The sequence below is a fragment of the Salarias fasciatus genome, chromosome 1 (genome assembly GCF_902148845.1).
Source record: "Salarias fasciatus chromosome 1, fSalaFa1.1, whole genome shotgun sequence".
Lineage (NCBI taxonomy): Eukaryota > Metazoa > Chordata > Actinopteri > Blenniiformes > Blenniidae > Salarias > Salarias fasciatus.
Genome location: NC_043745.1, coordinates 19377182 through 19433817, shown reverse-complemented (window position 1 = coordinate 19433817; position 56636 = coordinate 19377182). Strand labels below are relative to the sequence as shown.

The window sequence follows — 56636 nt, the reverse complement described above, 5'->3', positions numbered from 1 at the left end:
TTACATCCGCGCAGCTGGAGCATCGATTAAAACACATTTGTAATCATGTCGGACTCTTCATCAGTAAGTAATAGCCCTTTGGGAATTACGTATGAGCGTAAGAGCGCGCACAGAGGCGGCGACTCGACATGATATGTCATCACGCAAACGCATTCCCAGATTGATTGGCATTGTGACTGCCCAATTACGAGTTGGGAACCATACAGCTCTGATTGATTCACAGGCTCCTCCAGTATATCTTTAAAAATCTGATTCTCTTTTAACTTAGCGCTGCCGCTACTGCACTCCGCCATGTTGTTGTAACTTGTAGCACAGTGTGTGTGTGTGCGCATGTGCATACGGCTTCCGTCTGTCTTCGGGAATGATGGTGCATTCAAGACGCCTCGGAAACACAAGATAGAATGCAGTACAACGTGTAAAAACCGATGCAACTTTGAAGATTACCGATTAGGCACACAGCGAACGATGCATCATGATTATAAGCCGTCATCGCATCGATACACACTGAATGAATCGATACACTCGTATCTCACACGTATGTATCTCGATCACGATCGATATCGATTAATCTCCACATCCCTAATTTGTATGATTTGTTTGTTGGTTTTGGTTGGCATAACGCTTAATATAATGAAATTGCATTGTCACTCAATGAAACAGGAATTTGATATACAGTATGTGACCTTATAATCTAACACACAGTTGTTTCTCTTGTGCCCTTTTTGCACCTTTCAGTCTTCTCATACAAGCATGGTTTAACTTTGGACTGGTTGTTCTGCCATAAGCTATAATGCTGCCACCCCGGAACGTATGCATTAAGTTCTAATGTGGTATCGTGAATCTGCTTGTCTTACTCCCATGACCTCCTTGATTACATTAGCATAAAAAAACAGTTTTATGACTGTGGCAACTGGATTTCAATCAAGAAAGAAATGACTGAATAATAATGATACCGTAATGAATATGTAGGTTTTCTTTGCAAACAACATAAAATGTATTTCCGCTTTACAATAGTTGAGAGTAATAATATGAATCAACAGTATAGCTGCCCATTCAGGTGTGAACTCTTGGTGACTATATCCAGCTTCGGGGATTAATGCCGCCCCGACTGGGCTGAGTAAGTGATCATTTACCCAGAGAGGCACGAGAGCGAGCACTAACCTAAATACTGCTTGTTTTGCTATTCTGTGTGAACACAAAACCCCTCCAAGGTGGACACGGGGGTACAGGAAGACACAGAACAGCAGCAGAATGTCTTGTTTCTCTCTCTGCCCACGGAGTCCGAACTCGGAGGATCGGTGTCTGGTTCTACATACTGTGATTTACGGAGCAGTGGCAGAGATCCATTAGCAATGAAACAACATACCCTCTATCCAGGAAGTGATTTATGTATTCAATAAGCCTCTTTGGCTTCCATTCCCTCCTTTGCCTCATTTCACTTCCCCACACCTGACAGCAGCAGTAAGACAAGTCACAGTATGGAAAGTGCAATTTACTAAGAACGGTGTCCACGGTAGGTAAGAACAGCACTGTGCCACAAAACTGCTTTAATGGATTTTGGTTCCTCTGCAGGAATATCACACTGATTCTTGGGTGAAGACTTGTATTTTCAGAGAGGTGCTCAGCTATGGCAACATTTTACCATTTTTACCGGGCAGAAACTGAGGCTCTCTCATCAATACCTCAGGCAACAACTTGGAATTTACTGCCGCTCTCAGATTGATTCTGGCTGAGTCAATTGTTGTTAAAGCTTGCAAATAGTAAACATTGCATTACGAGTCTATACAGACAAAGGGTAACTTAATTATTGCGAACAGTCATGGCGATATCCTTCTTTATTACCAGCGGTGCTACAAGGACACATATGGAGAAATCCAATTTAAAACTCTGAATAAGTTTTGTCTTTCCACATTTACTGAAGCTGATGCTTGAATCTATCAAGTCTGTATAAATGGATAGCTAATCATGAGTGTTATTAGTCAGGACTACCATTCACATTCAAGTGAAGATGCTCAAGACGTAATAGGGTAAAGACAAGGTTTTTTTTTAATTGATAGATGTTTCATGTTTTTCCAAGGAAAACTTCCAAATGAATAGATGCCAAAACACATAAAAAATGTGAGACATCTGTTTTTAAGTAAATATTAATTTGATATTTTTAAGAAATATCAATGTTTTTATGTCAGACAACACAAAGAAGGTAGTCTTGTTTTGACTGTCAAACATTTTCATTTTTATTGCAGTGCATGTGTATTGTATTTATTAGAGCATTTCATCTTGCTAAATAGTTGCAATATGGGCACATGTGCAATTTGCTTGAAACAATTTAGGCATCCTCTTTTCTTATCCAACTGAGGTCCCAAAGGCTGCTGGATTTTTAACATCGTTAACTATTGGGAAAGTCAAAGGACTGTGAAACTAGAATACCATGTGAAACACACACTCACACAAAAAAAGACCCACAAGCAAGTGTTGAACCAGCTTGAACAAAATGAACCAAGGCTAGTCACAAAACCATCATGTGGCCCTTTTTTAAACATTAAACCATCAAAATATCGGTTAAATTATTAAGATAATTTATCAATGAATCAGCTTTTGTTTCAGCTCGTATCAGGAAAGAAATCCCTGCAGTAACATGCAGAATGTTGTTATTACTAAAATCTACAACTGAAGTGCTGAGAAATACAAAAGAAAATCACCAATGTAGCTTTTTACACCTATTTTTAGAGAAATATGTCTGTCAGAACGAGCCGTGGTCGGTTTCATTTGACTTGTCGATATGCGAGACAGCAGTTTTTGGATGATCCGGAACGACCAGACAGACTGACAGCTTCCTCCTCACTTGGAATGTAATGAATAACAAAGGGCAAACGCACCAGAGTGCTTTCCAAAATAAGCCATTGCATTTGTTATGAAACATCAGAATAACAATCTGATTTTATGACAAAAATTACACTCCATCACATACAAAATAATCCGTAATTATGACAGATTTGGAAAAGCACTCAGTAATTGTTGAGACTGGGACAGAAATAGCAGGGATATAACTAAAACTGGCCACACTGAGGGAGTGTCAGTCAGGAAAATTGCACAGAAAGCAGCGGATGAGTGAGACGGACGGAGGACAAGGGAAGGAGACTTGAAGGAGGGCCGGAGAAGGAAGGAGGGAGTGCATGAGAAGTGGCAAGTGAAAAACCAAGCAGCCAAATTCTGCTGACGACTCCAATTTCAAGCAGCTGGGTAGAGAAACTCACAGCAGTCTTTAACATACGGTATCACTGCGCAATTAATCTACAGAGGGGAAAACATGGGAGGGACAACAGAGGAAAGTACAAGGGGCTGGCAGAAGGGGTCAAGAAAGTAAGAAATCAGCAGAAAAAGGTTTGAGGAAGAAAGAAAGCTGCTTAGAGTAACACCCATTAATTTCCCTGAAGACAGGTGCTGAGGATATTAATCCAAATAAGAGACCTAGGCTTTGCCAGCCTCTCTGCGTCTGCTTCAGCCAAAGCTCTGCTTATTCGACCCAGCCAACGCCTTCGAATACTTTCTATTAAAAGTAGGACAAGGCTGTAATTTAATGGCCAAGTTGCAAAGAAGAAATCCAGCATGCTGTTTTCAACTAAATAGAGTCCAACTTATTTCTACGCGTATACTTAAAATACAGCCTCACTGGTTCATAGATCAGTGCCGAGTCCTAACTCTAAGTAGAGGCTGTCCGTTTGTTTTATCTGTTTTTAATTATCGTTATTGTTAGTAATTAAATCACAAAACTCACAACGCCAAATCAGACACTTCAGGCGCCCAAGCAATGGAGAAATCGAATGTTTTTTACACATTTTCCACGAGGAAAACAGATTTTTTTTTTCTTTTTTTGTCGCTCAGTGTCAACATGAAAGACCTTTTGTTCTTTTCGCTGTCTGTTGTATATCCAAGATGGAAAGTTTGTTGTTTATGTGTGAACAGGCATACATTCATAAGGCAGCGATCTGCTATAGTGTCCTTTCTTTGGGCAATGATATGGTACTAACTGGTAATATTATGAAATTAATATGAATGTAATTTGAACTTTCTGAGTCCTGACTACTTTTTGTTGCATACTAAAACTGTTGTAGATTTGCAAAGCTGCTGTCGCTATCCTGCTCATGTGCCAACTGTTAGAATTATTAGTCCAATCCCTCCGGTGGAGAGCAGCTCTCGAGAGCGCCTCGGTAATCTCACTCATTCATCCTGACGGCATGTGAGATGTTCCCCTGCACATATTACTGGCATTAGCTGACATCCACAGCACCAGGAACCAATTAATACTGTCAAAGAAAAGTTAGCATATCTAGCTTATCTTATAATAAAAGCCAAAGTGAAGGAGGTAAGAACAGTTACTGTAAGAATTTCTTCCCTAACTAAATTTGTGTTAAGTTTTTTAGTGGCCAATAATTCCACAATCTCTTCATTAACTTGCAAGTCATGCGGCATCATTCCATACAAATTGTTTGCAAAGTTCTCTCTGTTGAGTGAGATGAAACATCATTTCATTGCTGCATTAGACTTGACCTGTGTCTGAGTCCAACGCCAACTGGAACTCATTTAGGTCGCATTGGGGCATTAAGGAAAGAGATGCATGGTTTTAATTGGTCAGTTTAAATGATTCATTTCCAAGTGAATGCTGGAGGACTGTGTGCATAATAATCTATAAATACTAAGTTTGCCTTAATTTCAGTGAGGTGAAAAGAGATAATAGACCTTTATAAACCAAATAAATTCTGGAGGACCAGAAAGGAATTTTCAGTGTTACATGATAGTACCATAAGCATGATAGTTCACAAACTGCCTTTTTTAGATATGAATAGAAATGACATGCCATGTCTGCCTTTGTTTGCACAGGGCTTGAAGATGTGGTTGCAGTCATTTCTAAAGTCCATTTTTTGATAAAGAAGTAGAATAAGTCTGATAGTGGTAAGGCAGGGCTCTAAATATTGATACTATTTGATTGACTACCTGCTGAAACTAAGAGAAACCTCTTCATTTCCCAGCCCAAAGGTGGACTCTTCAATGGCTAGACTCTTCATTTCCTTGTTTGTCTTGTTGTTTCCTGGTGTTTTCTAGGTGCAAAAATTATTACATACTAAGTAGTTTAAAAAAAATTATTGTTATTTGTAACAATGCTTTGGGGCATCTTTCCACCCTTGAAACTCCCCTGTGATGACAAATGGCAGGGTTGTAACCGGTCGTGAAAAATGTACTAAATCTTAGCTAAGTGGCTTTATTCTGTTGTTGACCCTTGCTAAGAGGATGATGTTACTGAAGACACAAAACGTTACCGTACGGGTCTTCTTACAGGTCTTCTCAGAATGCCAGACACCATCATTGGTGGAGCAGAAGCTCATTTTTTTATTTGAAGCAAATCAAAAACCCTAAATCACAAAGTCCTCGAGATGACAGCAGACAACAATGAGATGCTCGAAAAAACCGACTGAGACACTGGAGAGCCACCAACACAGATGAAGTAACAAGCAGAACACACAAAAGAGCCCTAATATATCTGTACCCCAGTGACCAAGTGAAGCCAATCATTCAATCAGGCTCAGAACATGAGGACAGGAAACAGCAATCAGACCCAAGGAGATGAAGTCAAGGAGCCTGAAACAGCACACACCATCAGATTCTTTAAAAAAAAATCAGAAGCAACTAAATGCTAACAATGAGAATTATTGTATTTTCATGATGTTTTTAGTTAAAGAGGAATGTAGAACAACAACAAACCAACGCAACAAGATACTCAGCTGCGCTGCTCATCCTTGAGATTGAAGAAAACATGATCATGTAAACACAACTGTGGAAAAAAAATCTGGTATGGCAACTACATGAATGCTCCGTTCACTTCCTCCAGTCAGATCACATCAAAGCATTTATTGTGTTTTATTTTTACTTTATTTTTTAAAGAGAATTAATGCTTCTTTTGAGTTCCATTCATTCCATCACACAAAAAATATTACATTTATTATTCATATTTGTGAATCATAAATTTGTCATTTCTTTTCTGTAATCAAACATCTTTTTTTAATAATCACACAAAACACACAATCTAAATTGGCAGATACTTCAAAAGATGGGCATAAAAATGCCATTCAAAAGCATAAGTGCAGGTTACAGAAGCAGATCTTCTACATTCCAGTTGTATCAGTTTATCAATCAGCTCCTGTTTGTTTGTGCTCATTTAACAATGAAGTATTTCATGGTTTTCATGAAGCGCCACAAAAAACATTTTTGATTAGCTGCCACCGCTGAATGCATCAGACTCAGAAACAAATCAGACTTTTAATCATCACATCATGAAAAAAGACAAATTACACAAAAACTTTTTTCCACCTGGAGATAAAAAAAAAACTGTAGATTAGCTCAAAACCAATTAGGCCACACAAGTGTAAATAAGCCTGATGCTCATCTTGAATGTTTTAGTTTTTTCAAAGTGTTTTTTATCTGGTGTGTCTTATCTCATGATTGTTTATTCTCCAGTTTTGTGGTCACTATCAGCTGTGTATCAGTCAGGCCTGTTTTTTTTTTTTTTTGTTTCAGCCTCATGCTAATTTGAATACAAATGAAATACTGTAATGGCGAGGCTCGTGTAGGTTCATCAGATGTTATCAGACCGTCGATAAAATTGAATTGAGTGTGCAGGTTGTTACAATTTATTACTCCCTTTATAGCAGCGCACAGAGCCTGTGACCCAAGCACGCATTAACAGTGTTTCTGTTATCAAACTGAAGTGGGAAACCCAGACCAGTCCATTATTAATAATCAGTCAGCATTATTAGGAAAAAAAACCCCAAAAGCAAACTCGTTTGAGCCTAAAACAGCAAAGCGTCTACTGGAGAAGAAAAACTGTGAACACCAGCGACATGAGAATGTCAGTTTGTTCCTCCCCTCTCCCTCTGATCTCTGGAAGACTACAGTGGAAATTTTTGTTGTCAAAAAAAAGGCTGAAGAAATAATTTCACATAAGCAGGTCAATATGAGACGTCAGAAGATGTCAGTGGGAGGTAGCTGTCCCTGATCTGATGAGGAGTAAAAAGCTAAAAATGAAAACTACAGACTAAAAATGAAAACAGAAGAAGAGTAATGAGAATATCAAATGTTGTGCTCACAGGACCAAGGACCATTTTAAACTACTACTGCATTCATTTTACATTCTCAGTCTTATTAGTGTGGCTGCTACTACTACTGATTTCAGAACTCACACATTTAGTTTCCACTTGATGTGCTTTAATAAAACAATCCCGCTGACTGTATTCAATAAGCTGCTTTTCTGCGTCCACTCAGTGAAGCAGCTTGGACAGCCCCTAGTGTCTCTGAACAGTCAGTGCAGGGGGAGAGTTTTCCTAGATTATGCAGTAATGTAAGACTGAGATGAAACACAAAGTTCGATACTGCCAGTAACCAGGTTAAAGCAGTAGTCTGATGATTTTTATGAGGAGGTGGACAGTTAAAGTGGACGGCAGCGGCGCACCGACCGGAGGAGGCAGAGAAATAATCAATAGAATTACATGAAATGGCAGCCGAACCGCACAGAACTCCACCAAAGGTTTAGCTATTTAGAGCTCATCTTCCCCAACACTGAAAGAAGTTCCAAAGCTTTATTTACTGTAAGCGCGTGATTCATCCCAAACTAAAGCGTCTTTTTCGCGGAGGCATGGCAAGCTGCGATCATTTTCATGTTTTATTCCGTGGTGCGGCTCAGAGTCGCAGCCGTTAATGAGGCTCTGTCAGTCTGGTTTTCAGCCTGGCTTTCAATCCGCCACCCACCGAGTTTGTACATTAAAATTACACCACCAGGGGAGAGTTCAGCCATTGGAAAACAAAGTGTCATTTTCAGGCACATAAAATTATATGGAGACAAGAGGAAAATGGCATCTTTTGGCTTAGAGATTGTCATTAGAGAGTTTAAGAGTGGATTGATATATTGGTCTCATGAAGACCTTGTGACTCTGCAGTCGCGCTTCATTTAACATGTCATTGTGTATCCAGAAAAGCCTCAGACTGACTGTGGCAGAGGAGTTTAAATCGGAGAGCTGTCTCTGTTATTGTCAGACCGAGGAAACATCGCTTCGCAGTGTCACAATAGACAATCTGTTACTTTCACGTCTCTTTTCCTCTCTTGACCTGTCCTTGCAATAACCGCTTTGGTAATCATCCCATCTCGGTGCTGCTGTCTGTGCTGAAGGTTTGTGTTGTAATTACTTTAAGTAGGCTTTATTAGACATAATGGACCCTCAGTGTTCAATTACTTTTAATAACAGCTGCCAAATTAGGTTTGCTATATCGACACCGTACCTGGGAGAGAACACATTAAAAACAAGTGTGTATGTTTACAGGTGTTGTGCATGTCGCTGCATTAAAATGAAGGATGTCTGAAGGAGGCAAGGAGTCTTCAGTGATTCAGTTCACAATGAACTGAAAGAGAAAAGTTTTTTTTTTGTTAAAACCTGTCAAATTATTAGTTCTTTCTCAGTTCTGCTCAGTGTGAATTTAACTCTTATTACAACAACAATTCTATGTTCCAGGTGAATTGATAAGACACTCTTTCTGCTCTGCGTTGACCAAGTTCTCTACGTGTTTGATCTGATGATGGTAAGATCAGAAATCTTCAAACAAAATATGCTTAAAGGTTCTCCCACATGAATAAAATCAATACACTGGAAATAAAAGGCTGCCACCTTCAAAATACAAAGAGATCTAATGTATTGCAATCAGATACAAGTGTCAATTGATTTCAAAAGTCCTGATTGATCCCTCAGAGACCGGTCAGAATCAGTTAAAGTCTGCATATGGCCCGGAGGCTGTACAAGGTCCCAGGTGTGTGTGTGTGTGTGTGTGTGTGTGTGTGTGTGTGCCCAGTCAGTGATGTGCTGAGTGTACAGTATTCAGGATGACTGCGAACTCACAAGCTGTGAAATGTTTCATCACTGTAATCACACTGAGTGTTTGCCGTTTTCCTGTGAAAGGTACACAGAAACTGCTCACTTAGAAACGGTGACATCTGCAATAACAGACTGTAACTTCTTGACTTTCTAAAGTGTTTATCAAGGATTGCTAATGGAGTAAAGCCAGTGCTATTTTTACCACCCACACCCTTAGGAGCCTTTTATGAGCTTCTGTTGAGTAATAATGAATACATTGATTTAATTAAAAGACTGGCTTTGAGTTTGCAAGACATACTGAGTTGCTTTTTGGATGACTTTCAAGCCAATGTAGAGCGTTACAAATGTCAGTCCATGTTGTAGGTGTGCAAACAGAAAATACTTGAAGCAGATAACTCTGAAGTAAGATTGAGTAGAGATGTAGTACCAATCCACACCGGCTTGAATATTGAGTTTCATTAATGTTTTTATCATTTTTTAAATACATTTATTCACTTATTATGTTAGTGTTTACATGTATAGGAAGTGACCCCAAAGATGTTTGTTACATTTTTAAAATACTGTATGTGTGAAAACCAAAACAAGTACAATTTTGTGTACTCCACATGACATTTAACAGCAAATTACACTTCCAGTCCAAGTCTTTATGCCTTAAATAAAACAACATCTTGCTGTGTTCTGGTCGAGCTTGTAACCACTTTTAGATGAGACTGAGCCAGTTCCTGAAATAAGAGTTTCAGTTGCCTGGGTTTATGCTGAGCCCTGGTGGGAAAGTGGTGTACTGCAGATATGCCCATGCACGCGCACACACACAAAGACAGACAAACAGGCAGGCACACATACACACACACTCCTTCTTGTTTTTTTTGACACTTAAGACGAAAATATTTACAAAATTCAGTAACGGGATGTGACAGTCGCAGTTTGGCCTGTGAGATGAACTGATATTGTCTTGACATGGACGCAGTGTGTATTTCTCATTTTCCTGAAGCTTATGAGAACAGAGATCCATTAAAATGCCAAACAAGCTCACGAGGAAGCATTACAGTGTACATTTTCTTTGCAACAGAAATGGATTGAAAAACACACACACATAGAAATGATGGGCAATTTTACCCTGACATTTGAATAAAAATAATTATAATGTATTAATTTGTTTACCTTTCAGATCTCACAAAACATGACCTGAGGAGAACTGCCGCAAACAGTTCAGCAGTTAAAACTTCATGTTGGCAGGTTTGTCCACATCTTTAGAGATACAGTCCTGGAACTTTTGTTACTCATTTTTTGACGGTAAAGCAAGTTGCATTTGATAAGGTGGCCCTAAATGCATGAAGGTTTGTTGTTTTTGTTTTTTTTAACCTCAACCTATGCTCCCTGACATCTCCAATGTATTTTATGAAAACACCCAGGGACTCATCTATTTAAACTTTAATGTCCCATTTCATTTAATCTGCATATTAAGACCATTTTTCTTGAATTTATCTATGTGTTTTCAGTTCTTTGGAATTTCTTCTCAATTTATTGAAAGTGTGTATTACATATCCCAGCCATTTTTTTGTTTTGTCCGTGACTATATTTGTGAGAAATGGTCTATTGCATGCATTGTCTTCTTCTATGTGTATTGTCACATGCGGGTTTCCGGTGGATTCATTAATTTACGAAACACTTTTCAACACTGTAGCTTTCCTTGTTAAAAACACAGCTGCTGCCTCCTGTTTAGAAGATGGAGGTATTGTTCTGATTGATCTTCTTTTTTTAATTACTGCAAACAATGTCCAGCTGTTATGACTGCTGAAGAGAGAACAAATCTCTGATTAATTTCCATATTTCAGTGTCAGACATCAGAGTTCTCTTTGGGACTCAGGTTTTGGGCTTTTTGAAGGTAACTCAAGGGCAAAGTGAGTTTGAAATGCATCGTGCTGCTGTGTTATTTAGCTCAGTCACCTGTCAAAAGAAAACAGACGTCCCGAAGATTAGCAAATTTTGTTTTTTCATGCATGAGATGATAAATGTCCCAACTGCAGCAATTTGTGTTTGAGAACTGTTAATGGTATTTTGACAAGATGACAGACCATTTCTCAAGTTCTCTGAGTATTAGTTTGCAAAATGACCACAGCGATCACAAATGACAGCTGTAACATTCAAGGAAGAGTAGCACCAAGAAAACAGGACTCGAACATAACTTCATTAAGCTGTAAATGTGATTTTCATGTGCCGGGTTCGGCACTATAAATAATGAAATCCTGTGACCCTGCTAAAGTCATGCGGTGAAAACGCCTAAAATTTATGTGCTGACACTCAGCAGTGGGCGTCTGAACCAGCTCGAAACTGAGTCATCAGTCAGTAACCGAGGACTGCAGCGAATCTGCAGCGTGTAACAGACCATCAGTCAGTCAAAGTCAACACTCAGCAACAGCTTACAGTGGAACCAAACACTGTGGGAAGAATTACTGCCACATGCTAAATAATCATTTAAATAAACATCATAACAATTTACATGTAAATGAGTTCTCCTGCAAAAGACACTTAATTTCATAATATTTTTTCAAATAAAAATTGTAGACCACGATCACACGAAGCACAGCAATGTCACCAAAGCATGCTAAGATTATTTTAAAAAACAAAAAAAAAAGAAAGAAAAAATAACAATTTCCAGCAGGGAAAACAATCTGCAAAAGAAATGTAATCTTGGTTCAAGGCTACTCAAAAAGCTTGGCTATGTCTAAAAGAATCTTTATTTAGTAGTGACGGAAAAAATCTTTTAAATAAGATGAATTTTTCCTGTAAGGGGAATAAAAGCACAAGATCACTTGTCTCTACAAGTCTGACTGGGCAAATTAATGTAATGAATACATCTTATTTCCAGAAAGGTTTTCTTTCAGGTCAAAGAGATAAACAGGTAGAGGACATACAAACACAATCATGCAAATGAAAGCAGGTAATATTTACCAGTACTGAAAATGCAAAACTGACGTCTTTTGATAGAGAGGAAACAAAAAACAAGGATCGAGAGGGAACACTGCCGAGCATCAACAGGGACAAAGGAGCAGAGCAGCAGACCGGGGCCTGGAATGGATCATGGTGTATACATGAGGAGAGTTCAGGCAACGAGGCACAGCTGACAGCAACCCGGGCCAATCAATGGCGGTGAGGACACAGGGGCAGAGCGTCCAGACACCATCAACAAGGGTAGTGAACGACACATGGACAACAACAACAACAAAAAGAAATGTATCCAAGAACTATAACTACAAACTAAGAACATCCAGAAGAAATTTTGGTCTTTGCCTGCCAGGTGCTGCCAACGTGTGTTAGTGTGTGTGTGTGTTTATAATACTTCCATATTCACTAGGAGCCCTGAGCTGAGATCAGCCATGACAGCGTCTACAGGTGTGTGTGTTGCCATGGAGACCAGCTGCACTCAGCAGCCTTGACAGTAGGCGTGTTTTGATGTACAACATGTTAAGATTGAGCCAGAAATGTGGCTGTGGACATGAGATTTTTTTTTTTTGTTGTTGTGTTAAAATTGAAAGTCTCTCACACTTTAAATTCCTGTCTCCCACACTGGCCTCTCCCATCCACACCCATTATAAACTCCTGAAACGGCTGATTTTTTACCAAAGTCCACTGTTTAAAATTGGTGCAAGATATTGAAATGAGATTTTCACATCTCAGTAGTGGACAAAAATGGTAATGATTTGATACTTTGATCACATCTCTATGTGAAAGTATAGCGAGGCACGATGGACTTGTTCGAGGGAGGATTTTTTTTTTTCCCAGTCGGCTCTCATCCACTTATATAGGGAAAAAAACGCCTGTTTTTTTGGGAACTTTCTCAGAATTCCGGAACGCTGAGAAAAGTTACAGTGAACTGCTCTGGAATTTTTTGCACATTTTGATGTGCTTTTTGTGGTGCTGCTCCAATTCATGTCGGACGAGTTACATGTGGAAAATTTGGTGGCAGAAGAATTTTTTTTTTTTTTTTTCCAAAATTAAGCCGCTGATGATAGTAATCTTTGCACCTTGCCAGGCACAAAGAACTAAACTTCAGTTTGTGCTTCAAGTCTGGTCATAACCTGTCAGAAAGGTCAACTTGCAGAAAATAAAAGAGGTGTTCGAGACACAGAGTGACACCGTTATTCTAATAAAATCTTTTATTTCATTTCAATCATGGTCAGCTAATATTTCTCTCCATCTTTCTAGGGGTTTCTCTGTTAGATCCATCTCTGAGGAACATCAAATATAACAAGATCAAGCAGATGAAAAGAAAATAAAGAAATCGGTCAGGAAGACAAAAAGACAGATTTTTAATAGATTTAGCTCGCTGTGTATGTCACTTCTTATATAATAAATACTCATCTTTTTTCTGAATCAATAACCCTCTGCCTGACAACCCTTTTTATTTAATATAGCTATTTTTTCTGTTATCCAGCATGATCATGTGAAAAGGTGTTCACTTCTGGTATACACACACACTCACACACGCACACACCAAAAAAAAGAAAAAATGGCTTCACTGTAATTATTACAGCTCTTAAGACACAAGTGCTTCCCTCAATAATGAGTGAAATGATTTCTGGGAAAACAAGCAACAACAATTTTTTTTTCTTTTTTCTTTAAACATACAGTATTTCCATACAGCTACTTTACACACCAACAGGCATGAGTATAAAAGAGCAGTTCTTGGAAGAGAGGAAGGGTTTGCTCAATAGTAATGATGCAAAAAGGCGAAAGTTACTCAGTGCCGCTGAAAAAAAGCAACGCTGCTTTAAGAAAGGAAAGGATCCTTTAAAGGCATCTTCACTCGCGGTTGTCGTTCTGATGTAAGGACTGACAGCTTTTTCTTCTTTACAACATCGATTATGATATAATCAGCAAAGCATTCCGTGTGTTTTGTAATAATATGGTTAAAAGTAGGCGATCTATAGCGTCTCAGTGTTTTTGCAAACATATTGCAGCACCCCTGCTATAGGCCTACATGCACTCCACATCACTCGCTTCCACTTTCTACCAGCCAGCCAGCACGTCTGCATAAAAAGTTCTTTATTCTTACAGGAGGCTTTAATGCCACAGTGACATATGAAAACGACCTCTACCTCTGCAGGGCAGATAAATTCATTTCATGTTTTGGATAATTTAATGACTTGTGTTTTACGGCTGTGTTTCACGGAATAGCTGATAGATTTGTGTTCGGCCTTGGTGTGGTGGCCTCAGGCTGATCATAAAAAAAAAAAAAAAAAAACTAAATAGACTGAAGCAGATTAAAATGGTCAATAACTCAGTTAAAATTAACCCAAGTCATCAAAAAACGAACTGATGAATCCTTGAAAAATCCCACATAAAACATTTATTGGTTCACCTCTCTACTAAAATACGTGGAGTTGGCTGAAGTCTACTTCATTAAAATCAGGAATATTATGAATCAGATCAGTGAAACCATCTCTCAAACTGTGATAAAAGCACCAAAATTGGCATCTCAGCAAACATGATGCTGGTCACTTAAAACTCAAAGGACTATTTTTGCAGAAGGATATTGCAGATTTGTCAACAACATTTCTGTTATCATACTGATTTTAACTGTGTTAATCAAACTGCCACTCTCAATTTCTCTAGATCTTAATAACTACAATAACGTATTGGAAATGTAAAGAATGAAAAGTTATTCCCTCTTTCTCTAAACAAACGTATCTAACCTTGTATCATCGGCACTCTTATTTAAATAGATCCTGTCAAACATCATGGCTACAAACATTTCCAGAACCTTCACCGTGTGTGTGTGTGTGTGTGTGTGTGTGTGTGTGTGCGTGTGTGCGTGTGTGCGCGCGAACATGAACGTTCCCCTATGTACTGCAACCTGTTCTGTATAAGCCCTGCAAAGTGGATGAAGCAGCTATAGAAGAGAGATCGATGGATTCAAGTCTTGACAATTTTAATGGCCACCATCTTCAAAAGTGTTCTTTAGACCAGCCTACTTTATGAAACGGAGAAAATCTGTGCCAACTTTGGAACTTCTATCACCTATTAAAAGATTCTCTGAAAAATAGTTATCTGCTTCACTATTGCTGTTTTTCACTATTCTGATCTCATAGTTTTCCAGGATGGTTTTTTGTTTACATTTTTTTGTCTTTAATTTTCAATCCAATCTGATATACTATTATATAATCCCCTTTTTTTCAAGAATGTATTCAACCACTAAGTAGAAGCTAGGGACATTTCAGACAAATATATCTGAAGATACAAAATCATTTTTGAGACAAGTGTCCTTATAGAGTTCAACTGTTTCTGAGGCAACGACGAGTCGCCGCGTCTGCATGAGGCACTGCAGCTGAACTGCATACTGTATTCATGAAATCTGCCCACTGAGACAGACTATCGCTTTCGGGCCATCAACAAACAATAGAGTCTCTAATTATAGTTTCAGAAGTTGTGTTACAGCTACCAGCAAAACAATTGAAATGTTTTTGGGTTTACAGAGTCCACAGCACATTTTAAAACCAATGCTACTGCGCTGTCCACCCAGATATATGTTTTTGAACAGAACTGACAAAAGAAATATGTCAAAAATACTCATTAAAAGTAAAAACGATGACCTCCTAATTACTGTTCCTACATTGTGCACAGATTAAATAAAGTATTGCTATGATAAATGGTTCCCTTTGTCAAATACACAAACTCAAAGCTTTTTTCTTCATCAGAGCTAAAATTAAAGATCTGATGTTAGATTGGGTTCCTCTAAAAATGTACATATATACCGTTTAGTCACTTTGTTAATTTAATAAACTATAGTTTAAATACCTAGACAATAATAAACCATGTGTTTTTATTATGGTTAACGTATGTTAATATGAAATAAGTAAATAAAAATCATCAGTATGATTGCTGGTATGAGATGGTACTGATGTAGCCCGTCTTGTCGAAGCTACAGGTCTATAAAAGGAGATTAGATACATGATGTCCTTATACTGTACATGCTCATATACACTGTGGTTTGTACTTACCCACCTGACAGGAAGATTTTGGTCCTCTCAGTACACACAATTATTTTTACTGTTTTCTCAACTAATGTTGATTCACAAAAAAAAAAAAAGTTGAACCTGGAAAAAGTTATAATTTCCATATTTAGCATTTCCTATAGACATATCTACAGAGATGCATGTAGTAACTTGAGACATCATCAATAGAGGATGGCAAAGTTTTCTAAAAAGAAAAAACATCTTTTCTGTCCCCTAAGTCGGGAGCTGGAAAAAAAAAAAAAAAAAACACCAATGGTGTGAGAAAAGAAATCAAACAGTTGGTGCTCAGTGTGTAAAGAAGATCAGTCTGTTTTACAGTACAAATATGAAAAATCAGTCTGAACAAGTGCCATCACCATGTGCCAGTGCACAACTAACCATCTCTCTCTCTCTCACGCAGGGCGGCCGAGTCACAACTAGAACTCAAACATGTCGTTCTGCTTCTTGGCCAGCTTGGCCACCTCCTGTCGAATGGCCTGCACCAGGGCAGACGTGGAGAGGCTGCTCAGGGGCATGCTGCCGTCCATGTCCTTCAGCACCTGGGGCAGACTTTGCTGGGATGCTGTGCTCGGGGCAGTGGGGGGCTGCTCCAGTGTCTGGTTGTACTCCAGGGGCAGCCTGGTGGGGCTTCCCTGTGGGTACCGAGGGTGAGGAAAGGCCTCTACATACCCAGGCAGGGGCACCTGAAAGGAAGGATAGAGACGGCATCAGAAACACAGTACAACGCTCATTAAAAAGGAAAATTACTTTAATTAAATGTCTAATATCTGTTATAGAGAACACTACTGCTGCACATGAATTGACAAAGTGTACTGATTAGAAAGTATAAAATCTGTATCTGATGTGCAAAGTAATACATTTTACCATTTCATTACAAATTTCAGCAGGTTTACTTAAGTTTAATATTTCACTTAGACCTCAAAAAACATGGGAGAAAGTCATGTTTATCATTGTGTGGGATCCGGTCTACTTTTAGGAACTGTAAAGATCTGGCAATGAGGAGACTAACTGGTGAAATGTCTGGACTGCTGTGCGCCCAGACTGTGTGAAGCCACACTGTTGTGATGAATACAGCATGTGGTCTAAAACTGTCCGGCTGAAATATGTAATGACTTGACACTGACTGGATATGAGAATATTATGTTATATATTATGTTGTTTTAAGTTTGTAGTTTTGGGCATCGATAATGCCTCCAATTTCATACTTCATCTCATTCTATTTTGGATTTATAGTTGTAAGGCCTAAAGGACTTTCAAATGTTAGATTGGCAAAATGTAAAGTTTGAGTAAATATTATAAATGTGAGTGTTTTGTTGGGTTCACTCAACAGCAGCACTGAATTCAAAACAACAGTTTGTAGTATATACTGTATATGTATGTATGTATATACGAACATTTACTCATAGAGCTCATTTTAATATTCCAGAAATCTGAACATGCTTTACATGATCACTCACACCGGCCTTGTGGTTCATTATCGTGCTAAAGGGCACTGCGTCAAGTAAAATGGGGTATTGCGTCAGCAACCTAATGATTGGAGGCGAATCCAGTCAAAGGCCTGAGTCACGTCCAGCTGCCCTTTAACTGAACCAGTGGAAGGGAAGGTTACACGTGATATTTGTAGTGACTTATTTTAATAAAAAAAAGAAAACAGAGATTAGTGCTGGAGACTCAAACCATGGGAACCATGGGCAGAACAAATAGTTTCAATCACTGTCATCTTAATGATGACACAGTGGGCAAACTTTTTTCTAATGCAGTGAGTCTAACCCAGCAAGGTTATTTATGACACTTCCAATGCTCATTACTTCAGCCGTGACTGTTGCTTTGTATTGATCTTTCTTCTTCTAGTCTCTGTAGGGACTGATGCAAAAAAACTAATTTGGTGTATCAGTGGCTTCTTATTTGCTGAAAGTCAGGAAATGTCATTAAGAGCTCAGAATATTTTGACCATTCATTTTATTAGGCTAAGCAGCCTTTTAAATCTTAAATTACTTTGCACTCATGCATTGAATCTTTTTCATCTGGACTGAGAGGTTTTGAGAAGCTTTGCTTACAGAGTCTGCCCACTGTGGGGGTACATCCTCAGGCTCAGGGGGATAAGACATCCAGGAGGGGCTGTGGTAGGAGGTGGGTGGAGTCGAGACAAAGTACTCTGAGAAACCAGACCTGGTGGCTGGGATGGCGTAGACAGCTGTTATAGGATTTCCTACAGTAAAGAGAAAGGACAGCGGCATTCATCTCAGTCTATTCAAGGTGACTAGATCTAAAGAGACTTATTTCCAATAGGTTAGATATATAAATATACAACTAATTTGAATAAACATTTGGCCAAGAAGCAGAGCAAACAATGAGTCACTAAAACGAGTTCTCTTGTTGTGTGCTTACCTGAGTAGTTGGACACAGGCTGCTCTGCAGTGATGGATGGGAGTGCTGCTCTCGCTGGCCCATATGGGTTGTTGTCACGTTGACTCCGCATTTCAGCGACAGATGTCTCTGAGCTCCTTCCCTTAGGCCCCAAGTCAGAAGTGGAGCTGCGTTGGATGGAGATATTGGAGGGGCATGAACAAAGAGCTCCTGCAGTGCCGCTCCACTAGATGGCAGACACACTCCGTTCAGGGGAGCCGGTGCCTCATTAGCATTCTTGCCATCTCTCAATGCACTAGTTCAATATTAAAATTTATACAAGGCCTAAATTCACCCTTGCCACAGCACATCACCTAGTGACTATCCGGCCCCTGAATATGAATGATGTTAAAATAATCTTATGAGATTCGGGATGCGACAGGCAACTGGTGGATGTTTGTCTGCAGTGTGTGTGTGTGCCTGTGTGTGTGTTAGACCTGAACTTTACCGTCTTAATGGGGTCCCATGAGGAGGCCCAGTGCGAGGCGGTAAAGGAGGAGGCGAACCCATCGTCATTTCAGGAAGCTGGGTGAAGCGAAAGGCCTGGAACAGACCGTGAGAGTCTTTATCTGGTCGCCGTTAGCGACATTTCCATGGCGTAAATCTGAGCGTACTCACTGGTTTAGGCAGACTGCACTGATACACCTCTGTGCCATAGGATGGTACCCACTGCAGGCCTCCCCGTCCGCAGGTCATAGTGCCCGGAGCGCTGGTCACCACGTCTGTGTAGGGGAGTGGGGGCGGTGCGGGGCTGTAGTGGTCCGGAGGGGGCGGCTGGTGGTGGGAGTGTCTTCCGGACGTGGACTGCCCTCCTGAGGCCAGGCTGAATGCCTCCTCCAGCAGCAGGTGCATCTGCTGCCGCACTTCATCAATGGAGGGCTGTGAGCTCAGAGTGGACGTCTCTGAGTGGCCTTTCAGGCCGCGGCCGTACATGTAGCCCCGCGTCCCCATGAGACGATCAACATTCGTCTCCTCGATCAACTCCGGCTCGGTCTGGAACGGATAAATCAGTGAACACACTCTCTTTAAAACTCAATGCATTAAATTTAAACTATTATGGATTAGAGTGTATCCATGAGGAAACAGTTACAACATCAGAGACTGAAAGGAAATCAAACTTGGGCACAAGTTTAAATTTAGCACCATGACACTTTTAGTAAGAGCTTGTGTGAGTTGATATGTGGCAGGGAGCACCAGGGGAGGCCCGAGGAGCCGTGTTTTTTATATCGGGATCAGATCTTAGAAATTGAAACTTCTCCTTGCTTGTGTTGGTGAACTACTAACATGTACATCCTGGGAAAGCCGGGAAAATACGAGCTGTGTGGCGTTTCCTGTCAGGCTCTCAGTAGGCTGCTGACAGAGTGCTGGCTAAGCCAGAAGAGACTGTTTAATGTTTCTGTTCTGAATGTCAGAGACACATCAGCTGGAAGGTTTGATCCAGTCTGTGTCACTGCTTGGTCACAGTAGGTTTACGAACAGAGGAAGAGAGCTCCACTCCTCGGCTGGATTTTCACTGTTATAATGTTTTCTTCTGCTCTCCCTCTACCGGCCCACTACACTATCTATTCCCTACATCTTATTCTAAACATCTTACAGTCACATTATCTAAAATCCATTCAGTCCCTCTATTTTAGCCTTAGTTCCCATTCATTCAGCAGTTATATTCAGGATATATTAATACGAGGTCGGCCTGCCCTACTTCCTATGTGAATCGAAGGGAGCCGCTAGAGACATAATGTGGTGCACCTCATAAATCAGCCCCCCTGCAACAAGCAGCAGTAGAGACTTGCATCTGCAGCAATAGGGCTCAGAGCAACATTAGTTCCTTTGTAATCTACAGGACCAGGAGTTGTGCCGAATGGCTGGGCAGCTTGTCCTATTGTGTCATAATTCTAGCAGAGCTCAAGAGTTAGTGCTTAGTAAATACAACACAACCAAAAGAAGGCTGGGTCAGAAAAATCTTGTTTTCTCGAGCTTGTGAGTAATTTTCTGGACCCAGATTTAGTTGCATTTTGCTCATGAAAACACAATGTCGTCCCAAACAGCGGCTGAATGTGTAAGACACCGTGGCCTTAAGCCGGCAAGCCTGAAGCAGAAAACATGAGCTTTTCCTGCTGAAATAAGTCAGGCAGCAGGTCAGTAGGAGTTCAGTTGGAATATTTCTGAAAGCACTTTTTAGGAATGGTCCACTTGATCACTCTTCGGGGCTGGCAGTCTTGTATTGTGACCACATAAAGAGGGAGCCACACACAGAACCGTAATGGAACAATAAAAGAGTGAAGACATAAACCAGCCATCCTGAGATGCATTATATATCACAAAGACAGGCTCTCATAAATCTTAATCTTAATTATGAATGAACCACTTCTGTCCTTTGAGCTTACTGTGGCACACTTGAAACCAAACCGTAACAGAATCACTCTGAGTTCTGTTTCTGCCCTAAAGGCAAGAGAGCAAGGCAGTAATCCTACCTTTGATTGATAATGATTTTTTTTTTTCACTTTTTTGATGTTAGATGGGAAATAATGGCACAAAGTTAGTTTCACTGTATTGTGACTGCAGTTTAAACCAAACAACCAATCAGTGGAGGTCATGAATGCATACAGTAATTTATATGTTTATACTTGACTCATAATTAAAAAGGTCAGGTAGTCACAGTACGTACTAAATAATGTAGGTGGACTCATTTAAAATGATTAAATGATTTTACCCACATCTTTATTAAATTTAATTTTAAATACTGCCCATATTTATGTATTACACGATAACCTACTAAATGCGATTTTGAAGAAAATTAACCTTACCGAGTTAAAACACACATTCTGTTTAACTGAAGCTGATATGAGGTGAAAGGAGTCTACGTTGTATTTTACAAACCTAATAAAAAAAGGACCCTCTGCAGCACTACAGCACAAGTTAATAATGCATTTGCACACGTCGGCAGGAGCGTGGGTGTGTGTGTGTGTGTGTGTGTGTGTGTGTGTGTGTGTGTGTGTGTGTGTGCAGCCATCAGCGCATCTGTAAATGACAGATGTAATTGGCTTGATTGGTGGGACAGGAGCGGCGGGTGATGACATGTGCCGACATGTGACTCACGTCATAGCCGCTGTTGCGGATTCCTCTCCTCGGTCTCTCTCTCATTACGAGCAAGTCCATCTCTGTTCCTCCGGGGCTCGGACTGCTCAAGCTTTGTCTGCTGCGATAGGCCGTCTGCCCTACCTGGGACTGCCTGCCATTTAGAGAAAAAAGTGTATTCAGTGGAGTTCAGATCTGGGTTAGTTACTCATATAAAACACTTTCAGAAAGACCTTTTAGTCAGAGAGGTAAAAGAGTCAAAGGTTAGGGACAGTTTATTACAACGAAGCGCACAGAGTTTATTGAGCTTAACACAATAATCGGGGTGAAGAAAAGTATTTGAGCTGGAGCGGTGACAGATAGAAGGCGGTATACCTTACACTGTGTCATAAAGGCATTAAGTAACACATCTGGCAGCGATACAGAATAATTATTTTCAATGTCATGTGAAATGAGTGTGTCCTCTGCGTCTTTTTCAGCCATACATCTGGTACGACAAAACATGATCAATGACGGAGGACAAGATACACATCAGTCAACCTTTTCTGATATAATCACTTCAGCTAAAGGGGGGGGTGCGTGTTAGTGGAGTCGCTGATCAGCCACACAATCATTTGGCAGTAAACATCTGTTTATCTTGCTCATCGGGATGGAAAATACAAACTGCTATCCAAGCCTTCACACACAGGCTGAGATTCAAATGTTGCTTCGTTTTTTTTGTTTTTTTTTTTTCCTTCTGTGTGCAGCTGGGACGGAGCTCTGAAGGGTCTGTGTTAATCTAGTGTGGAAAAGATAGTTAACACACTTGACCCAAATTTGTAAATGAAAGACTTTCCATATTTATGTACATCTGTAAAGCAGAACCAGCGCAGTGGACCACAGAGCAACCTGCCAATCCTCTTATCTCCATTATGGAGGCTCAGAACTTGATGGGTCTCCCATTGCCGACTAAGACAGGATAATGACAACATTAGAGTGAATGGTTTCACTTATCTATAAGCTAATTATTCAAGACAGGGGTGAGCAGGGATGGATGACTGGTTGTGGGTAAAAGTCCATTAGCCAATATGAAATGCATGTCACTTGCTTCTCTGTGAGGCTATTTCAAAGTATCTCTGAATATCAAGTGTCAACGAACACTTTCTGTTCAGCAAAACCAAGGTTCCCGCTGTATCTCCACTCTCCCCTCACCTCCTGTGAGACTTGACATAAGTGGAACCTCGCTCATCATCAGGCTCCAGAGGTCTGCCATGCTCACCGGCTGCCCTCTCATCTCCGTGCCGCTGCCGCTGCACCAGGGCTTGATCGCCACTGCTGCCGTTGGTGGACGGGAAGTCATAATAGCCCTTCCTCTTAGCCTTCAGCCTCAGCTTGTTTCTGTAGTGCTCAATGTCTGACTTCTGCTTGAGCGCCAGGTTGACCTGCAGAGAGGACAGCGTGCAGCAGAACATGGAGAGATCAGAGCATGGACTCTCCCGGGGTTCCTCTTTCTTCGTGTGCTGTGGTTCGAGCTTTGTGTTGTGGAGCTTAAAGATCAGACTGTAAAAAGTGAATTCTTATTTAATAAAATTTTTATATAGATAAAAAAAATCATTTCATAACTTTTTTTTCTACAAAAACACCCACTTTTTTAACATTAGGCTGAACAAGGGTTTAAGTGCATCAATGCACACATGCTCATCTGCTGATGTCAGTATCCGTGGATGTGTACATGCATCACCTCTCCATTGATGATGGCCGAGTTGTAGTTGCGCTCCGTGGATGCGGGATGCGAGTAGTTGGTTTGAGCCCCCATGGGCTTTATGGAAATGAGCTGGAGGGAGCCAGAGGAGGTGTCATACGGATCTGAAGAACAGAGAGGGACTTCACTCACAAAGAGACTACAAATACCTCTAATCATTACACTGTCAGTCCTGGGGGAACCTCGCACTCTCCCACTCCGCCTGACTTTTTTTCCCATGTCACCCTTTCCCACCTCTGTCTCACTCGCACTCTCATCACCTTGTCACTTTTGGGATTATGTCAAACGCCATTTGTCTATGTCAGCAAATGAAATGGGAGTTGTGGACAGAAACAATAGATCACAGAGACGGCTGAGGCAATGCTTATGGCAATATATCTCCGTGATAAATGAAAGGAACTGACTTTGCAGTTCTTTATTTTAATTTATCGTACATCAGACAAACTGGATGTGGTTCCAGCTTCTCCCAACTCAACTGATTCATTATTTAAACACAATCATTAAGAAAATCATAATCCAGATAACTTCATTCAATCTACAGCTAAGTGTTTGAATTAGATTAATTCAACTCTCGCCCACCACATGTGGATCATTTAACTTCAGTGAACAAGAATAGAACGGCAAATTATTCAACATGAGAATGGCCTTCACTTGAAATGCCCAGCAGCTTGGAAGAGCACGAGATGTAAGACTTCACATGACCCTTCTGCATATTTCTTTCTTTTTTTTCTGCATTAATGCGTGACTGTGTGTTTATGGCACAGTGTCATATTTCCACTGTTCTGACATACTGTATCATGTCAGCAGCAGAGTGTCTGTCTCATGCATATTCATTAAGCCCGTCACTGCTTATTGCTGAACAATGACTATGAAAAATCTGCAGTGACCAAAGAAGTACCAAATGTATGCGGGGGGAGGATTACGACTAGATGTTTTGACATTCTTGACACACCTGACCTTGCCTGCATGGGAGTAGTAGAATAAATAATTTGTATTTGCATCAACTTGCGACTCTCACCATCCCTCTTGCGCGTCTCCTCCTTTGTCAGTTTCTGCTGTGCTGTGACTTTCGGCACCGCCAAGCCCCTGCAGGAATTCAGCTTCTCTGATTCGTTGCTGATGACGGAGCCATCCTCACTTGGCAACTTGCTGCGAGTAACCATAGCAACAGGAAAGGCGGTGAGCTCTCAGGGAGCTGGGCATCGAGCCAGGTTATGTCATCTCTCCCTTTAACAGCCTCACCTTCCCGTCTCGCTCCGGCCCTCCCTCCAGCCTGTGTCCAGTAACTATGATGTATTATAGTAATCGTTTGCATAGTGCAAAAAATGTGGATTCATATTAAAGTCTTTAATATGGACTGCATTTCCAAAGGAAACCAATCAAATCAGTGCTGTGTATTCAGGTTTTCTGAATTGACATCCACCAGTTCTGCAGGGAAATTACAGTAATTTAAAAGGGACAATTATCATGTAAAACTGCAGCAAAGCCTAAATCCATACAAAACATTTGAAAAAAAAGAAGAAGCATATTTCAATCTGATGACTGCATCACCGAGGATAAGGAAATTTTGAGTGTTTTGATATTTTTCACATGCTTGTTTGCATCCGTTTAAGGAAACTTCATATGCTGTGCTGCACCTCGTGACTTTGTGTCACGCGGTTTCAAAACGATGTGTGTTCACATCCCGACTGGAGCAGGAGCGGTTCTCGCATTAATTGGACAAACAATAGTTTTATCCAATTCATGTTCCGTTCGCTTCAAATGCTGTTACTGTAGTCAGAATTAGAGCTGATCAAGCGCTGGCTCAGAAGACCACAAGGCTGACAGTGACATCAAAGCGCCGCGGTCTATCCCCTAATTGTCTGGTAAAATTGATAAGAGCATCGAGGAGCAGTGGAACAGTGGCCGCCCTCCCCTGCTCTAATTGAGGCAGTGCTGCAGAGAGCTGCTTGATGCAACAGTCGCAAGCTCAACAAAGACGTGCAACGTGTAAAACTGAACAGAGGTGTAGGTTTATGCGGGCTGCTTGAAAGGGTTGTGCGTTTGATCCTGTGCTGGTCTTTAGAGAACATTTTGACCTCGATACAGATGAATGGTTCACTTCAGAGCAGGAGACTCACAATAAGGGTAATATGAATACAAGGTAAGTCTCTTTGTCTATTTGCTCACTTGATTGTAGCCCTACATTCAAATAATACCCTCAATGCATCTTTTTGGAATTAAATAGTAACCTCACAGCAGCGACTTTAAAGTTTTCGTCTGTTGGCAGTACTCCAAAGGGACTACGGGGACAAATGTCACTTCAGTACAAGGGAGCAAAACTTTTCCTTCTAGACATCTAGAGAGAATCTCTAAACTCACAAAAGATTCAGTGAGCTTGTCTGTGAAGCAGAGAGCTAAAATGATGCTGCACTAGTAAATCCACTACTTTCCCACTAAATATATGATGCAAACTGCAATTTAAAGACGTTATACGATGCTTTGTCCATATTTTATAATCTATTATCAGCAAAATATGATGAATACAAAATACATGTGCCAATACACTTGTATTTAATGTGAGAGATAAAAAGATTAGTTTGTTTAAAATAAATCCCCGCATTTACAGTTTCCTAATCTCAATCTCGTAACTGGTGAGATCTCAGCCACAAAAGGTGTATCCTCATTAAAAAAGACAGAAAGCAAGCAGTACAATCCACGCTTATTTTCTGTTGGTCACACAGCAGGAAACAAAGACTCATATGCTTTTGAATAAGTCTTTGTGCTAACAGTTTGATGAATGTCAAATTGAAAACTATAGCAGTTTCAGAGGTCTTCCAAATGATTACATTCAGCTCACCAGTCTATAAATTCTCCATTCTGTGGAATAAATGTCATTTGACATCATTATCCAGCACACCACTGAGAAATGATGCCCTTCTGCATTTCTCAATTAAATAATTTAACATGATTTAACATGGCAATTAATTTCCGAAGCAGCGCTGCGGACTGTCAGATGAGGAAAATGTACAATTTCACCTGCCCTCACAGAGAACTCTATTAATAATCACCTATCCTTCGGCATCGGGGTGAAACGAGGACAGACAATAAGACTGGAGGGATCCGCTCTCCGTGCTGCCTGGCCTCATGCAACCCAGGAGCTGAACAAAGAGCAGCATTTCAATCCCTCAGATAACACCCATAGAACGAAATGCATCAGCCTCATTTGAAGGAGTCTAACACGGCAACATGCTGGTTGTGAGACAAATACATACTAAGATGTTGAGTTAAATCTGAAAATGAAAAATTACAGCTTCACTGAGACTGTTAGGTGAGCTTGCAGCTGCTGTATAGATGATAAATAGCTGGTTTTCATCAGCGTCAGCCTCACAATGCACAAACTGGACCACACAATGTGCCCTCATAGCTGTTAGCTTCGATCAATGAGAAATCATTTTAATTGTACGGGTCAGTTAATAAGTCTTCCAGCTGTTCAGGAAACCTCAGTGCACGTCCATTTTCTGCAGTGATGGAAGCAAGGCAGCACCAAGAGGTCTGAACCTGCTGTTTCCACAGACATCCAGCAACAGAAAGCCAGGAGCAACAGCAGCAGGATTAGTTGGTACGACGGTTTTTTTTTTGTTTTTTTTATTGAATCAGCTGAAAGCCTGATCCTTGTAAGTCTGCACTGAGCTAACTTTGAGGAGCCCATTTCTATTTCCCACTGAGGTGAGGTAGGCAATTTAAACAGACGTGTTAATAGGCACTGACAATGTTTTAATATGCCTTGCTATAAATTGTTGTTATTTTATACCCTCCGTAACGCTGATATGCCCACATACACACACACGGCTGGAAGCAAACGAAAATCAGCTGTCGCCTTGTGTTTTAACACTGTCTGCGTTCCTGATTTCTTTGAGGACATCTAGCAATGTGTTTTATTAAAGGATCTCTGTAAACAACATTTTGGTTGATATATAATTTACAACAGTAGTTGTAAATTGGGGCACTACAACATCTTGGCTGGGGGGGGGGTTCTCAGCATGATATTACTGTTATTTATTATTCCAAATAGACAAAAAAAAAAAAAAAATCACATTTTCTAAAACACTGATTGTCAATACTATATTGTGTCACATACCTGCAGAGGAAATTTGCTTTCCTGCAACATTATTCAACGTTTCAATAGCTCCACTGCCACAGTTGTAGCTTTTTCAACCTAAAAATAACAAACTGGTCTGAAAGCTATTGGAATGGTTTAAAATGTTTGGCTTCTTTTTGATGGCTGTCAAACTGTTGGTGACACAGATGGTGAAAATGCACGGAGTCGATGATACCTTTTATGTTTGTCAGCAGTGAGGCTTTTCTTGCTCGCGGTTCCATCTTGGTGCAAAGACTTTTCCAGGGAAAGAGGCGTGTCCCGGATTTGAAGGGACATCACTAAGGTGTCCTGGCTGGCAGGCAGCGTCTCCTCGTCTCCTCCTTGTTGGCCCAGATGCTGCTTCGCATAGTCAAAGCCTTGAACAGGCTGATGGACAGATAAGTGTTGCAATGAAAAGAGACAGAAAGGAAACGAACAACTGATTTCATCAAACACAACCACTGCTGACGGTGACAAATAGACACATACGGCAGAAAAGTGTCACAATAGAAAAATACTTTGATGTAGCTTGACATGCATGAGACTTAACAAACAGGACTGTGATTACTGCACTGGCATTTGAATAGATAAGCACAAGTTTACCCGACTCCTTATTTTAATGTTTTTCCAGCTACTTGTCAAAAAAAGAACTTGCGATAGATGGTGGGGGAATGAAATTTGCAGACCTTCCAAGATATACAGTAATAAAGTGATAATTTAAGGACAAAAAAAAAGAGGACTCTAGTGGTTGCCAAAAGATTTCAAATATACACCTACGTGCACGATGCTGGAGCACGGAAATATCCTAAAATATTTAGGACTACTCTCATAACAGTGTCATGAATTGTCAGACACACATCACTGCCTCAATGGCCGAGCAGCAAAATCAATGAGTGATACTCCCTCCCCCTCAGCATACCCACACACACACACACGTACAAAAACACAAACAAACACACACTAAGTCACAATCTTCATTGAATCCAGTTTTCTTGCTAACTAAATGTGTGACTGCTGCTGGTCCCAGAAGAGGAGCTTTCATATGGCTGTATGATGAAAGGAGCTGCTGTGCAGAGAGGAAGTAATGCAGCAGAGGTAGCCTCATTTAATTTTTTAGGAGAAACTATCTTGGAGCATTTTAAGGATCTTTTCTCACATTTTTTTTTCTTTACTTCTCTTTGGAAACTAGATTTATACTCTGGTTAAAATGTGATATTTTGTCAGGACACGTTTCATATATGAGGGATGTTATATCATGAAATGATTTGAACATGAGTCTTTGGTGTAATTAAATCTCGTGAGCGTAGCGTTGAAGTTGCTTTTTGCTGTTTATTACAAAAAAAAAATCGTATTGCCTTCTCAATAATGAAATTCCATTAATAAAGCAGTGAGATGAATTCTATTCTGCATTTTTCATTCATCCTCATGGATGTACACTACGCCAAAGAACTACAAGCCACAGAAAGAACAGGGAGATCATTTTGATTGGGACACCGTCATGAACCTGCAACACGAATAACTGAAATAGTTTTCAATCTTCTCTACACACATGAAAAAAAGTGTCAGCAGTGACAGTGACACAGGGCCTCAAACATCACCTTAATAACACTCCGTGTAAAGCTGTGTCTCTGGAGACTGCTGTATGAAGAATAGGTAATATCGGCTTTTCATCCAAGGAAATCTCATTCTGAAAGGTTTGTTGTTTCTCAAAGTGCCATTATAACCTTAGTTTTCGTCAGCGCAGCAGGATTTACTGAAATATATCATAGGGACTGTCTGCACAAAATCTCTTCTGACTCCCACCGTTGGCACAGTTGAGCCTTAAAAATGAAAACAGATTAGTAATGCGAAGAGAGGGAGAAAGGCAGATACCTGATGGTAATAGCCAACATCTCTCCGATACGCCATCTGAAAGCAAGAGACATCAATTAAAACAGTGTGTGTGTGTGTGTGTGTGTGTGTGTGTGTGTGTGTGTGTGTGTGTGTGTGTGTGTGTGTGTGTGTGTTTGGGGGGGAGGGGGGTGTTGAGTTTGTACTGCAGATTGGTTGTTATTCAGTAGATTCAGTTTCAGCCAACTTCATCCCAAATAGGCCATTTATTCACAGCTATCATGCAAGCATATAATCCATCAATCAAACATTATGCGGTATACTGGCACATAAAACTCGAGAGAGAGCTCGTTAAAATATCCAGAGAGTAGAATACACTCATGGAATTGAAAGTAAAAAAGGACAAAATTCTGACTACAAATCTAAACATCAGCATGTGTTACATTGCCTACACATGATATGCATCACACATCTTTTGTCTGCAGGCTAAAGCTTGTTCTAATCTCAGCTAATAAGTCTTTTTATTATCAATTAATCTGCTCACTTTTTCTCTCAATTATTTGATTAATAAGAGGCTGACAAAACCAATTGGCATCCATAATTTCCCTTGAGTTCAAGATCTTCACATCTTTGTCCAGCCTACAACTAAACCATTTACTATGAGCTGGAACCATCACTTCATCAATTAGTCGTCCTGATACAATCGAAGAACTTAATAAAGTTAATGAAACAATATACCTTAGCTCGAGGATTGAGGTTACCGATGGCATCAGCTTTAAAGTCATTCTTATTCTTCCTGCACAGCACAGCAGTGATGATGATGATAATAAGTGTCACAACACAGATCGGGGCCAAAACAGCAGCGATTATCCACAGATTATTAGGAGGGTTCTTGACCACCGCTGAAAAAAACAAGAACAGTTCAAGCATTATCACTCCGTTACTCTAAATCAGCGTCAATACAAGCCTACATGCACAAATTTTTTCATTCAAACTCACAGCATTGCTACAAACCACTGATTTAATGTTCAACAGATCAAATAAAGATTTTAGAAAGTACCTCAACAGTGAAATTATAAAAAAGGGATCATGTCTTCATTCATTCAATTATTTCAAGATAAGCTCCAAACATTGCCTCCCTTTGCAACAAAAATAGCTTTTAGAACAAAAGCATTACTCTGAAAGAGAGGGGGGAAAAACTAAAGTTGAACATTAATCTTGGTAATTCAAACAGGACTCATTGTGAAATGAATGGGCTTCAGCAGGTTTCGATCTAGTTATTAACCCCCCCAACCATTGTTCTCGACCTAAACTTAACTTAAAAGCACTTTATTAATCCCCAGAGGAGAAATTCAGGTGTCCAGCCGCACATATGTAGCGTACATCAGACACGTCCATAACAGTAAATGTATGATGACACGTTAAAAAGTAACTATCATTAGCAAAAAAATTGCTTATTAGCGCGATACATCGTCCAGTCTTGTCGCGGTCGGTGGAAATGACCTCCTGAACCCCTCAAGTCCTGCAGCGCACCCAAAGGAGATGCGCACTGCGGCTACTCGGCCGAGCGGCCGCTGTCTCGTGCAGGACGTGCTTCCTGTTACTGAAAAACACATTTATGCGGCAACAACACTGAGCTCCACGGACTTGCTGCACCTGTTAGCTGATGATAAATAAGTCCGGTCGCTGGTTTGTACATAGCCTGCTTCCACTGCTGAAACCTGAAGGAGCATTCATCTCACCCACGCTAAGTGACAGCGCCAACAGCTCGGGCCGATACACAGTCCACCTGATTCAGCCAGTATGGGTACCGATCTATAAGTGAGTGGTGCACTGCATACTTAGTCATACTTTGTCTCTTTCTGACTGTTTAATTGTCACCACTGCATCTTTATTTCCGTGCTCCTCTTTGTTAGAACTTGGGCAGTGTGGCCCAACTCCATCTCCAATGCATCCACAGACCCACTCTTGCAGGAAGGTGGTCAAACTGGTGCGCTGCTACCGAAGTCCAAACAACAACGGCATGCTGTGCTTACGTTCCGCCTGCAGCTGGACGAAGTAGCCCAGGGTGAGGGCCATGGTCTGAGAGTCCACTGTGTTCAGGACCTTGGCGGCCGACGTGCCCGATAAAGCGATGCCATTGAGTTGGACATAGTAGGTCATCTCTGCTGGATTCTTCACTCCAGACACCCTGCGGATGCTCACCATCTGACCGGGGATTTAAAGAGACAGTTTCTGTGGGCTGTGCTGACAGACATTTCTAGAACAAAATCACGGGTTACTCTTAAAACTGGAGTTAGTTTACCGGTTGAAGAAAGCGAAGATTCACTGGCTTGTTTGTGAAAGTAACTCTTGCTTACTTGTAATTTTTATGTCCCTATTGTGGTCTTTCTCATTACATGATTTTTATGTTGCAGAAACATGTGTTTTGATTGCAGGAAAAAGGATGAAGTTCACTGGAACTTCAGTGATTGTATCTACATTCCTAGTTTAATGATGGCATTCAGTTACCAGACGGTTACTGTTAAATGTAACGCCTTTAAAATAATGTTGGAACATGTCATTTCAAACACTGTTGAGTATCAGCTTCTTTTAAATACATGGTTCCCTCTTGAAAACTGGCTTACAGTTCATTTAAAAAAAAAAAAACTGAAGGGTTGGCATCTCCCGAGAGAGAAAAACACATAAAGAGAGTCTTGTTTGGTTTTTTTTTAATATGTGTTATACAAATGATTTAACCTCTGGCTTGTTTTGATGAGCAATTAGCAAATGATGAGCCGAGACACTCCCTAATTATCAGAGTCTGGCCACAAGTAATCATGGGAGTGTGCGGAGAAAGCCATATCAAAGTGTACAACTTATGAAATATTCATACGCTTTGACTTTTGACTACCATGCCAGGGCAGCGAGACGAAAACATCAGAATAACAATCCTAATCATCTGGCATCCCCCGCTGGCCGCCTCGCCAGTTTCTTACCTGGACGGTGTACCCGCCCACGGTGGTGGCGCGTCTGAAACGGGTGCCCTGCTGGCCCGCCAACACGAACAGCTCTGCCAGCCGCTGCTCCATTAAACTGGCAAAGCTCTGGTACTGTCCCTCCAGGCTGGCGTTATCCACATCCTGGATCACTGCAAAAGTAGTCCAAAAGAAAAGAGGACGGCCAGATGGTTGCAAAGGGAGAAAATAAATTGTTGGCACGGGCAGAAAGGAGCATGGAAAAGACACGACAGAGGCAGAGTAAGGAATATGTATGCATGCGTCCTCTGCTTTCACAGCTTGTTTACAGTCAATTCGATTCTGCTGCCTTCGCTACGGCTGTATTCAGTTACTGTGTATGAATCCTGACATTAATTTACATTCACAGCATTGTTGCAGAGCTGAAAAAGGGAAAGAAAAAAAAAAAGGCATACAGATCTAGAGCCTTTCTGTCCCTGAGTGGTACAAACCACTGCTGTTCTGTTTTATCAACAACTGAAAATCAATATTTCTGGTTGTATATCTTGTTCAGAGCGAGTAAATCCCATTATGTCGGGGTTGACCTTGAACCAACTCAGCCTCTCATTGCAGTAAGTGCAGGGTTAAGAGCTAAAGAGTCGGATCTGAGGGCTCCATCCATTATACAGCAGAACAGTGTGGATGCCCTTGAACACTGGGAAATATAATCTTCCTGCTCAGCATATGTAGTTATTCATAAACTCCAGAGACAAAGCAGTCAAGTATTCCTTTGCACCCAATTGTCCTGTGAAAGGCGGCAACTGAGAGACTGTAAACAGAGGCAGACACAACACATCTTAGAGTTTCCATAAATAGTGCCTTAATTGTGTAGCTTCTTTTTATTTGTATTTATATCTCCAGTGCACGTCTGAAGAAAGCCAATCAATAATATGTAGTTATCACACATAGCATCTTCCTCTCTGCATTACAACTGATGGATTATTTTTATTTGAACGCATAAATTCAAAAAAAGCTTGCTTTATTACGGTCAGAAAAAACACTGAAGGCATCCCTACCTGTGACAACCCAGAAGTCTCTAGTCGCAACTGAGGTGTTCAGATTGTGGTATTCTAGAGCTGCAAACACAGAAAAAGTGAATTGAAAGTTAAACCAGGAACATCGTCTCTTTCACACTGCAGTGCATTCAACTTCACAGATGCTTTGCAAATCTGAATTTTATCATTTCAGCTGTTTTGCTATTGAAATGAGCTGCATTTGAAAACCCAGTTTATTTTTTTGTAATCTGGACTATGTACACTCTCATCTGCGATCTTCCGTGAAGCAGAGTCACTGTTTACAGTCTGAGTTCAGTGCTTCATTATGATTGTTTGTCAGATGAACAAAAGCAGGAACGAGGGGAACTTTAAGCAGTCGGCAGAGCTGTGGGTGTCTCTGCTTTCTCTTACGTCTATTTCCTGCCTGATTGAGCTCTTGTGTTGGAGGCTGACGCTGTGTTTGGGGCCATGCTGTATCAGTGGCCTGTGAAAGTCGACTCGCAAAACTGTACAGTCAGGCATGACAGGGGAGAGGGCCGGCCGGGAGACGGGGACCGGGAGGGCTTGAGCCAAGGTAATGACAGTCAGCAAAATCACTTCAAGATTCTCTACAAGCTTGAAGTTTGCATGTAAGCGTTATGTTGTATATACGTTTTGCATGGCAGTCAGGGAAAATCTAAAACATCATATTGTGTAGAAACAAAATCATCATACAGCCATTCTCATTAATTTGTACTTGTGCATTGATTTCCATGGATTTGTCCTAGACTAAGACACATTTTTCAAATGGATTCACTCATTATGCACCTGAGAGAAGTTCCTTCAGACCAGAGAGGGAGCAAAAAAAAAAAAAAAAAAAAAAGCTGAATACAGCAGTCGGGTCCACACCAGTGCCACAGGACTGATGGCGCTGGCACTTCTTGGTGGTGTGAGATCCTGGCCTGTTCTGCCTGAGCAGAGCCCAGCGTGGTGGGAGAATCCCCCACTGTTAATTATTTACTGCAGTAATTGGCTTTGAAGTGATGAGGCAGCCACTGCAAGCATATGCTCACACCTCCTGCGAATGGTGTAATATCAGCGACAGAGAGGCCACAAAGACAAACCGTAAAATCAGCCCACTGGCTTTAATTCTCCCTTTTACCCTCCTGTCTCAGTGGGTTTTATCACCCGTCAGTTTCTGCCCCTTCAGATTTACCCCTGTGTATCAGGTTTACCTTCCTCTGCCACTGCTCAGCCCTCGAAGCATCCTGCTCCTGGGTAACTTCATTTTCTACCTTAATTTGATCACAACACAGTGATGTTTCATTTAATCCTTACTTGGAATTCTATTCATCTTAATTCGCACAGTTGTGTTAACAACAATCACTACCTACACTCAGTGACAATGTAACAGGGAGCACAATAAATCCCTCGCAGAGCAGATTTAAAGGGACCAAACCCACCAACCTAAAATCCTGTTAATGCATGTCTGAGAACTGCAGCCTTTTATTCATCTGATTTTTTTTTAAACACGACTATCAAATATTTAATCCCATATCAGCGTCATGTGTCTGAATGCATACCATTACACAATCCAGGCACACTGAAGAAAAAACTATGAAGGCCATATTGTACATATCAGGGGCCGTGCAGTGGTTAGTACTTTGACCTCACAGTAATAATGGTTTGAGTCTGGGATCTTCTCTGGGTACTCCACTTTCCCCCCCACAGGCCAAAAACATCACTGAATTGCCTGCGCCTGTGGTTTATTTGTCCTGTGATGGACCGGCGACCCTCCTTTCAGTCTAGATCTCGAGCATCTGTTCCAGCCACCCCAGCCCTAAATTAAATAAAGTGTTGTAGAAGATGGGTGGATGTTATTTATCAGGTGTCCAGCTCCACTGGGCAGTGGTCACCAGAGACTCTTGGTCATTGCAGAGAACGAGTAATGAAAGGCATGAAGTCTACATTTCTGAGTTTTATCAAAGGGGGAGCAAGAGCTTCAGGGAAGTGAGTATGCAACAACAATGTTCAGCCGTTCCAGCTGGTGGGAAACAAATGAAAATATATTAGAAAAATAAACAGATATGGGGATGAGGGGAGTAAACATCAAGATTTGTGTAATGTATATGTGTGCTTGTTTGAAAGCTCGGTGGTAAGGACTCTTTTACTCTATTTGTAGGGATTTTAAAGAATTGTTTTTTATCAGAACAGGTGATGTCCAGGAGAGATGTGAGAGTTTAAAATAAAACTTAACTTCTAAAAACTTTGGAATTAACATACCAATAGTTTTCCAGTATTTGTTTGAGCATCAGTGATCTAAATCCTACTAACTGTGAGTCAACCAAATGCATTCTGGACAGTTAAGACCACTATCTCATTACCACACTGGCCTCAGCAAAAGTAAAGTGAAAAAAGTCAAAATAAAACGCTTCAAAGTTGGGCTCGGTTCACTGGTATTAGAAGGAAGTCCCTGGCTTAAGTCCCGGCTCCAGTGTCAACTCTGCGGTGATTGTGAGGATGACTTTGCATTGGCAGAGATAACTTCTGTGAAACTGGCCACTGTCTAGAGAAATTCCAGTGCTGCACCAAACAATTAGAGTTGGATCAGGGTGCCTTTTTGTGTTTGAGCACAAAGCCAGCCTGAAGAGCAGTTTACACTCGTGGGCCACTTGAAATCCACAGTCAGTCCTGTGGCTGCGTCTGCATTTTAAATCTTCTTTACCTCGTCTCAGCACCTCCACACAGATTTTCCTCAGACCTCTTCAGGCTTGATAACACATAAGTTTGTTTACACGCAAGTAAATTATGCAAAACACAGAGGCCCATTTTGCAGATATAATTTGGAAACACTTTGTCTACACAGGAGACGTGCGAGCGTTCAGAGCTCTCACAGCAGCGGCGCAGGATGCATTTGGGTCGAGCACTGAGGCTGAGTTACCTGCATTTTGTCAGCACTCGCATCAAAACACAATCAGCTTGGCGAAGCGTGTCCAACAGCAGAAACCCAACGTGAAGTCTGAAATGTGTTGACCTGTGACACTTGTACTGATTGAAATGACACTCCAGTGGCTCCGAATAGACAACTGAACATAAACAAATCTGGATGAAACATTACATAGAACGAATGGCCATAACATTAAGTCAGGTTCTGAGTCAGATCCCACTCTTCCAGTCCATTGTGGTGATGCATTCAGTGACCGACAAGGGTCAGAATGAGGATTCTGATACAGTCCGAAGTCTTGCTGCCCTGATCCATTAAACTGTGACGTGTGTGTGTTCGCTTTCAGCAGTAATTTGAGCTGCCACAGGTCATCTGCTGGATCAGACCGATGGTCTTAGCAGCCCGTGACCCTGTCCTGGGGTTACTGCTGTTCCTTCCTTGTCCTACAGATAAATACTGGCCACTTCAAAACACCAAGCCCGCACTAGGACTGCAGTGTGTGTAGCCAATAACAACTCTTACTGCCAAATATATACCACTAACAGGTGCTGTGCTGGAGAGATGATCGCTTTACTTGTCAGCTGTCATAATGTTGTGGCGGGCCAGTGGATACGCATGTACATACTTACCAAATGAGGTCAAGCATAACAATTATGCCCTCTCCAGGGATTATTGCAATGTGTTAATAATTACATCTCATTACATCTCTGTATCCAAGCTATATATCATCCTCTAGTGAGCACCGACACGTGGGACAGGAACAGGCTGCACACTGGAAATCCACTGGGACTTCTGTTTAGGTTCCTACTGATTCCCTGTCACTCTTTATTTGTTTTTTGGGTTTTTTTTTTCTGAGTGTAAAGCTAACACAGATGGCGAGTGAGTGTGCCCTCAAAGGAGACTGAGATGCTTAGTCGTGGCTTTTCATCAACTATCTTTAAATGACTCAAACTTTAAAAAGGACCCGTGGTGATCGTAGGAACATTAAAAAAAAAAAAAAAAAAAAAAAAAAAAAAAAAAAAAAAAAGTCACAGCTAATTAGTGAAATACTGTCAGTCGGAGACATGGGTGGAATATCTGAGTTATATCATTGCTTAGATAACTTTCTAAGCTCAGATAACGTTCATCACATCGAATTAATCCTGATTATACTCAGCAACCAATACAGGGAAATATAAATCACAAGTCCACTTGTGAAGATGCTGAGACAATGAGTGAAATGTAAAGAGGAGGAAACAATGATCTGCTTTCTTCACAATAGAAAAGATTGATAATATGTCAACATAATATGTTGAAAGACATTTTCAAATGAATGGAAGTTGAAATGTTTGAACGTGACTAAGGGAAAATACCTTCCAACAGATGCATCTGATTTGGTTCAGCTGATCTCAAATTAAAGAGCCAGATGCTACAATGTTAGGTAGCATTACCTGAAGGGACATTTTTAATAACTTAAGTTCATTGACAACAGTCCAGTACAGCGATTGTGTCAAAGGACAGCTCATTGGAGCGGCACAACCTCTGAGAATTAAAGATGAGGAGTTTCCTTTGAAACAATCTCAGGAAAAAGTTCCTAAACATAACATAAGAGCGTACCGACAGTACGCAACATCATGAACGAGTGCAGAGAATCGGGAGGAAGCCGGACAAGAATACTGGACCATCATAATGTTCAGACAGCACTACTCTGAGAGCATTTATGATTCTTAATTAGAAAACACTTTCATGGACTCAATAACACTTCCAGAGTTCACTGTTCCGCCATTAACAAATGCAAACTGAAGATGTATCGAGCAAAAATGACTTGTCAACAAAATACCAGTGCTGGTCCTGGACCAAAGCTGATTTTAAATGGACTGAGACAAAACACTGAACTGTACTTCTGGTCTCATGAAAAAAGGCTGAAGACTAAAGGAGCAAACTGCAGAGGAACCACAGAGCCTCTCATCAGCACTAAGTCCAAAAGCATCTCTGCTGGTACTAAGATGCCTGCACTGTGAACACCTGAAAAGAAATAATGGCAGCTGATCAGTTTCTGCTGGTGTTTGAACAGCATCTGCTCCCATCCAGTTGTTTCAGATCTTTCTTATCCTTGCATGGCAGCGATACCACATACTGCATCCCTCACAACCAACATGGCTTTCACAGTTGAAGATGCAGGTACTGAAGCGCCCCGCCTGCATTTAGTGCACCATAAAACATTTGGCACATCATAAAACTGGATCTGAATCCACAGAGGGCCGAGGGCTGGTGAGCCGCTTAAAGACAACATCAGACAAGAAGGAAACAATATTCTCTTTAAGAATTGTAAGCTCTATAATTCAAAATGAGCATTTTTAATGAAAAGGGTAATATATCTTTCTATTTTAACATCTGATCTGTTATTATGTCCTATCTGTGAAATTTGAGTTAATGAGATTTGCAAATCCCTTCACCTTGTTGTTATTTATTTCACACATTGCCTTAGAGGCAACACTCATAGAAAGAGGAAGGATGGATGGAAGGACGTTGTGACAATCTTTCAGTAATAGCTTTCGTGTTTGTATTAATACTGTGAGAAAGCCCTCCTGCTGACGATATGTATATTGATGTATTACAACATGCATCATTTCCCCGAGGGGGATTGAAAAAGTGCGGCTTATTTCAAAGCTGCAACAGCTACTTACGCTCAGCAATGATCAGCGGGGGGTAGAAGAGGAAGTAGCCCACCAGCTCAGCCGACAGCTGACCGAGAAGGTTGGAGGCAGCAGTGCCGTTAAGGAAGGCAGAGCCATTCCTCACAGCGTAGACCAGTGACACAGCAGGAGAGGCTGCTGTCTGGGAGACGCTCAGCATCTAGCGAGAAAAATGTCAGGAAAATACTGGGTCAGATGAGGCTGCAGTAAACCACACGTCAAGATAAAACCAATCTGTGACTAAACAAGTCAAACAAAAATTGCCCAAGGACAATAAATATTATATTAATCATTAGGAAGCAGCAGACAAATTACCATGCGATGTTATTGTCGCATTCCCTCCATCCACGCATATCCATCGGATTAGCTTTAATAAAGGGTGCATTTTAATGTAGGAGCTTGTTAAAACTAATCCAAACATTTTCCTCTCTATCGTAATTAATCTGCATCTCAGAAGCAGCTCTTTAAAAACAAGCCACATCCCGATACACAGAGGGACAATTTTGCTCAAATTGCAGAGTTTGCATCTGTTTGATGCTGCCAAAGTACATAAACCACATGGTGAGATTGATGTGTAAAAGGGGACATGGCTGGCTTTGCTCGCCATCGCGCATCACTGTAATGCATTAGAAAGAATGTGTAGTGAACTGAAGGATGCATTCATTCATTTATAACCACTACTTGGTTTTGATAAAACCGTGTTTCAACCCGTTTAACCTCAAGACTCACACTGTTATCATTTGAATAGATCAAAAGGAGTTTTTGGTTAATTTGGAAGACACATTAACGTCTACAGATTTTAAAAGTGCTTCACAGTGGTTCGGCCACAGTACCTGGACAGAGAGTCTGCTGTTAGCGTTGAGCACTTTGGCCTGCGCTTCAGAGAACACCTTCTCCAGCCTCTGCTCCATCATCTGAGAGAAGCGGCAGGACCGAGGGTCGTCCCCCACTCCCACGAACTGCAGCACTGCATCAAAAAGGCCGATAGACACACACTGGTAACTCACAGACGCCCCGATGAACATCATGATGTTTCAATGATGTGCATTCTTTGTGATTGTATACTTCTGTTTTCCAATTTAATCTGTATTTTATAAAAAAGTCCCTTGTTTGAAGCGAAGCCCGTTCGTGAGACACAACATGCAGACAGCTTGAAAACACTGAAGTGAAGAGGAACAGCAATCTCACTCTTTGTTGGACAGTTTGCTAATAGTGTTTAGAATCTGCTCAGGGAGATAAACTGTGGAAGCTGTAGTGATTTTTGCAGATTGTTCTGTGACTGCTGTGCACTGCAGGAAAAAAAGCCTTTTGGACCAAGTTCTGAGTGGATTTTAGGGACTGTGAAGAGCTCATGTGAAGAGCGAGAGCCAGACCGGTCGGGGATGTGAGATGACACATACTATGTGGCCTTGTAAATACTGAAGTCCGAGCAACTGCTGCTGGGTCCTTAGCTTCAGTGGAAAAAAGATCAGAGTGGTGTAAGACAAAGTATGTTCACAAACTGCATCCATGTAAACAATGTGTTCAGAATCCAGCACACTCGGAATTTCTTTTTTTTTCCTCACTTGGATCCTTATACAGGCTTTTTTCTCTTTCAGCTTTAAGCTTTTTCAGGAGATGTTTGACATGAGGAGTACAAGACAAACACTGTCATTAATCCAGAATATGCCTAAATATTTCTGTTGCTGCTGCGCTCTACATTTTAAAAATAAGCTGATGTAAAAATCATAACTTCTTTTTTTAACAGTTATTGTCATAAATAATCACAACATTGAGAATGTCTATTATTTATGTATTTTTTTAAGTAAATACTGTTTGGAATTCATTGATTGTTTTAGTTAGACGAGCAGACAACACACCACTAAAATGTGCACTGAGAGTATCAGACCTGCTCTGATCACAAACTAACAGCAGCATCAAATCCATACTGTGAGTGTTTAATTTGTAAACATACATCAGAAGGCTCCAGGTATGTAGTGCCCTGCAAACTGACAGGTTTTGTTATGAGCTTGAAGAGAAACACTGTGGCACTGGAGGAAATTTACTGAAAGAATGCAAGCTGCAAAGAGAGTAGATGGTTTCTGAACATTTAACTGTATTCTGCAGTGGAAAACTTCATGGGAAATGCTCTAATGTTGCATTTAATGGTAAAATCTTTGTTTGACACAACTGTTTTAGATGTTAGGCGTATAAACTATGATGTTCCGATACAGATTTTTTTTTCTCTTCCACAGTACGGTCACAACAGGAACAAATAACAGCAGATCTCAAGCTGATCTTTGACTTCTTATTTTCTTTTCATCCTGAGTAGCGGCTGACCTGTTTTCAGCTGGAAGCCGGTGGCTGGGCTGCTTCTCCATAATGCGATCGGTAGAGGCAGGGCTGTTACCATGGGGAGGTACTGCCGCAGGTCTGCGATCAGCTTATCGCGGCCGTAGGACGCCAAGCCTTCCAGCACCACAGACGGAGGGTAAACCATGTCCCCTCCGGTCACATGATAAGCCACCGTCATGTTGGGAGAACCAAAGACAGTCTCCACCTGTGAGAGTCGGGAAAAGAAGAAAACAAATTAGAAGTCTTTGAGAAGTCATATCTGCAGTTTGCTAATGGTTTAGAGAGCGATTGAACCAAAGTGCACAAAACTGAAGCCCCATGGTTGAGAAATAATCTTCAATTTCCCGATTGGTTCAGGTAATATATTCAGGATGTTTCTCCTCGAAGCACACCCAGCACTCCAACCTGACTGGAGTCCAATCTTTTTTTAAACAATTTAATCTGCTAAACAACTTAAACAACAGGTCTGTTTTTCTTGACAAATCCAGCAAAATACAAAAAAATCTGATCAAATAATAAATTTTCTAATTAAAAAAATACAGAAATTCTTGGTGATTAAATCAGAAAAAAAAGACAAATCAAGTCATTTAAAACTATTAGAAACTAATACAAAATAACCCAGCTGAGAATCAACAAACATCCATGTGTACATTGTGATTCTACTTTTCCACCTTGCAAAACATGGGAGGTGATTCATCTTCCTGAAGCACAGAATGCTCATCTATTGTTCCTACGAGGGGATCAAAACCAAGGGATTTGTGCTTTGTTTAGCTTTCATTTGACCTTCATGCCACATGTCTGATCTCAACCATAATTGTGCATTGTGCAACTGAAAAGAATGGTTTTCCCGAGTCAAAGAAAAAAACAAAACAATGTTGTCTTTTCCTTTTTTGTCCACAAGGCAGCAGTGTTTATGACAGTCCTTTCGCCCTTTGCACCAGAAAAGAAGTCAGTGAGATAACCTTTACATATGCATCAATTATCCACATTGGAAAAAAAATCCGTAAAAGTAGGAAAAGAGATACTGGGAATCAAGAGAGTATTGTCAAGTGTACTAAATCCCAACAAGTATATTAATCATCATATGCGAAAATAGTACAAGAATGAGTGATTTCTGTCTTTGAGATTGGCTAATACTTTTTCTTTGTTTAATTCAATATTTTTCAAGTTATCTTCTTGCTCCTTGTTCTTTTTTTTGTGGGGTGGGGGGGTGGGGTTACACCCAGAAGTAATGAAATATAGCTGTACAGGGAACAACCATAAGTTTAACAGGCATATCAGTAGCAGATGTATGTGTAAAAACCAACCCACCAAATTCACACTTTCTAAGTAAAAGCCTGAAATTAGCACTCATTTGGCAATGCTTTATATCAAGAGTGGAAGCTTAAAGTTTTTTCAGTCTTTTCATGACAAATTCCTTTGTAAATCTGATATCAACCAAAATGTTCCTGCTCAGCATGAGACTACATGTGCTCACATGTGGTCTGACTTTCACTGTCCATGCATGACAGTTAACAGTTAACCATCCATCCATCCATTTTCTTATCCGGGGCCAGGTCGCGGGGGCAGCAGTCTCAGCAGGGATGCCCAGACTTCCCTGTCCCCAGACACTTCCTCCAGCTCCTCTGGGAAGATCCCAAGGCGTTCCCAGGCCAGCCGTGAGACATAGTCTTTCCAGTGTGTCCTGGGTCTTCCTCGGGGTCTCCTCCCAGTGGGACATGCGCAGAACACCTCCCTAGGGAGGCGTCCAGGAGGCATCCTGAACAGATGCCCCAGCCACCTCAGCTGGCCCCTCTCGATGTGGAGGAGTAGCAGCTCTACTCCCTGGTGACTGAGCTCCTCACCCTATCTCTAAGGGAGCGCCCAGCCACCCTACGGAGGAAACTCATTTCGGCCACTTGTATCCAGGAGCTTGTCCTTTCGGTCATGACCCAAAGCTCATGACCGTAGATGGGGGTGGGAACGTAGATTGACCGGTAAATCGAGAGCTTCGCCTTTCGGCTCAGCTCCTTCTTCACCACAACGGACCGATACAACGACCGCATCACTGCAGCTGCTGCGCCGATCCGTCTGTCAATCTCACGCTCAATCCGTCCCCCACTCGTGAACAAGACTCCAAGATACTTAAACTCCTCCACTTGAGCCAGAGTCTCTCCACCGACCTGGAGGGGGCAAGCCATCTTCCTCCGGTCGAGGACCATGGCCTCGGATTTGGAGGTGCTGATCCTCATCCCTGTCGCTTCACACTCGGTTGCGAACCGCCCCAGTGCATGCTGTAGGTCCGGGTTTGATGAAGCCAACAGGACAACATCATCTGCAAAAACCAGACATGAAATCTTGTGGTTCCCGAACCGGAGCCCCTCAGGCCCCTGGCTGCACCTAGAAATTCTGTCCATAAAGATTATGAACAGAACCGGTGACAAGGGCAGCCCTGCCAGAGTCCAACATGCACCGGGAACAGGTGCGACTTACTGCCGGCAATGCGGACCAGACTCCTCCTCCAGTCATACAGAGACTGGACGGCTCTTAACAAGACACCACAAGGGACGCGACCAAGTGCACTTATGGACACCCCTGTGCTCGAACATGGTGTTTGTTATGGACAAACTGTGACTAGCACAGAAGTCCAATAACAGAACATCACTCGGGTTCAGATCAGGGAGGCCGTGCGATCCAATCACCCCCTTCCTGGTCTCACTGTCTCTGCCCACGTGAGCGTTGAAGTCCCCCAGCAGAACAATGGAGTCCCCAGTCGGAGCACTGTCTAGCACTCCTCCCAGGGACTCCAAGAAAGCCGGGTACTCTGCACGCTGTTCGACCTGTAAGCCGAAACAACAGTGAGGCACCTGTCCCCGACCCGAAGGCGCAGGAATGCGGCCCTCTCGTTCGCTGGGGTGAACTCCAACACATGGCGGCTGAGCTGTGGGGCTATAAGCAAACCCACACCAGCCCGCCGCCTCTCACCGCGGGCAACGCCAGAGAAGTGGAGAGTCCAGCCCTTCTCGAGAGGTTGGGTTCCAGAGCCCAGGCTATGTGTGGAAGTGAGCCCGACTATATCTAGCCGGTACCTCTCAACCTCCCTCACAAGCTCGGGCTCCTTCCCCCCCAACGAGGTGACATTCCATGTCCCTAGGGCTAGTCTCTGTGTCCGGGCATCGGGTCGCCGAGCACCCTGCCGTCAGCTGCCACCCAATCCACATTGCACCCGGCCCCTACTGTTCCCTCGGTGGGTGGTGAGCCCAGTGGAGGTCAGGCCCACGTCGCCCCTTCGGGCTGAGCCCGGCCGGCAAAGGCCCGGCCAACAGGCGCTCGCTTACGAGCCCCAACCCCAGGCCTGGCTCCAGGGTGAGGCCCCGGCTGCGCCATACTGGGCGACGTGACTACCTTTGTTCTTTTTCGACTCATAGGGGCTATTGAACTGCGCTCAGTCTGGCCCGTCACCCAGGACCTGTTTGCCATGGGAGACCCTACCAGGGGGCATAAAGCCCCCCGGCAACATAGCTCCTGGGATCATGCGGGCTCTCAAACTCCCCCACCACGTTAAGGTGGCAGTTCTAGGGGGAGTGGCAAGTGATGTTAACAATTAACATCACGCTTTATTCGGACAAAATTATTGGATGCGTTTTGTCTGGTCTGCTGCTGAAGCAGTTATCTTTAATCCTCTCTGGGATGAATCCCCTCTCATCCACCCCTGGGAGGCTGCACCCTGCCGCGACCATCGTGGGGTAAAACCAGGTCAAAATCCTGTTTTAAATGTTCTTTTCCAGCAAGTTTTTTTCAACGGAAGCTTTTTTTATACAACATATTACAGTGGGAAAAGTGCCGATATAATGAAGTTAATGACGGATGAGTGGTTTGATTCATTCTCAGGTGGCTTTTATGGAGCGTTCTGACTCACTGCCACACTGACATGACTTACCGGGACATCTGAAGAGAACAGAGCTATTGCTGATGGTAACAGTCATATCTGTACTTTTGCAACTACTACAATTTGAAGCATCTATTGTGAAAACGTCCAAGTGAAAATCGGTTTATTTTCAGACTGTAGTCAAAAAAAAAAGAAGAACAAAGAATCTGCATTGTAAATCCTTCAAAAACTTGCCAGTGATTTTCAGTTGATAGAAAACATTTACAGACAATCGGAAGCATATTTGGTTTGTGGCACCATCAGACAACAGCAGAAGTCATAGCAGCCACTTCAGCAGTCAGGCTGAATGACAAGATATTGAATGGTACTGGACTGATGGTGTGCTTTAGATTGTGATCCAGCGAGCCGCTAATGAGAGCGTGAGGAAAAGGAGCGAGCGTGATCATAGAATACTGATATGCTGAGAGAGAACCTGAGGGGACAGAAGAGCTGCTGGAAAGAATGAGAAGAGAGTAACGATGTGCGAGACATGGGATAGACTGTTAAATAGGTGGGTTTGGGACACAGACATTTATTTCCTCATTTTTTTTTTACCCAAGGGTTCAGGTATCACTGAGCTCACAGAAAGAAATGTACAATCTGTGACTGTATGTCATGAAATCATAAAGTGTGCAATAAAATGTTGAGTTTTTGGTGAACTTTCCATGTGGAAATTGAACACACCTGGTATCTAAACCTCTCTGAAAGACCATGCCGACAAGGAAACGCACTGGCCCCAAAACAAAGAAGCAAGTCTCTGTAGCAAAGAGTCGCCACTCTGCCTCCTCACAATTCAGCCTTGTTAAGTCTGTGAAAAGGACTCTTTATTATCATCTCTCAGGCTTCCCCCATGTGAAGGTGTTATTAAGAGATTGCATTTCAAATACACTCGATCCACCTCAAAGAGTGTGACGGGCTGAAACTGACTAACCTAGCAGATCTCATTTTTGACATTCAAAAAGTTTCAAGTTCTGGTCAAGAATTAACACTAACACAGCATTGCAACCTCTTTTTGAATAGTTTTATTCTTCTGGTTCGATTCAGATTCCCTAATTGTCATCATATTTTTGAGGATGAGCTCGACACATCAGCTCCTCCCAACCATTTATAACCTATAATTATACACAGAGGCAATTTCCCCAGCCAACAGCTTGCTTCTCATTGGATCAGGAGGCAGTGCTACTAAAAGAAACCCAAGCAATGTTGAAATGGGTGACAGGAGTGCACTGAAGCAAGGCACCTTCTGAGAGTACACAGAGAAACCGAGAGAGAGAGAGCGAGCACATGTGAGAGCACTGACCTTCACACAGGCCGGACGAATACACCGACCTCACTCTCAATTATTTGATACTTCCACATTGGGAAACACAATACACCAAGCATTCCAGTAGAATGCACACACACATTCAGAAACATGTATTTACCGTTCGCTCAAAGTGGCAAAACCGTATGAGGAAATCCCCTGGAGACTATGAGGAAGGAATCACACCTGAAACTTTTTTAAAGGCAAATTCGGTTCTTAAAGGTTTTATCTGAAGGAAACTGAGATTTACTCGCTAACAGTGTTGGCATAATGAGATTTCATCTCTCCGTTTTACACTCAAGTACTCCCATCTACATATATCTGTTTCATGCTGGCTGCATTTGAACATAGCGTCTCATGGCTGAGAGGTGCTCCGGATACAAAACCACACTGAGTGAAGGTATTAGAGGCTTATTGGAGGGAGGGAGGGGGGAGGGGGGGAGGGAGGGGGGTGCTTTTGGCACAGTGGGAGCCATAGCTGGTTCCACAAATGACTAATCCACACACACAAAGATCAGTGTGTGTGTGTGCACCGGATCTGTCTGATTCATTATTGCGAGGGGGAAATTCGGAGATTGGTTACCATCTGAGTTTTTGTTCAGCCAAATCTGCTGTGTTCATACTTTAGATTGCTTTTTGGTGAAAGATGAATGCGACTTGTGGACCGTCTCTAATAAATACCAGCAGCACCGCTCGACAGCGCGATCCTACATCTCGTCTTAATGTTGGTACAGTTATTCAAATATGTGATCTCACCCTCTCCCTTCTGGGACTCATTCAGTCAACCTAATTTCTATATTAGTCCTCGTCTCTCCTCACACTGCCTGAATGAGGGTCACTGGTATATAAGTTTAACACACGCTAATAAACCTCCAATTTAGGGGGTGAGAGTCCAATTAGGAGCCATCCACTAGTGTTTAAAGATAGTTCAGCCTGATTTGAAGACCAGGACGGGGTAACGTTCAATCAGCATGTTATATTTAATAATAATATTAAACATTGTTTGGATAGCACTTCTATAAAACACAGTTACAAAGTGCTTTACATTGTAAAATAGAAAAAGTGAGAGTTTTACTGGAGTTGGACCCAGCACTCTTCTACAACAGGAACACGTAGAGGGAGCATAAGCTCATTGTAGTGTATTTATCAACATGTACCAATTTTTAAAGCTTGGTGCATTTTTTGTTATATTCAGTTCAGTGATGAAGTGTTGATGGAGTGTTTTAAAATACTGACAATGCTGCACAACACTGAAAACTGTTGTAATCATTTCACTAATGAATTATCACTAAAGTTGAAATTAACTCTCCTTGACGTTGGCCACAGGCCTAATTATATTCTAATCTGGGAATTCAGAGCTTTTCAACTCGTGTTTTTACTCTGATCATTTCTTCTCAAATGTGGAAGGGAAAGAATGCTGCCAGGAAAAAGCATCCACCTGTCTGCCATCTTATTTGTGGGCGCAGCAACTGAACAATGTGTCTCTGCCACGACGCTTCACAGATTATCTTTGATGTTGGCGTTGACACAGTCGCAGTGTGACATTTCCCATAAATCTTCGCTGGTGTTGTGTGTTCATTAAATTTGCGATTTTTCAATGCATTCTGTTCATTTTTCCACAATCTGAAAGTAAATTAAAAAAGTGACAATACAATAGACTACACTACATATAAGGTGCAATTACATACCTTTTCTTTCACTCGTTGTTCAGCCTTTCCTTTACACACTGACCCAGTTCTCAGCGTCATAGTATCAGTAGTTTGCATCTCTCTTTTCAAAACAACACCGACAAAAATATATTTTTTTCTTACTGACTTCATGCACAATAATTTGAATCCAAACTCCTCTGGGGTGACAGGAGTTGTTTTTATCTTGTCACCACTGCTCAGTCCCTGCCTGCTTCGATGCTGTTCGACAAGAAACTATAACACTCTCTGTACGGGAACCAGACATACTACAGTAAACCTGCCCTCAGGATACGACTGTCACCAACTATGTTCTATTAAAGTAAAGTCAGTGACATTTCTTTATCACAGAATCCATCCTATGAACTTTAAACTTCTAATCATATCATTTATGTACTCTATAAGAGTCTATTTCACTTATATGTGACAAGTTGTGAAAAAAATACTGAGAAAACATGGAAACCAGGACTAAAGTTCACTTACAATCACACTGAACTGGTATTTTGAATATGTCACAGAAATGTTTGAAAATTCAGTTTGAGAGAGTCTTGTACAACTCTTGTGCAACAGTCATAACATATTTGAGAATTTTTCACCTCATAAATATGGATTTCCTCCCCAGTCCACAGATATACTTTGTTATCAAACACTAACCAACAAATGTAAAAAGATGCTGACTGAAGATTCACAACCGCAATCAAGACTAGACAAACATGCTAAAATGTATTTTTCACATTTAATAATTTGCCAAAATTAGAGAGGTTTAAGACTGGCAGGAGATGTTTATGAGACTTTTGCAGGAAAAACAAGTTGTACTTATCTTTTATACATGTTCAAAATTGAACTGGCATACTCGGGAGGCCCTGAAACTCACACAAGAAAATTGCAAATGCCTGCAAAAGTTTCAAGAATTCCAATTACTGTTTCTTGCAGCACCAGTGAGATAGGCACTTTAATTTGGCAAACACAAATGGCAACTAGGAGAGTTTTTTCCCCCCTACAGGAATGCAATAAATCAATGTGTATAAGAGCAAGTCTCTGTTTTTTCTATTGTCACATGCACACATACAAGGGTGCAAATTCATGTGTTGCAGCATATCTGTGATGCGGGCCTCAGTCCTGTTAAGCTCAGTAAATATCCATTAGCCAATAGCGTCTGACCTGTGCTTGAGCAGAGGAATCATTCAGAGCCTTCCTCAGGCCTTGACTCAGTCCTCTTCTCAGGTTCTGCCTCTGAATGCTGTCCAGCCTGTTTCTCCTCACATAGATGGAGACAACTGAGAAATGGACAGAAAGTACGACAGACAGCAGAGAAAACACGTCAGGGAATTGAAACAATGCAAATTCCAGTCCCCGTGACCGTCACAGTGTGTTTTACCTGTTTTCACCCACAGCTTCTCCGTGATGTTGCACTGTTGAGGTGGAGATTCCGTGGTGGTTGTGAATGGGGAGATAAAGACGGTGGTGAGAACTCTGGGGGGGCTTGTTCTCGGGACGGGCGGTGGGAACGTCCTCCTGCTGGTGTGAGTCCTGACGACCGTGTTGGTTGTGGTTCTCCTGGTCACAGGCGCGGGCGGCGGCGTGGTAGCAGCCGCTGACTGCGGGGTCACTCTCAGGGAAGGCAGGGGGGTGGTGGGGTTGTAACTTTTTGTGGTTGAAGCCACGGTCGAGGTGGTCAGCTTCACAGAGGCTGTAGTGGTGTCCTGTCGGGGGTTCAGAGGCGCTTCCTGAGATGTCCTCTCTGTGGGTTCGGCAGAGAGGGTGACTCTGACAGACTGAGACGGGGAAAGACCGGGCTCTTTTTCTTTGGGGAAAGTGGGCACGACTGCTCGGGATGTTCCTGCAGTTAACTCATCCATCTCTGCCTCTGTAGGAACAAATGCCTCCATCACTGTCAGGGAGTTATCGAAATATAACGAGGAAGTCAAACTTGATGATGAAAAAATGGGTTTTGCAGGGACAGATGACGCAGAGCTGCGAGACACGGTTGGTTTTGTTAATGACTTTACATCTGCTGGGTTTCCTGAAGAAGATGGCATGGAAAATGTTGGATGTGACAGGGACAATGGCGCAGGCGTTGATGCCGATGAAAATCTTAAGGATGGTGATGAATGAAAGTCAGAGGAGGATGACTCCATGTGAGCTGGTGAGGATGACCTTTCCAGGATCGAGCCTGTTGTTTTGCCAACTGTGTCTGGATCAAAAAAGCTGTATGAGGGACTGTCTGGAAGCGTGACAGCAGAAGAAAATGCAGATTCAGTGGAGGGAATGTCTGCCAGAGGGCTATCCCTGGTCTGGTACACTGACGCAAACAAATTAGCTTGTGAAGACGGGACAGAGCTGGTGGCGGAGCGAGAGGGGAACATTGAGGGATCTGAACTCCAGACCGATGCAGCAGCAGTGTTTACTGAGATGCCTTGCTGTACACTGGCAGCCGTAGCAGATTCCAGATTACCAGACGAGACGTTCGGACTGTCTTCCTGATAGTCTAAAGGTTGTGTAACATGTGTAAAATATGGGTATTGTGCAGCATTTGGACGAACTGGATATGGGTCCCCGGCAGGAGACATGGAATCAGTTGAATCCAATGAATGCACATTTTGCTCTTGTCTGTTTAGCGACTTTGGATGGTGATAAGATTGACCATCTGCTGGTAAATTAGATTGTGGACTATCAAAGCTGGTAGATGTATTTTTTAATTGAAAAGCATTGCTCTGAAAAGACACGAGCGCCGTCGCTTCCCTCTCGGTATATGCTGCCATTTGTTTTATACCATTGCTGAAACTAGCCCCCAATGTCTCCGAGCTGTTTTTCTCATCACTGGAGGAAGTCGTTACGGCCGAGGAAACGGCCGAGACGATGGTTGTTTGTCCGCCTAAATAAAAATTTGATTTATCCTGAGTCATGCTGGTGATTGGTCCCCTAGAGTGAGAAGAGGAGTCCGTCCTCTGTGTTGGTGAGTTTTCTGACCATGAGGAAGAAGAAGGCTGCTCATCACGCCCTCTGAATGTCACACCGCCTTCATGACGGAGACTTTTGAGACGTTCAAAAGCAGCGTCAGAAGTTACAGGGGGAAAAAGGATTTCAGCAGGTTTTTCAAAAGCGCTTTCAGAGACTTTGTTCTGAAGAAAGGCATCTTTAGTAGTCATGAATGATGGGAAGTGTGTTGTGAACTGCCCTGATAGAACGCCTTTCTTGTAAAACACATCGTCTCTGATCACACTGCGCTCTTCAATTACTTTAAATAAAGGAGAATTCTTTGCAACGTCTCCATAGGAAGTCTCAGTGGGCTTGTGTCTGTGTGACTTGTGAACACTGAGATCTTGCAGCGTTTTATTGTTCTCTGTCCTTGTTTGCACCTCAAACGTTGTCTCCGATTTGATATGGGCAGAGGCTTCAGCTGAGGACACGGCAGTCTGTTCAGAAGATTCTTTAACCGCAAAAACAGGTGTGTGAAATTTGAGCGGAAAACCAAGCAAGTTTCTTGTCTGAAGAGGTCTTCCAGTCGGGGTTATCTGAGGTGGTAGGACTGCCTCTATTTGGTCTGCTAACTTAAAATCACTATTGGACAAAACCCCACTGGTATTATCTGTGTTACTGTGGTTTGAGTTGTCTCGAAGATACCAGTTTGTGGGCTGAGTGAGATGTGAACTACTTTCATATGTAGTTTTTTGGGTCATATTCTTTAACGCTAATGGCTCAGAAAGAGACTGTGTCTTACTGTGAGTGGATAGTATCAGGTTTAAAGCCATCGACCCCCGGAGCTCCTGAGTAATGTCCTTTGGTGACCCGGTTTGTGACACAACTTGGTGAACATTTTCAACTCTGTTTTTTGACAAATGAAGCAAATGTGATTCTGCGGTGGACGACAGTGTTCTCAAACTGAGGACAGAACCAGAGGTGGATTCAGGTCTCGGCTCTTTGAGTGAAAGTGAGTTATTCAGGTGAGCTTGACTGGAAGCAGATCTGAGCTCTGCTCCTGCTATTCCTTCCCGCTTGTAAATTATATTGATGGCAGGAACTCTGGGACTGCTGTGACCTGCCGCCATCGGTAAATCAGCCGGATTAGACGCATGCTCTGAGGAACCTGTGCCAGATCGGATACTTGTTAGCTTGGTGATCGCAGGGAAAGACGTGCTACCTGGCCGAGGTTCCGAGGACATGGTTAAAAACGTACTACTGCCAGTGACTGTCATCGCTGGTGATGGAGTTGGCTTTCCGACATGTGAACTGAGTGGCGACACCTTGGCATCGCTTTTACCAACAAAGGTGTGATTATCTACTGCAGTCCTGTCATTCTTTTCCGCAGAGGATGTTTGACTTAACATCTCCTGGATGTAATTATAAGAAACTGACTGGCTTGGGACAGGTTGACTGTTTTGATTAGCAGAAAACAACGAACTGATTTCAAAATTGTGAGTGGATTCAGAATTCATACCTATCTTCTGTGTTTGAACAGGTCTATGTAAAATATCTAAAAGAGACTGACTATTTTCAGTAGTTGAATACATCGTATGTGTACCAATTTCTGCTGCTGGCTCAGTTCCACGCGTGTTCACATTCCTTACATATATTTTAATATCTTCAAACATTTTACCCACTGATGTGTGAAAGGAGTGTTTAAACACTTTATTGCTCTTTTCAGTGCTGGTTTCACTTGAAAAACGTGTCGGTTTGAGTGTTGTGCTTGAGATAATATGTGCGATAGCTTGAAGGTCAGCCAGTGAATGGCTGGTGGTTTTACTGTCAGTCCGACTCTTCAAACCTGTTGACAATATTGTTGCTGTTTCTGTGCGGAGAGCAGAACTGGACGTGGCCCTTTGACCTTGAGATGAGGCAGCTTTGCTTGTCCACTCAGAGGAATAAGGTGGAAAAAACAGAGACACAAGTGACGAGGAAACGGAAGACTCGGATGGAACTGAAGAAGACACTGATGCCGTCGATACAGGAGATAATGGAAAGGATGAGACATTCTTGTTTCCATTCATTAAAGAGACATGCGGTGGAATGGAGGCTGCTGAATAAGGAGCCTGAGGTCGTGTGATGGGTTCATGAAACGTGTTGAGAATCAGACCTGAGCTGGCTGGAAGGGTCTTATCCATCGCATGTGACGATGGGGACGACACATCCGAGCCGAGGCTGGAACTACCTGAAGGCCATTGAGTGGTGTGAGTCTCATCCCTGGTGATGGTTGGCACAGTTCTGCTCTGATCAAGCCTCACAGGATGTTTGACGGTTCCCGCCATCACAGTTAAGACAGACGAAAAAGCGGGCTGCCCAGATAAACTCTCCCCCTCCGGCTCTGGGTCACCATCCGAATGAATGACTGGGAAAGGCACCTCCTCAGCCGGCGGGCGAGCAGGAACACCTGTGACTGGAGGGTCGCTGGGTAGAGGTGAGAAGCCAGAGGCATCGTAGGAGGGTTTTTCTGTCAACAGAGGAGAAAACCAGTGACAGTTTATTTATTTAGTACCGCAGGTTTTTTTTCACTGTGCTGACATGATACTTTGGAATAAATTAGTCCGGTTGATTTGTAGTTGCAGCCAGTGTCGTCACATACAGATAAATGGTGTTTTTGTGAAAAGCCCACACGTTTGGAGTCACAAATGTTTAAAAAAACATAACGTTCATTTGAAGGCTAAGAACAGGACTGTGTTCGAAGAAAGAAAAAGCAGGTAGCAATCTGGAGGAGGATAAACACCAGCCACAGGGTCTTTTGTCAGAAACAGCAATCCAGTAACTGTTCCTAATGACTTGTTCAAAAAAAAAAAGAGACACAGGCCATTATCAGAACAACTTAAAATTCATGCACCAGTCGCATCTGCTGCTCTGCCCACCCACAGCCAGTGGCTCGGGGACATTATTTCTACTACTCAGTCCACAAATCACCAAAATTCCTCAGGACAAATAGTTTGAATTCAAACCACAAAGCTAATCCTTACTACAGCCTCATCAAATGCACACTATCCATGGCAAAAATTTTATATCATCTTTCCAGTCTCTCCCTCTTCCATTCCCTCCATCATCACACGCTAACGATAATTAATGACAACACAGATACATTGTTTGCAAACGGTACAGACACTACATCAATCTGAATAAAGGTTTTTTTTTTTTTTCATTTGATGTAAAGTCTGGAAAGTCTCACAATGTGTGTGTGTGTGTGTGTGTGTGTGTGTGTGTGTGTGTGTGTGTGTGTGTGTGCATAGACCAAACAACTTGCAAGGTTATTTGATTCCTGTCCTTTAAATCAAACTATAAAACATTTTGAAACAAAATTACAATTGCAAACAGTGTCTAATGGCCAAGAGACAACAAATTCCTCCAATTTTAAGCCCCACAACTGGAAAAAAACCAGCAGGCTGATGTTCTGTCCTGTTAAGTGACAGCGTGAGAAATCAGACTGACTAAGCGGTGCACATATTCGTTCAGCCAGCATGTCAGAACAGAATTACCTTCACTAAACAAGACAGATAAAGCCGTTACAAAGAGCCAGGTTTGTCATGCTATCATGTAAGATGCCTGGGATCAAACAGTGCATGCACAGATATGTAGTAGAGCATAAAGTATTCTGATGTATAGAACAGGCTGTAAAAGACAACAAAATTCACTTGATATTTACAATGTTTTAACTGAGGATGTGAAAAGGTGAAAACCTGCCACATATACTATTAATACGTCAGGTTTAGAGGTATAAACACATTTTTTTTTTTAGTATCAAGCAGGCAGCACACCAAGGGCAGACGTTTATGTTTTCGTAAAAGAAGAAAGGAAAAAAAGAGCCGTGATCTTCAAAGTGGAACAAACAGAATTATTCAAGAGATAGCAGCCATGTGCTCAAGTATAGCGTAGATAATTCTACTTCTAAAAAAAACACACACAATGGACTCATGCTATGGTACAGTGCTTGGTGCAGAAATTACGCCTCAGAGAGAGAGAGAGAGAGAGAGAGAGAGAGAGAGAGAGAGAGAGAGAGAGAGAGAGAGAGAGAGAGAGAGAGAGAGGGAGAGAGAGAGAGAGGAAGAGAGGAAGAGCAGTAAGTAGCACCAAGATACTAGAAGTGATTAATGCACTAATACAAAACTGCAGATGTAGAGATGTCTCTCATCCAATCCTGTTCTCTCTCTTCCTTTATTCTCAGCTCAAACTCCACACACCCATATCATTTTTCTTTTATCCACTTCAGAAACTTTGCAGTCCTGTCACACCTCCCACCCCCAAGCATGATTTCCTCACTAAAGTGCACCCCGTGAGCGCTCAAACATACACCTCCTCCAGTGTCAGAGGGCAACCAGCACAGGGTGAGCTTGAGTTTTGGGGATCATTTAAAATGTAAGCATGTTTCTGGACAGCGAAATAAAAGCAGATCCTCACCCAGGGTTTTTTTTTTTTTTTTTTTTTGCGTATTCTGTTTTCTAATCGCATTTATTGAGAAAATGCATACTTGAGCATAAACTGTAAAATTGTGAGAGCTGTCCGGCATATTCCCAGTAAATATGAGGCCTTCGAGTCCTCGCTTTCTGAATTACACACGATGATTAGCCCGAGGCAATCTGGGCTCACACAGCTGGCAATGAAAATATTTTTCTTCCCCGTCCACAAACATCTCCAGAATATTAAATAAAGGCTGTAATAGAATCTAATACCTACAAATTCAGTGAATGTTCCAGGTTACCAACTTTGAATAGATTCTTAAATGTCAATGATTTTCCAGAGAATTGGCATAATGCTTTTTTATAATTTGTTTTCAGGGGAATAAATCAACAAAATTCATTAACTGCCAGTATCCGTTTCCTACAGACAGCCTTTTCATGCTATTCGTGTTTCCACTTAATTCATTTACTGCAATAAATCACTAAATGTGCCGTAATGTGATTAATGAAACTGCTACACTGCTATTTTAATAAATCCTTAAAGATGACGATAGAAAAGAAAGAAACAGGGGGAAAAAAAGCTTGTGTAGACACGAGTGTGTGTGATGCATTCAAGGCCAAGAGAAGGGCAATGAAAGGTCAATTAGAAAACTTCCCACCTCAAAAAAACACCCTCCGGTCACCCCACTGACTAGAGAACCCAGCGGCAACATGAGTCCGAGTGTGTGGGATGGAGGTGAAAGCTCCACCTGCAGCCTGCCGCCTGCACCATACGGGAGGATTTCAACAGTGGAAGAGAGGAAGAAGAGTGCAGAGGAAAGGATGGAAGAGCCTGGAAGGTCTGGGAAGTGTGGGTGAATAAAGATGAGAGAGAAAATTCCTGAATTTGATGTCAAATAATTTATCAAGCAAAACACTCGTGTACCATTATTACTCTTTAGAAATCCAAATATGTCTTTAGGAATTTATCTGATTTTTTTTGAGTGAAATGTGCTGCTTTTCTCTGTCTTCAGTCGTAACGGGTGAAGTGAATAACACTGATTTATTCTCGATTGTGTTACCTGTCAGCGGGTGAATAAATTATCCTCAAAGCTGAGAAATATATGGATTTGAGCAAGTTTGAAAAGGAGCACATGGCGGTGGCTTGACAGCTGGGCCGGAGCATTTCAAAGCTGCTGCTCCTGTGAAGTGCTCACAGCCTGCGAGTGGTCAGCATCGATCAAAAGTGGTCAAAGGAAGGGAAAATGGAGACGCGGTGACAACAGCAGCCAAGGTTCAGTGGAACTGTAGCTCAAACTTCTGCAGAAATCATGCTGGTGAGAAAGTGTAACCGCAGTGTGAAAAT

The 56636-nt window shown here is 41.9% G+C and overlaps 1 protein-coding gene across 1 annotated transcript; it reads right to left on the bottom strand.

Moving 5' to 3' along the window:
- Positions 1-15603: 15603 nt before the first annotated feature.
- kiaa1549lb (KIAA1549-like b) lies at positions 15604-53341 on the bottom strand. The gene is made up of 21 exons (XM_030088392.1): positions 52993-53341; positions 49297-49785; positions 49080-49195; positions 41009-41228; positions 39523-39656; positions 38681-38849; positions 33113-33172; positions 32079-32230; positions 31137-31308; positions 29839-30002; positions 29143-29178; positions 27467-27657; positions 24169-24299; positions 23130-23254; positions 22601-22830; positions 21431-21563; positions 18953-19327; positions 18783-18877; positions 18317-18462; positions 17986-18137; positions 15604-16611 (listed from the first exon to the last, which is right to left on the bottom strand). Exons 1-21 carry the CDS (start codon positions 53162-53164, stop codon positions 16345-16347), a joined length of 3729 nt encoding a protein of 1242 aa, XP_029944252.1. The 5' UTR covers positions 53165-53341; the 3' UTR covers positions 15604-16344.
- Between the last annotated feature and the right edge of the window lie 3295 nt (positions 53342-56636).

Bases quoted from the DNA above. Each gene is read 5' to 3' on its own strand.
- kiaa1549lb (XM_030088392.1), bottom strand. From the start codon at position 53,164: ATGGCGGGAACCGTCAAACATCCTGTGAGGCTTGATCAGAGCAGAACT. The intron at 31,309-32,078 runs GTAAGAAACTGG...ATCCCCGGTCAG, and splicing joins TGGGCGGGTACACCGTCCAG to ATGGTGAGCATCCGCAGGGT. The intron at 23,255-24,168 runs GTGAGAGTCGCA...TCTGTTCTTCAG, and splicing joins GGAGACGCGCAAGAGGGATG to ATCCGTATGACACCTCCTCT.